This window comes from Protopterus annectens, chromosome 3.part1, assembly GCF_019279795.1.
Source record: "Protopterus annectens isolate FY-2018-M chromosome 3.part1, PAN1.0, whole genome shotgun sequence".
Lineage (NCBI taxonomy): Eukaryota > Metazoa > Chordata > Ceratodontiformes > Protopteridae > Protopterus > Protopterus annectens.
Window position 1 is genome coordinate 1,152,032,811 of NC_056732.1, and position 72,089 is coordinate 1,152,104,899.

Genomic DNA, 72,089 nt, shown 5'->3' on the forward strand with positions numbered 1-72,089 from the left:
AGAAACTCCATTAGGTATTCCCTTCAACTGCAGTCTGAGTACTGGTTTTGCCCCTGATGAATGGAAAATAGCAACCATCATCTCCCTTCATAAAGGAGGTACAGCAACAGACCCTGGGAACTACAGACCCCTAAGCTTAACCAGCCTTATCTGTAAGGCCATGGAACAAATCATTATGGACCTTATAAATAAGGATTTAAGTTATCTCCCAACCCTTGATCCAACACATTTTGGCATTATCAAAAGCAGGTCATGCCTGTTAAACTGGGTGGACTTCTTTGAAAACATCATCAGAGCCATAGATGAAGGCAAATCTGTACATAACAGCCTAGCTTGACATAGCAAAGGCCTTCGACATAATCCCACATTCGGGCATCATTAATAAACTCTCCCAGTTGACTGTCAACCCTTATGTTGCCAGGTGGGTTGCTAACTGACTCTCCAACAGATCACACTCAGTCAAAGTTGAGGGTCTGTGCTGGGCCCACTGTTGTTTGGAATATACTTCTCAGAAGTTCAGGCCAAAACATTTCACCAAAGCTAATTATACCCTCCTAAAGGATGGCATAAATAACTTCCAAGCTCCTGTTCCCACAGGGGCTCTGTGGCTGACTAAGTTTGCTGACGGCTGCAAATTAGGTGCAATCATTTAATCCCCAAATGATGTCTATATACTTCAAGAGAGACTTACACAAACTGATGACTGGTGCCAAAGCCATGGACTCAAACAGTACTAAAAATGCATTATCAACCTCTTTGGTAAAAACGAAATCCCTGCAGACTATCATATAAATAATAATATCCTAAGTAGCAACTCAGTAGTGATAGACTTGGGAACGTAAGTTGACAGTAGCCTAAACTTTGACCACTATGTGTCTGTTGTGGTAAGGAAGACATTCTATGTTGAACATCTCATTAGCAAAGGCATTGCCTCTGGAGCAAAAAAGGTCATAACTGCCCTGTACTTGACCCTCATCATGCCAATAACTGAGTACAATGTTCCTTTTGGTATGTACCTTACCAGGCACCTGCAGCAACTTGAGAGACCTCAGAGATTTCTAACCAAGAACATTCAGGGTCTTCAGCACATGTCATACATTGACAGACTGAATTCACTGTCACTGTACTCAGTAGTGTACAGACTACTTAGAGGAGACTTGTGCCTGGCCTGCAGAGCAATCTTAGATCCAAATCTAATGGAAATGCTGCACATCCGCAAGTCAAATGAGAGAAGAGTCAACTGCTCCAGGGACCTTAACCTGGCCTGTGACATAAATAGGACCCGCTGGAGCGACAGATATGTCTCTCAGATGTTGCCCTTCTTCTGGAATAGGCTACCAATTCACATCAAACAGAGCCCCTCTATGAGCCTATTTAAGTGTAGCCTGGATAACTGGATGGGAAGCTGTAAATTCTTGCCGGGGATTTCAACTGTGACCCTCCTAGATATAGGCAGTCATTGCTAAGATCTTGAGTCTAGGCAAGATACTTTATATTGGTGTTCTCTAGCATTATATTGGGTACACATGGCTGGGCTAATAAATATGCTTGGGTAAATAGCCTAGTTATCACCTATGAACCTAAGTAGATGTTAAATAAGAGAGTCACAGCATGGAGCCCTGGATATCCTATTGGTGACTGGTCTCTCAGTGGAGGAGATTTCACCAATCCTGACTTCCTGGATCCTGTCTGGGAGCCAGATGGCAATACAGAGAGTTATGTAGAGGTTTATGCTCAGTTTGTTAAGTTTGTCAACTATACCCCAGTGAGTTATTGTATTGAATGGCTTAGCTAGGTCCAGGTCAGTGGTATCCACTGTTTTTCCTTCATCCATTGCCTTTGTGACATTGTTAAAGAAGTCCACCAGGTTTAGTAGGTAAACTTTCCTTTTACAAAGGCCGTTGGACTGGGTCAGTGTCTGAAGGATGCCTATGTCTTTGTTGATCTTTTTCATGATAATTTGTTCTATGGCTTTGCATATTAGACTAGTAAGACTAATCCATCTGCAGATTCCAGGGTCAGTTCATGGTTCACACTTGTGAAGTGGGATAACCATTACAATCCTCCATTCTCATGGTACAAAACCTGTACTGAGGCTATAATTGAAAAGTGACTCAAATAGTCCTGATAGTCATGTTTCAAGCTATTTAGGAGGCATCCTGGGATATTATCGGGGCTTCACCCAGTCCATTTGTAGAACTCTCTTTCTCTGAAACTACTTCCAGAACAATTTAGTTGCTTCAGTAGGAAAATCATGATGTTTCTCATACCCTACAAAAATACTTTGAGTCATTACAACTGGAATTTTCAAAACCCACCATAATTCCTCCTTTTTTTTCATCTCTTGAGGATTTTTTTGTTGTGAACTGTAACTTGCCTGACATCTAACCTGCTGCCTCTAAGAAGGCAGGTAGGTTGTATACAGTTTTTCATTTTTTTTAAGTTGTTTATACACCCATCCAATATCCAACCCAGTGGCTATTGCTTTAGTAAGTCCAGCTGCTGCTAAACATTGGGCTAATAACAATCCTTTTCCTTCTGACAAGGGATAGAAAGGCTTTTGATAGATTTTGGAGAAAAATGTATTTTTCTGCTATACTTGTTTTTAGGATTCTCAGTTGTCAAGCTTGTATGATAATGTTTATGTTTACCTCTTTAGAGAATATGAGGAATATTTTGGCATCTGTTTCCTCTTCTGAGGGGAAATCTGCTTTACTTAATTTGGTTACTTCTGTGTTTAAGTGGCTACTCATTCTTTAAACAATTTCAAATGATTCTGCTGATGCCACCTCCAGGGCTGCTGCCACTGGAACTCCTGTGAGGAGATTTGCTAGCTTGCATTCTCAAAATATCCCAGAAGATGTAAATAATGAAATTTGAAATCTTCCTTGGATACAGACTTAGTTTTTGGACATTTTGCTGCAGACGTTCTTACATAATGTTATGATTCAAGGGAATTCTTAGATTTTTCAGCCTTCCTTCAACTTTGCTAAAGGATTTAATGCTCAATCTACAACCTTCTTTAAAAAGCAAAATATACAGTCAGAGTAAGATGCTGATGAGCAAACATTTAAAAAGCAGTGGCAGAGACATTTCAACAAGAATGCAAGACACCCCATCAAAGGGCAGTCTTATAAGTCTGAATGTCTATGTGAAAAAGTTGTGAAAGACTTTCCTTCTCCTCACACCCGAGCAATCCCTTAATCCTTCCAGAAAATCTGAGCCTCCAGTTCATTTCTGTCATTGTCACAAATAGTTTCAGACAGATGGATTCTAAGAGTAATCTATCAAGGGTACAGATGGCAGTGGGACTTTCTCCCTATAGTTTGAGGAATTCTTTCACAAATGACAGACCAAACTCTTCTTTCCCCTGCTGTCATTCAACAAATCCTCTCCCAGGGAGAGGTAGAAGCTGCCCTTTGACCTCATTTCGGACAAGGGCTTTATTCTGGGATGTTTCTAGTGCCAAAGAAAGATGATTCTTGAAGTCCAGTTCTTGATTTTTCATTTCTATCTGTTTATGATAGTACCCAAGTTCAAAATATTGCCACTTAACAACTTATTATTCCTTATTCCCATCAGAAGTTTCAAGTTTCCTTTGATTTAAAAGATGCATATAACCTCATTCCTATAGATCCAAATTTCAGATTTTCTTAAGGATTTATCTGTCTTCATCACATTTATCTGTTCTCTGCATCACTATTTGGTCTATCCACTGTTAAAATATAATTCACTAAGTGTTTATCTCTTCTGTTAGTGTACTGCAGAGTGCAAGGTATTCAGATTTTCCTTATTTAGAGATCTTGCTATCTCTGCAGTTTTTTTCAAATTGTCAGGCATCTCTCATCTGGGTAAGGGATTTCCTACACACATTCTCAAATTATGCAAGCATAAATCATACCATATGAGCTTGACAATAATTCTAAAAATGGGTAGCAGAAGTATATATTTCCCTCAAATCTATCATACACTTTTCTATCATTATCAGAGGAATGAATTTACCAGATATTTTGCAGCATCAGTGTTTACCAAAGAAATCACAGCAGGATCAGATCTGGGATTTTTATTTATTTTATTTTTATTTTATTTTACATTTGTTTACCGGCAAAATCTGACTGGACACAGGTCCATTTTTAGCTTTTTATGTAGGAAAAACAAATAGAATGCTTAAAGATCGTATTCTAGACCACCTAAGAGATATTAGTAATAATAAACCATCAAATGCTCTAGCCAGTCATGTTATGTCCAATGGCCGTTCTCATTCCTTTAAGTTCGTTGTTCTACAACATATTCATAGAAACCCCAGAGGTGGTGACATTGAGAATATCACAGAGGGACATGAACAGAAGTGGATTTTGAAACTTAATGCTGAAAAGTATCCTGGTTTGAATGCTACTACTTCCTTGGTCCCTTTTTTAAAGGCTAGACATCTCAAGCATTAAGATTAGCTAAGTTCTTTCAAAATTAGTCTAATGTATTTAACTATTAGTTTCCAAGTATTCTATTTAACTTTTTCCTGCCTAGTATTTTTCCATGTTTTATAATGATTTTATAAGTTTTTTAAGTGCTTTCTCATGTGTAGTATTTGATTCCTTCTTGTACAATGTTTTTAAGCAATGTTTTTTTTAGTTTGAGCATGAGGCTTAATTGTTTTTCACTGCTACTTAATCATTGTGTGATTTTTATTGATTAATTGGCATTTTAGAATCTCTATTTAAACCTGTGCATTTTTTACTGTGGTGTCTGATGAAGCAACTTCGGTTGTGAAAGCACTTACCACTTTGTACTTTGCTGTGATTAAACGTTTGCTGTGTGTTATCTTGGTGCATTTTTTACTTTTTACCTTTCATTAAGATTCCATTTTGTTTAGTTTGGTGTGACGAAGACTAGTTAAGATAGGGGAGGCATAAAGGAGGGTAGATAAGAGATGAGTCCTAGCAATAGCAGCTTTGGTATGTTTAGTCATGAATTGTCAGTTCCTGTAAAGGAGACCGAGCTTTTTTTTTACTTTCTTGATTGTTTGGGCTATGTGTATGTCAAATTTCAGATTATAGTCAATTTCAACACCTAGCAGTTTTGTGTGTGTTGTTGGGGTGATTTGTATATTATCTTTAGATTTGATGATAAAATCATTGTTTAGAGGAGGGGATCTGTCAGGGTTGAAGAGAATGAGTTTGTTTTTTTGGGATTAAAAATAAGTTTGATGTTAGTGAACCATGCTTCAGCTAAAGTAAAGTTATTTTGAGTTATGGTTCGTAACTCATTTAGTGTGGGGGCAGCACATATAATGGTAGTGTCATCTGCGTATAGCACTACTGAGGCAGAGATTGAAGATGATGCTATCTGGTTTATAAAGAGTGAGAACAGCAAAGGACTGAGGATGGACCCTTGGGGGAATCCTGTGGCTACTGGTAATAGGGGGGATAGCTGGTCTTGCCATAGAACTGCCTGCTGATGGTCTGATAAGTAGTTGTTGAACCATGATATGATGGAGGAGCTTATGTTCAGGGTAGATAGAGTTTCTAGAAGCATACTATGGTTAACCATGTCAAAGGCTTTTGATAAGTCTAAGACTATGGAATATACGGATAGTCCTTTATTTCTATGGTGACTGACAATGTTGGTAAATGAAAGTAGTGCTTTGGTGGTGCTATGGGCAGGTCTGAAGCCATGCTGAGATTTAGATAGTAAGTCATTTTTAGGAGGTACTGCATTAGTTGAGAGTGAACTATTCTCTCTAATATTTTTGAATTTTTGATAGAGGTGAAAGAATTGCAATAGGGCGGTAGTTGGTTAGCTCAAGGGAGTTACCTCCTTTGTGCAGTGGTATAATATGTGGTATTTTCCATGAGTGAGGTACCTTACATTCTGATATTGACCTATTTATGAGAATGGACACAGGATAGACTATAGCTTCTGCTGTTATCTGAAGGAAATCTGTTGGCAAATTATCCGCTGCCAATGTGGTTGGTTGGAGTTTTTTGAGAAGTTTGGCGATTGTATTAGTAGGTACTGGATGTAGGGAGAAGCTGTCGAAGTTGTTTTGTGTACTGAGATAGGTAGGGTTAGCTGTTGGTATGGGGGTACTAGTATTGGTTTGGGTGTTGGCTAAGGCATGGACTGTTTCGGTAAAGTATTTGTTGAATTGAGTGGGAATGTTTTCATGGTTGTTGGGTAATACAGGGGAAGGAATGGTGGATTTACCTGGGTGTAATAAACTATTTATTATGGCCCTTAATTTCTGAGGATTGTGTGCATATTTTTCTTGCATCATTTTATAGTAATTAGTTTTGTCTAATTTGATTTGTTTTTTGGCTTTATTGTGAAGTTCTAGGTAGATTTGTTTCAGGGTAGTGGTTTTATGTTTGTGAAATTGTAACCAGGCCTTGTCCCTTTCTTTCATAATAGTTTTAGTATCTTTTGTTAACCATGGGGCATAGTTAGGTTTGATTCTAAGGATTCTGGAGGGAGCATGACAGTTTAAGATTTTTAAGATTTTTAGAAAATAAAAACATGCATGACTGAGAACTTTTTACAATCTATCTTCTTCCTTAGTGGCAGCAGACTGGCTTGCTGGAACATTACATTCTTTAATAAATATGTTCTCCAATGCTGAAAGAAAAAGATAAACAGAGATGAGTTCAGGAAATTCCAGGTGTAATGAAGCATAAGATTTCTGCAAGGATAGTGAACTATTATAATGCTTCCACTGAAATTACTGATTTATTCTGGATATGATTTAAGGGAAAGAAAATTCTTCTAAGGGACTTTCAGAAGAAGTAGTCTCCTCAGAATCAGATCCAGTTACATGAGGAGACAGTTGTACCCTCACAGTCATTTTCCTGTTCAATATACTGGAAATAATCAGAAAAAGAAGAACTCTGTTTACTCTTTCCAGCAACACCAGAAAGTTAAGGTTAGGGCCTGAGCTAGCCTAGCTCTGCATTGCCTATTGGGTTATCCACTGATCCAGGGGCACTTACAAAATGTCTAGCTCCAATTATAATCTATTTCAGACTGCAAGATATTCACATTTTCCTTATTTAGCAAACTCGCTTATCTTTGTAGAGATTTTTTCAAAGTGTGTAGAATTTCTCACTTGAGTGAGAGAGCTCTTTCACACTATGTAGTTTCAAGAGAACAACCAAAAACTCTTATATGACACCTTATCACATGATTATTTTCTGAGGTTGTCTCTTATATGCCTCAGTTCAAAGAGCCTTTCTTCCACAGGAAAAGGTAGATCTACATGTATCTCTTTCCTGAGTTTTTCAACTAGTCCATAGCATCATCAAGGGAATATTTCAGGATACTGGGATTCTTGGCATCCATGATTCTCATGACACTTATAGCCAGACTCCAAAAAATAAAATTCAATGGTACCTGAAATCTGTGTCATCCCAACATCAACACCCCTTGACTTGACTCCAGATTTCTGCATTGGAATTTGAAAGAGGGAATTTCTTTGCTGGAAAGACCAGTTTCTTCTAAACCTAGGTCTCCCATTTTAACTTCCAGTTGCAGCACAGTCTATTACTACATCTGCCTCAGACTTTGCTTTGAGAGTGATGTCTTTGGGAATAAAAGCACATGGCCTTTGGGACAAAAAGGGCAGACCAAAACCATAAACATAAAAGAGATATTGACAGTAATAAATCATTTCAGATCTCTCAGTCTTCTGTGGTAGAGTAGACCATTCCAAGTGATTACAGATACATCCACAGTGATGTGGTATATAAAGAAACAGGTGGACCGAGGTCTTGCCCTGTATGCAAATCAATCATGGCATGCTGGAATTTGACTTTTCAGTACAATCTCGCTCTACAGGCATCTTACATCTTGTCAGAGCAAAATATTGTGGCATACAAACTTAGCAGTACCAGGGCAAAACTACATGAATGGAAATTGAATCAGAGGGTCTCCCAAGAATTCATCCATCTGTGACCCACACCTAAGATAAGTCTATTCATCTCCATTCACAGTAAACACCTGGCAAATGTCTTCTCAAGGATTCCTTGCATACAGTCCTGGAAAAAAGATGCACTTTAATTTTGCTGGACAGGAATGTTCCTATATGCTTTTAAACTCTTTCCACTGATATCCAGTATTAAGAACCACTCTCTGAAAATCACTTTAGTGACTGCTTTCTGGTCCAGACAGCAGTGGTTCTCCCTTCTTTTGTAAATGACCAATGGGATTTACCATAAGCTTCCTCACAGATAGGTTCTTCTCACACAAGACAGGCACTGTTTAGTACACCCCGAACTGAAACAACTTCAGCTAACTGCCTGGATGATACAGGTTTAATACTTTCTAGACAATTATTTTCTTAGGATGTACAGTAGGCTTTAACTGATGCAAAGTAGTAGAAAACCATGTATTAGCAATTGGAAGAGATTTTCTAGATGGTGCCAAAACAAGAACCAGGGCCCTTTTAAGGTTAGTGTATCTCTGGATGTACAAAATGCATGCAAGTGCTATTCTGTGTGCTTTCTTAGTCCTCTGTCAAGGTTCATTTTGGGCCTCTTCTGTATGCCTGCCCATGGATAATCCTCTTTTAAAGCATGCCCAAGTTAAAATGTTTTCTGAAAGGGGTCTTGCATATCAGTCCACCTAGAAAATAGGTGGCCCATCCATGGGATCTCAGCTTTGTTTTGAAACAATTAACTCTGGCTCATTTGAACCAGTCTATTAGGCTGATTTGAGGTCTATTACATGGAACATAATTTTAATAATTTTTAATAATCTGGACGGCGCAGTGGTGCAGCGGTAGCATTGTCGCCTCACAGCAAGAGGTTCTTTGGTTTGATTCTTAGCTGGGGTGCCTTCTGTGTGGAGTCTGTATGTCCTCCCTGCATTCGTGTGTGTTTCCTCCGGGTGCTCCGGTTTCCTCCCACTTTATAAAGACATGCATCTGGAGCATTTCTCCCCGGGCCTCCGCTGAAAATTGGCTTCGTTCCAAGTCGGACTTTCCCGGTTAACAAATGATAAATAAATTAAAAATAAATAAATAAAATAATGATTTCTCTGACTTCTTCAAGAAGAGTGTCAGAGTTGCAAACTCTCATTGTGGGTTCCATAAAGATAGGGTTTCTTTGAGAAATAACCTTTCATTTATGCCTAAACTGGAAACTGAGTTTACTTTGAGCCAAGCTATTTATCTCCCTGTCTTCTCTTCAGAACTTAAAAATGAGAGAGAATGGATTCTTCATTCTCTGGATGAATATGTACAACTCAAATATTATTCTGAGAAAACTAAAACCTTCAGAAACTCCAATCAGTTATTCATTTCTTATGAAGGTAAGGAAAAACGAACAATCCTTGTCAAAGCAGGCAATCCCCAAATGTTTTTTCTTATGCTATTTCCCTTTTTATATCCACCACAACAAGGCAATTGCTGGCATGGTCAAGGGACTCTCTACCAGGTCCTTGGCTTCATCACTTGAGTTTTGGAAAGAGGGAGACTCAAGAGGTATTCTAGAAGCAAAAATTTGATTATTTTTCCAGATCTAGAATAAGCTTTACTAGGACCATTACCCAGAGCTCCTGGACACTCCTCCTCCCTCCTCCCAGTCATTATAAGCTATGGTAGTCCACTCATATGGCTGAAGCTGCTATAGCAGTGATGAAATATTGAACATAGAACAGATGTGCATGAAAACTTGCCCTAACACTAGATGTTCAAATGATCATTGCTTCAGTACCTATTCCCTCCCTTCCTCCTTCACTCCATTCCTCTTATTTTTGTATATTTTAAATGCCCGTGTAGGGACTGTGTTTTTATTATGTACCTAGCATTGACTCTTTTCAAGGCTCTAGCCTCCCTCCCTCTTTCCATTTGTTTGAAAGCTCTGAAGGCCTTGGCACCCCAGCCATTGACTTTATTCAGTTCTACTCAAGCTGATAAAAATTTGGGAAAATAGGAGATGACATTGACCTTTTGAAGCTGCTTGGCTGTTTTATCCTGGGCGGGATATAACCCACATGTAAAGGGCTACTGCAATGGTGATCATTTGAACATATACTGTTCTGGTAAGGTTACTTACACAACTGTACTTTTTTATGCTTCCTCAACCCCCCTTTCCAATAAACAATTTAAGCAGCAAGGAGCCATTTATTAGAGTTTTAAAAAACAATGGAAAAACAGTACAACAAAAAAGGAAACTGAAAGCCTCCAAATCTAAAGACACGCCTCACCAGTCAGCGTGACTGTTGGCTGGTTCAACTCACCCTGACTACCACCCTGGCATCATTCTGTACCTCTTAGACTTCATCTTCCTTTATGGCATCAGACAGCTGGATCCAGACTGTACTCTTGGTAATGGAGATTCATTTTGCCTTTTCAGGGGATTTTTCCTCCCATTCTTCACAGCACAATGTCTCAGGGAGTCATAGAACCAGTTCCTGTCAATTTCCTAGGAAAAGGTTATTATTCAAGGATATTTCTAGTATCTAAACCAGTAGGATCCTGACTGCTAGTACTAGATATTTTTGCCATAAACATTTTTAGCAAAATACTGAAGTTCAGGATGGTATCACTTTAAAATCTTATACCTTTGCTTCCATGGCAAATCTGGACCTAGGGGATGCCTATCATCACATTCTACTGCCATGCATTTCAGGGGTTTCTTAAGCTCTGCAGTTTCTGACTCATTATCATTTCTCTGTTTTATCCTTTTGGCTATCCACTGCACCAAGGGTATTCACAAAATGCCTAGCTCCAGCCATTGCTTATTGCAGACTCCAGGGCATTCATATCTTTCCATATACGGATGATTGCCTTATCATTGCAGACACTTTTTCCAGCTGTCATGAGTCTCTAGTAACTGTTCGGGAATATGCATTCAGTCTGGGCTTTCAAATCAATTTCCAGAAGTATTCTGTTATCCCGTTGTCACAGAATTATTTAACTGGGGTGTGTATTAGACTCGGCCTTGGAGAGAGCCTTCCTTCCCCAGACAAAGTGGATATATCTGAACAGATTTTCCTGAGTTCCTCCATCTGATGTCAAACATCTGCAAGGGGTTTCCTCAGGATTTTAGAATATAAGGCATCATTGATTATCATGCTGCCATTTGCCAGACTAGAGATGAGAAAACTACAGTCGTACCTCAGATCAGTCTGGACTCAGCACCTGCACCTTTTGACATTTCAGATTCCAGTTCTGGGATTTGTAAAGTGGGAGACTGGATGGTGGGAAGACCAGATAGGTTACAATCCAGATCTTCCATTCTCTTTTCAGCCCCCTTCCACTTAGTCACCACAGATGCTTCAAACTTGGCATGGAAAGTGGTTTCAAAAGTGATAAAAGTATAAGGTCTGTGGGAGTCAATGAACAAAGTCACATAAATGTCAAATGGTTACTGACTGTCATCAATGCTTTGAAGTACTTGAAACATCTCTGGTCCCCAGGATCTCTGCAAGTGTATGCAGACAGTGATGTAGTACATAAAATATAAGGAGGTTACCATACCCTTCCCTCTTTGAAGACTGGCTGTGATAGCCTATGAGATAGCAATGTACCTCAGTCTCAATTTTCAGCCTTTATACAACCTTAATACAGACAATCTCTGCAGGACCAGGATCGACCCCCACACAAGGAAACTTCATTCTGGCACCTTTCAGTAATTCATAGGTTCATAGGTGGGTACTAGGCTATCGGCCCTGGGACCTATACAAGCCCAGCCAAAAAGGCACCCTGGCTTTTGCCACCCAAGAAAATTATTTTCCTGTGCCACTGTCGAGCAGAGCCACTGAGGTGATCCCCGGGGTGAATTTCCTATTTCCCATCCAGTCATCAAGATTTTTCTTGAAGAGTGCTAACGAGGAGCTTTGTTTGATATAGATAGGTAGTTTATTCCAGAGTATGGGAAGTCTCTGGGACAGGAATCTATCCCTCCGGCATGTTCTGTTTATTGTGGTGACAAGGTTTAGGACCCTAGAGCGTGTAGCTCGGAGGGATTGGGGTTTCTTTAAGTGGAGCATGCCAACAGCTCTGAGTTTGACATAGCTTTGTATGTTAGGCAGAGATCACCTCTGAGTAGGCGATATGTGACAGAGTAAAGCTGAAGTTTTTTGAGACGATCTGCGTAGGGCGTCTGTTTGAGGCCAGTAATCCTCTTCATGAGGTATTTCTGCGGCCTTTCCAGATGTTTTAGATGGTCTTGTGAGGTACATATCAAAAGGAGCGTTGTACTCTATAATGGGTCTAATGAGTGATGAGTACAGGGGAACAATGACCTCTTTTTTTCTGGATGAGAAACCTTTTGTGATGAGGTGTGCCATGTAGAAGGATTTCCTGACTACTGAGGCAATGTGATTATCAGAGGAAAGACTACTGTCCACCTGTATCCCAAGGTCTCTTATCACACTTTCTGTGTTAAGTATACTACCGCCTATTTTGTAGTTCATGGGTACAGAGTTTTTACCAAAGGGGATGACAGTGTACTTTTTGGCATTGAGCTTGAGGCCATGGCTTTGACACCAGGCCTCTGTCTCAGTGAGGCCCTTTGGTAGGATGTCACATCGTTAGGAGTTTCGATTATGGCTCCTAGTCTGCAGTCATCTGCGAACTTCATTAGCCAAAGACCTTCTGTGTTAGCCTGTACTTCAGAGAAGTAGATACCAAACAGGACAGGACACGGGACTGAACCCTGTGGTACTCCACTTGTCACTGGTCTGAAGTCGGATTTGGAGTCTGCTACTTTCACAATGTGGGTTCTGTCAGTAAGCCAGTGGGAGACCTCTCTTGTGACATAGGGATTTATACCTAGTTTAGTGAGTTTATCTATGATTCCAGAGTGGGGATGGTGTCGAAAGCCTTGGCAAGATCTAGATAGGCTGTGTGAATCACCTTACCCTTGTCTATGGCTTTGGTGACTGCTTCAAAGAAGTCTATCAGGTTTAAGAGACATGATCTGCCTTTTACAAACCCGAACTGAGTGGGGTCCAGAGTTTGGAGATTACCAATGTCTTTGTTTATAAGTTCCATGATGATACGTTCCATGGCCTTGCAGACCGCATTCATCAGGCTAATGGGGCGGTAGTTCCCGGGGTCCATGGTGGCTCCACCCTTGTGGAGTGGGATAACCATTGCTGTGCACCATACAGCAGGCACAAAGCCTGAGGTGAGGCTATGATTGAATATGGTACTTAGGTGGGGTGCCAGTTCATTCTGTAGTTCATGTAGAATGCAGCCTGGGATGTTGTCTGGTCCCATGGATGCTGTGTTCTTGGCTTTGGAGAGTGTGGTTTTTACCTGTGCAGCCGTGATTATAGGAACTTTGCATTCTTCCGGTATAGAAATGGGCCCTTTAGGGGGTGAGAGGGGAATAAAGTTAGCACTGAACCTATCTGCCAGGATGTTGGCAATATAAGTTGGGTCTGTATATTTAGTGCCATTGTGCTGTAACTCAGAGTAGATCTGAGTGTTGACATTGAGATTCTTGACATAGCTATAGAATGCTTTGTGGTTGTCTTTAGAATCAGTGGTGATTTTGTTTTCGTAACTAGCTTTGGAGGATTTTTTCAGGGATCACAGCTTCTTACTGAGGCTGACCAGGGAGCTCCTCCACTCGTGGGATTTTACTCTCTTTTGCAACAGTTTCTTCCTTCTGTTGTACAGTTTGTTTATGGCAAGGGACCACCAGATTGGCTTCCTTTTTTTGGAGGATAGCATCTTGGTTCTGTCTGGGATAGCAAGATCCATGCACTCATGTAAGTGCCTATAAAGTGCAATTGTGTAGGATTCAGTAGTCGTAACTGTATTGTCCATCTGCATGGGTGTCATGAAGTTCACCACTTCTGTCTTAAGAAGCATGAAGTTGGCTTTGGAGAAATTTTTTACCATGGTTTCCTTAATGGGGGGTAGGGGCAGGATGTGGATATCTAGGGTAATTAGCTTATGGTCGGATTGGACCAATGAGCCATTGACTTCAGGTGTGGAACACCAGTCACTCATGTTGGTAATGACTAGATCTAGGATATTGTTGCCCCTGGGGGGGGGTGTGGATAAGTTGATCCAGGGCATTGGAGTTTATGAATTCCAGAAAGTGTTGAGCGAAGGAGTTGGTATATGAGTAGTTTTCCCAGTTAATGGTGTGGTAGTTGAAATCGCCCATTATTAGGGTGTTTGGTTGAACCCTAATATTTTCCAGTACATCAAGAAAAGAGGAGTGGGAATCCTGGGGCATGGTGGGTGATCTGTAGCAAGCTACAATTTGGATTGCAGTTTTGCCCAGAGTTAGTTGCACTTGGATAACCTCAGCTGTATTTTGCTGAGAAACCAGCCTGGAGATGTGGATATCCTTAATGAATATTGACACACCTCCGCCTTTGGTGTTCCGGTCCAGGTTACATGGCCGAAAAGTGTGGTATGAGTTATAGCCTGGTTGTGCAGGGGTGCTCTCTGGAGCCTTGAACCAGGTCTCAGTCACTGCACAGATATCGATGTTCTCCATTTTAAGGAGTGCCTCGAGTGAGTGCATTTTGAGATTTAGACTTCTAGCATTGAGTAGCATCACCCTCAGTTTTTGCTTGCCTGTTCCTGTTATGGTGGTGAATTTGTCATTTGAACCTTGCCTAAAAAGGCACTATAGGGGCGGCAAGAACCTTAGCCAGTATCCGGAATCCCAGGCGTGACAGGTGCAGGCCATCTCTGGCAAATCATCGTGGTCTGTCGACCATGTCATCCCAGGCAGAGAGATACTGGATGCCTTTAGATGGCACCAGAAGCTTAGCTAATTGTTGAAGTCAATAATTTTGTCCTTGTACTGCGGCATCATTCTGGGTGATGGCAGAATGCTACTCAGGGCTAGGGTCATACCTGCCTGGGCTACAAGATCAGAGAGCTCTTTCATGTCTCTTTTGATCTAGTCCAGTGAGGTATGTCTCAGGTCATTCACACCAACATGGACAGTGACAGAGTCATATTTGTACTTGTTGTGGAGTGACCTGAGTGCATAGGTTATGTGGCAGATCCTGGCACCCTACAGGCAGCTGACAGTAACTTTCTCCTTGTTTAGCATGGTGAGTGGGACATCAGTGTGCCTGACTATAGAGTCACCTATGACTAGTGTGTTGGGTACGTTGTTTTGCCTTATTGGCTGTGGTTGAGTGGCACACTGAGTCTGCGGGCTATGTGTCATTTGGGTTGTGATGGGGGGGTGGAGGTTGCTTGCATTTCTGCTTTGGAGGTCTCTGTTGCTTGAGCAGATTAATATTGAGAGCCTCTGCTAATGTTTTTGTGTTTCTATGTGTGGATTTTGGTGGTGTAGATTTAGTGAGACTATGTGATGAGTGTGGTGTGGTGCAAGTGTTTACCTTCTCTTGACTGTCAAGTTCAGTCTTGATTGGAGAGAGCTTTACCTCCAGTTTGGCTAGATAAGTGCATCTCTCACAGGTTGTAGTGTTGGGTGGTAAGAGGAGAGGGTTGTCTGTGTACATGAGGCAATTTCTACATTGCCTCAACATGCCCAGATTCATCAGATAGACAGGAGAGAACACTGGGATCTGACCCTTGGACATGCCTGAATAAAAAGCTATTTTCCTCTAGATAAGTGAGGAAAGTGAGTACAAGAGCTGTTTTTCTCTAAGCAAGTGAGGAAAGTAAGTAGGTAATGAGGAAGGTTGAGTGCTTTAGTAATTAGTAGGTTATTTAGTGCTTACAAGTTCTGAACAAGTGCTGATCACGAATAAGCAAATTCAAGTGCTAAAACTAAGAATCTGTATCTGGACTAAACTAGTTACAGGAAAGGGGGGAAACAAGTGCAAATGGTGGCTTTTAAATCAGAAAGTTGAGAGAGATGGAAAAACTGCCCAAACGGCCAATAACTACAATTTCTGGGCCAGAACCACTCCTTATGTGGTAGATAGGTTACCTAGTGCTTACCACTCCCAGTGATAAGCTAGAAGGCTTCCCTCCAACACAGAAAGCTTGGTGGGGGGGGGGGGCTCAGAAGCTTACATACAGTCTTGGATACAGCAAATCTGAATCTGGACTACACTAGTTACAAGAAAGGTATTTATATATATATATGTATATATATATATATATATATATATATATATATATATATATATATATATATGTATTTATATATATACAGAAAAGTAGCTAAAACAGCAGTCAAAACAATTCAAATGCAATGCAAGCTAGCACACTTGAGTATGTAGCAATGTTAGACCAAACAGTTTAAAAAATGCAACTAAATTAAAAATTACTAAAAACAAGTACAGGAGTCTTTTAGGTAGAATGAGGTAAAGAGATGGAACTGGGGGAGTGTCCCAGATCAAATCTACAGTGGGGGCGGGCAACTGCAAAAGCTTCCAAATTTAAACAACAACACAGTAATAGGGAGGGTGAGTATGGGAAAACCAACACCTTCAGCGGAGATCTGAAAAACCATACAGTGAAGCAAAAATAACAGTGCACAACTCTGAAGTTAGCCAGCAATGATAAAAAATTAGTCAAACAACAATTACCAGTACACAACTCTGAAGTGTCAGAAAAATATACTCAGCTCTGTATATCTCCAGATAGTTTGAAGAGCACTCTGTCAGGACACAGGAAGGCTCCGGCAATGATATGCAGACTTTTAATTGATCAGATTATGGGGAACACGTCAAGTAGATTTGATTGCGTACTATCAGAACAAACTGAAGAAATTCTGCTTGAGAATTCCTCACAGTCTAATATGGAAAAGAGATGCATTTTCATTCCCATTTAAGGTAACACTCATGCATGCTTTTTCCAATCTTTCTGCTGATTATCAGGATTCATCTAAACATCAAGAAAGGCTCTTCAAAAATTATGATGGTGACTCCCTTCTGGCCAAAGAAGCAATGGTTTTCCCTTCTTTCAATCTATCCAGGAGCAGTTATCAGAATTTTCCACACAGATCGATTTTACTCGCACAAGAAAGGAGGAGCTAGATACACAAAAGCGTGGAAGCTCCCAGGCTAACTGCATGCATAATATCATTGTTATATCCTTACAGCACCTTTTTTCTGAAGATGAACAACATGTGCCCATGGAGGCGAAAAAAACATCTACTACAAAATCATACATGTGCAAGTAGAAAAGATTTCCTAGTTTTTTCCATTCAAAGAACCAGAAGTACTTTCAAGCCTGGTTGCCTCTGCTTCTCGATTATTAGTGTGATTTACTCTCCAATGTTTTTTACTGTACTCTTCTTTGAAGGTACGCTTATTAGCCATTTCATATATATTGAAAGAAGGGAAAACCCTTTTGAACAATGGTCACGTAAAACAATTTTTAAAAGGGGTTTCACATACTCCCACCTAGGAAACAGGTGTATCATCTTTGGGATCTCAATTTTCTGCTTCAAAAGCTTACTTTGTTCTCCATTTGAATCAGCTTGTGATGCTGATTTATGGTTCTTAACATGTAAGACTGTTTACTTATTGCTCTGACATATGCTAGCATTTATGGTGAGTCAACCCTGTCTTATTTTTCACTGGGACACGGTTTCTCTGAAAGTAAATTCTACCATTATGCCTAAAGTCTTCTCATAGTTGAATTTAATTCAAACTGTTAATCACCCAGTCTTCTTTCCTGATCCAAGAACAAGGGAGAGAGGATTTTTCACTCTCTGTATGTGCAAAGGGAGCTCAAATGCTGCCTAGACAAAACTCAACCTTTCAGGAAAGCTGGCTGTTTTTCTCCTTTGAAGGTAAGAGCAAAGGACAAACATAGACTAAATGACTATTTCTAGATAGCTGTCCCATGCAATTACTTTTTATTGAGCTCACTACTTAAGCAACTTGCAGGCCGGGTTACAACTCATTCATTGAGGATATTGGATTTTTCAATATCTTTCTGAAAAACTGTGTCAGTGTCGCAGCAGGTAGCGCACTCTCCTTTGGTACAGAGAAGGCTGTGGGTTTTGTTCCCACACCAGGTAGCTAGACTGCTGACACTGCAGTGCAGTACAAGGAGTGTGCTGTGTGCCATCCTTTGGATGAGAAGTTAAACTTGAAGCCCCATCAGCTTGAATTGGTGGTAGCTCAGGTGGGGATAAAATATCCCATGGCAACTATCGAAAACAGTAAGGGATTTTTATGTAACACAATATAAAAAGCATTATTTCCATACTTATAAAATGCAGATATTTACAAGCAGAATATATGTATGTATATGTATACACATTTCTATCTTTTTTTCTGGTAAGATCCTCATTGTTTTTCTTTCATAATTGACCCCCCACTCCTTCTTCCACAACCATAATTTCATTTTTTGCGATATATTGACAAAATCCATTACCCATTAAACAAAACTTTATTCAGTCTATCAATCCAGTTAACCCATGTTACATATAATAAATTCTTGTCTAGTCCCTCACATATTCATCTTTTTATTATTATAATATCCATACATAATCACATTCATATCTCTATTTATATCATTAATATTCTCAATTTTTTTCTTCACGTTTTCCAGAGTTTGCATTTCAAAAAGCACATTCTGTTGTCTCTTCCTCTCCACATAATAACCATATTCTTTCAAGTTTCTTTTTATATGACATATTATTTACAGTAACTTATTCATTACCAGTGTCCATATGAAATCCTGATACTCTACTGTCTTATATCACTTTTCCTTACTTTAATGGCTTTAATTACTTCTGCTGGTAAATTTCCCTATGGATTTACAAAATAACATTGTTTCATCACATTATTATACAATATCATTTTATCTTTCTCTATATCATCAATTTTTATTTCAATGTTAGTATTTTTCTTGATATTTTTTTAATTTTTTCATTTACATATTATTTTTTTCCTTTTCCTTTCTTCATCATCTCCTAGAGCTTTTGCACTTACATTTCAACATTCTCACTATTAATTTCTCATTTTTTCCTTTACCCATTTTAATACTCTATACAAAACTAAAGAACAGAACAAACAACTGGATTTAGTTGACCAAATCCGTTTTCATCTTCAGTCATATACAACATGTTTCTTTTTAATGGATTTAATCTTGAACGCCGTATGAAAGAAAACACCAAGTGCATAATTTCATTTTCATATTTTCTGGGGTCATATTTGACATATATGCTGGTTTTCCAGTTAATACAGAAAACACCAAATAAACCTTTTTTCATGAATGCACATCTATAGAAGACTTATTTCTTTATTTTTTTAATCAAACCCTCCTATTGCTACATAGCTACACAATTTTCCCATTTTTTTCCATGCAAAATACTTAATTCATTGAAAAATACACACCCCTAATTTTCACATCACTCAAACCCTTACTTTTATCTTTATTGAAGTTCATTCCCATTTCCTTTAAACATCCATTCAGAAAAAATACACCTTCCCTTATCCATATTTTGTTCTTAGCAACTACTACTATTACTATATTGTCTGCATATATCAAAACTACTAGAATCACCACCTGCTTTTGCAACACATATCTTCCCTTTTAGAAAGTAATTCACTCACTATTACATTTACTGCCAATGCAAACATCATTCCACTCATGGGACATCCTAGTCTTAGACCCACTTCATAAATATTTCTTTATTCAGCCACCCATTCACTAACACTGTCACTCAGTTATTTTGATATGCTGACATACAAACTCGACTAATTCTATTACCTATTCCATATTTGTCCATGACATCCTACAAAAAGCATCAAGCCCTACTTTATCAAATGTCTTGCTAATATCACCGACCATAACTTTTACACCCTATAATTTCTCTTGCAACCAATTGCTGTTCTTGATATCTCTTCCTTTTATGCCATATATACTTTCTTCCATTATATCTCTCATCCTTAAATCCATTCTCCTTTGTATTATTCTCATAAAAATGTTACAATCTATGTAATGTGACTTCAGTTTTTAATTTGCTCTTCTCATCTTTACTCCATAGAAGTTTTAATATCCCACTACATAACCCTTTATAAACAAACCTTTTCTTCAACCGTTTATTCAGTACATTTACAAAGTACTCTCTTTTCAAGTTACTTTCTTATGCATTCCATACCCTATACTATACTGAATCAGCATTTACTTTCGTAAGTAGTTAATCAGATTCACTAACAGTAATTTCTTTTTCAAATTTTTCTTTAACCCATTCTGTAAATCTGTTTAGCTTCTATTCTTTATTTTCTTTCTTTTTATCTTATACGTTTTCCACATTCTGTACTACAGTACTTGTAATTTGCTCATGTGTTTTTTTTACCTCTCCTTTTGCATTTTTTATTTCCCTCATTACATTAATATCTTTCTTTATTATTTTACCCAAGTATGCAGATGCCTCCTCTCTTTTTCCTTGTAAATAACTCTGCCTAAACAGTAATGTGTTAATCATTTCTTGATTTCTTTTCTATATTTCTTTTCCCATATCATAATACTCTCTTGTATTAGAAGTTCATATCGTTTCATGACTAGTGAATCATTTACCTCTTTACCTCAATTTTTTTTCGAGATGGGGATGGATGTGTCTCAGTCAAATGGTGAACTGAATGTGCTTTTGGGTTCCAGAATGCATACTGGTATGGAGAAAGAAAAATCCAGTCCTTCTAATAGTTTAAGACCTGAAGTTCAAATGAATCCACTTCAGAAATGGGAAGAAGGTAGTCTTCGGTTTTCATCTAACCCGTTTACTACAGTGGGTAAGAAAAGTGAACTATCTTCCTTACTGGGAATTCAAGAAGTGTGTACACAAATGGAAAAATTAATTTATAAAGAGACTTCCATATTTTATAATCTTAATAGTCTGAAAAGGTATCAGGAGCTTCAAATTACCCCTCGGGGATTACAAGCTGTTAAATGTCCATCAACTCCCTTTGACTTGTCAATGGAGCAAGAATGTGTATTCCACGAGAGGCGGATAGCAGCCACACACCGCTGCAGTAGTGAATGGGTAACTATACTTATAGAAAGAGACACTTTGAAAAGAAATAATATGAAGAAGGAAACTAAAAAACGTTGTGTTGGTATTTTAAAGGAAACTTCTAATTCAGCACTAGAGTCCTTTCTGGGCAGTATTAATGAACATTTTCTGTGTATGAGAAAGAACTTATAAATAGAAAAACAAATAAATTGCAAAGGGATTTGAGAGACTATGAGTGGAAAAAGGCTTTTGTGCTTATTTCCAATCAGCAGCCTAAACGTCATCAGGTGAAATTCCAAATGGTTCAGGAAGTTTAACAGCAGCGAACAAGTAACTACATCTCAGAAGAAAGTGCTGCATCTTCAATGGATGAAGGAGATTATAAGGAAGAACATTTTCCTGCACTACTTAGACCCAATAATGGTTTGAGCTTTCGGAAAATGTTTCATAACACAGTGGGACAAAAGCCAGGTTCAAACAAATGTTCCTGGCATGGACAGGAAACAAATAGAGAACAGAACTGTGGCCCTATACCAAACTTAGTAAGTGGACATGTTAGTGTGACATCACAAACGGCATATATTTCAGATGGTTATGTTGTAAATTTATCAGGTTATGAATTTAATACAACGGAAATGTCTGTATTGGAGAAGAGGTTAAAATTCATACCCTCCGTTTTACCGAGACTGCATGAACTGAAGGTGACTTATTTAAACTGGTAAGAAAAATGCATATTATTGATTATTTTCAAAATGCTAATAACTTGCCTAGTTTAATGGAAAATCATGAAACTATTTCTTCTAGTGATGACAGTTACTATTCTTGTAACTCAGATACTGAAATCAATGCTTATAGTAGGTTAGATACGTCAAGGATAAAGGCAAAAAGTATGTTTATGCCGCCATTTAAAAACGACAGTAAAAATAAATTTTATCAAGCATTTTTTTTTTGTATTAGAGAAGGAAGTTGAGGAATTTTATCAAAATGATATTATATATAATTTATCCATATCATAATACTCTCTTGTATTATTCTCTAAATTTTCTAATACATTGACATACATTTCCCAAACTTCCATTTCTCTTCCTTTCTTACATCACCCTGCCATTGGAAAATACTTCTTTTTAAATTCAAAGCTCCATTTGGACTATTTTTGTAGAAGTCCTTCATATTTATATTTCCTACTCTCGAATTTTACTACATAATTTATCATTTATTGTTCTGCTATTTTAATATACTCCCTTTCTTCCATCACTTCCATCCATATTGCTAAATGGTCTGAAAAACCTGCCACAACTGTAGCCTTCCAATAAGCCTGCCATAACTGTAGCATTCCAATAATGCAAAATAATCAATTTCAGATCCAAGTCCGTTGTTTTTTGTTCTACATAGCTAATTACCACCTCTTATTTCCTGTATTTTATAACATTTACCCTTATTTTTTACATGGTCTCTATAAATCAAAATTAAAGTCCCAGCAATCATAATTTTCTGTGTTATCCACCACATAGTCTAATATTTGATGACTCAGACTGTATCTTTCCTTGCTAGTTATATATGCATATGTTACTATAATTCTAAAAACAGAAAAAAATAAAACATAGTCTCTCTCTCTCTATCTCACATCCACAACAGTTAACTTTACCACCATAACCAATGTTGCATCTAGTATTTTCACTGTTTTGTTACACAACACAGAGACTCCGGAAAAATGTTCCCTTCTTAAGTTCCATATTCCCAGAACTTTTGGGGATTGTTGTGGTGTGTTTGTTGAAGGTGGCAGTAGTAGTTCTTTTTATCTAGTAAGATTGATTTTTTTTGTATAGTTCCTGAGCTGTTTGTATTGTAGGTGGTCTATTGGATCCCTAGTTGAGCACCACGTGTGCCAAGCTTTATTTTTGATTAGAATTTTTACTTTGGTGTCTTTAGAGAGCCAAGGGGCCTTTTTATTTCTGACTCTGATGGTCCGGGTAGGAGCGTGAGATTCAAATATTGTAAGGAATTTAGTATTAAAGTAGTGAACTGCATTGTCAAATGGGAGGTGTTTTAGGGTAGACCAGATGCATGCTTCGAGTTCAGTAAGGATGTTTTGAAGGTTGAAGTATTTTTTGTTCCTGATAGTTTTAAGTTTTGATTGCTGGGGAATGTCAGACTTGATCACGTAGGTTATAAAGTGATCACTTGGGCTATCTGGAATAATCCCCACTTTATAAATTTAGGGTTGGTTATTGACAAGGATCCAGTCAATGATGCTCTCTTTATTGTTAGCATTAATTATTCTGGTAGGGGAGGTTATGATCTGTGTGAACCCATGTAACTTTACATGATTTGAGGGTGATTCTGAGGAGCATGCATATCAGTCGATATTCATGTCACCAAGGATAATTGTTTCATGGGGATAGGTGGTGGATATCCAACTAAGGATGCCCTCTAATGTGGCTGCATTATTACCTGGGGGAATATATATACAGGCAATGTTTAAGCTTTTGTTTTTGTTGATTATTAGTTTGGCTATTAGGATTTCTGCGTTGCTAAACTGGGGTGTTACTGATGTAGCCATAATAATATTTAATGTAATTTTATATAGTAAGGCTACCCGTCCACCTTTCCTGGTTGTGTGATCAACCCTAAGTATATTGTACCCTGCGGGTAATACTTCTCTCTCTTTTGTTGTTGGTTTTAACCAGGTTTCTGTTAGACAAAAAATGTCAGGAGAGTAAATTTCTAACAGAGCATCAGATTATGAATCTTGTTATTAATGCTTCTGATGTTTAGGTGACAGGCTAGAAGCAATTTCTGGTTCTTATTAGTTAGAGTAATGTTGGTGTGGTTTATTTTGTGGGAGCTATGTGTGGTGGTTGGGGAGGGACTTGGTTTTGGGTGGATGTCCCCGTCCAGCATTAAGTTATACGGTAAGCTGACAACAAGTTTTCGTATTTTGTTAAGGATTTTATAAAAGTATTTTATTTTTATTTTTGGGTTGATGTATTTAGGCTTTATTGGTTGTAAGTGGCAAGGGTTTGGGGGGTAAGTTTTGAGGCGTTTTTGGGAGGTAGCTGGAGTTGATAGTAATGGGTAGAGAAGTTGTTTGGGATTTTGGGAGGTAAAATCCAGTGAGGTGTTGATTTTCATAAATGGTAAGCAGGTAGATTAAGACTAAGAGTGGCGAGAAAGAGCATATTATCATCGATTTGGGTGAAGACTTTTTCACTGTCTGGGGAGGATTATCACTAAATTCTAGGATTGGAAATTGTTAGAGGAGTAGGCCTGAGGATAGTAGGTAGGATAGCATCAGGTGTGGTGGCCTAGTCAGGGATGGAGGATGTCATTAGTGACTGTTTGAGTCACTGATTGGTAGAAGAAAATTGGGTGTGGCTAAGGGCAATAAATTTGACACCCCTGGGGGTGGGTGGAAATAGGGGGAAGGGTAGGGCATGGAGCAAACCCAAGCGCAGCGAGCGGAGCAGGGCTTTTACCCAAGCACAAAGTTCTTGTGACTGGTGCTTGCAAGATAAGGAATTCCACAGTAAAATTGCATATTTTTAGGTTTAGAATTGACCATTAAACTTTAGTACCTTACCCTTTCCATCAACCAATTAATTGGTTTTATAGTAGCTTATGCAGGAGTATGAGGGCTTTAGGGCAGTGCTGTGGACCCAGCCAAGTACATAACATTCAGAGCAGTTGTTCGTTTTAACTTTACATTACATTTAGAAGTTTTAAGTATTAACATGAGGCAGTCCCTATGGGACAAATGTAAGAGTAAGCCGTTTAGGTGAGTAGGTTGGATTACAGCTGGTGGGGGGCTCATAAATCATGACATCCTTTCAGTTTTTTTGTTCTTATTCTCGCTTTTTTTGTTCTTATTCTTGGTTGATCTGTTCTTTTTAAAAACTAGTCTTTCAGTTTGTTGCTGTTCTTCTTCTTTGCCTGCTGTCATTGTTGCATATGTTTTAGTTACTCCAATATCTGCTGTCACAAAATAAGAGCACTTCTCAGTTTGCAGCTGCTTTTCACTTTTCTTTCTGTCACTGCTTCATTAAGTTTGTGCTGCTGTAATCTCTGCTGCCACTTCACCTTGTTCCTCTTTCATAGCCTCAACACTTATGAAAGATCTATCAGCTATTTCACCCCATGAATCAGCAGAACTGTCACTTAGATCATCCTGCTGAATTATTTTTACCACAACATCATGTCCAAGTCCTCCTGATGCCAGCTCTGTTATCTGAACCACATCCACAGACTCACTTTTTTCTCTAAGGAGCCAGCTAAAAGCTGCTCATTTGTAAAATCTACCACACAGGAGTCTTTGTTTATATTCTGAAGCTCTATATTGAATATGTTTGTCTCAAAATTGTCACTTTCCATTTCCAAACTCTTCATAGCTTTTCTCAACTCCTCCATGCTGCTGCTTCCTTGAGGTCTCTTTTTTGCTGCTCTAGGAGCCCTCTGGCTGCATCTAGCAACTTTAAAGAGTAGGAGAACTTCCCTGATGGCCTGGCCAAATTTACTCTAGCTGTATAAATACCACCTCTGGTCTCTTCAAAAAAGAGACTAATGGCCTAGTGGCACTAATCCGATCAACAAAGGATAAGTAAATAAACAAGAGGTAGACCATAGAAGTATTCTGAGGCAGCAACTTGGGCCTCTGTACATATCTTTACAAAGCACTACAAATTGGATTAATTTTCCCGGTGTTGGGCAGGCTTTGCCACGACCATTCTCCAAGAGCTCCTCAAATCTTAATTATTGGCCTCTTCCCTTTTTTGCTAATTCTGGCTAAGCTATGGTTATGTATCCAAATAGCTTAGGCTACTAGGATGGTGATCCATGTACTGAACCTTGTACAACTGTGTAAGGAAACTTATCATAACAGCAGATGCTCTAACGAATCACCATTGCAGTTGCCATCCCTCCATCCAGATCCCTGTATTTTCACGTAGTGTTTATGTTGTTGTTGCCATGGTGGAGTTGTTTGCACTTCTTTGTATAGAGTTATTATTCACTTTGTTTCCTAGAACAAGTATGTTGCTCTCTTGCCTTCCTTTTGGTTAAAAACTGCTCTGAAATATTTTGGTTCTCCAATTGCCTTTTACAAGAAGTGCCTCAAGTGCTCCTGGGAATGTCGGGAAGGCACCCAAAGCTTTGAGAAAGAAGTCACCCAAAGCTTTGAGAAACTGACTAGTGCAGAGAGTAGGACCAAAATAGCTTATGCTGCTACAACAGTGATCCATTATAACATGTACTATTATAGCAAGTTTATTTAGACAAACTGTAGTATCCTTCCTGGAATCTAACTATCATTTAGTTTGGCTGATTAATAGAAAGAGGTATAGGATTACCTAGCCATCTAAGGATTTCATAAAAAGTAGATAGTCTTATTAGTATCAAATATCCTCCTGAGTGTGTCATAATAAGCTGCTGCTGCTATGTTCTTGAGATATGATGCTTCAGTGTTTTTTTATACTGGCTCATTTAAGGAGATTATAGCTATTCATCCCACCAACATATCTGACAATTTGATCAACTATAAAATTGATCCAAGACAAAAAAAATGATGTGTATATAATGCAGATAAATAAAACAACTGAAACGTGATAAATAGGTTCATAGGTGTGTAGTAGGCTAATGGCCCTGAAGCCTTTACAAAGCAAGCCCATAGGATTACCCTGACATCATGCCACCGACCTTAGTTCTCAGTGCCTCTGTTGAGTAGAGCCACTGGTATGAACCCCGGGGTGAATTTTTTATTTCACTCATCAAGGTTTCTCTTGAAGAGGGCCAGTGAGGTGCTTTGTTTGACATGTATAGGAAGTCTATTCCATAAAAAGGGCAGTCTCTGGGTTATAAAACTGTCCCTCCAGCATGTTCTGTTAATTGTGGTAATGAGGCTGATGTCACTGGAGTGTGTAGTGTGGAGGGATTGGGATTTCTTTAGATGTAGCATTTCTAACAGAGCTGGATCAGACATGGCTTTGTATGTCAAGCAGAGATCACCTCTAAGTAGGCGATATGAGACCAAGTATAGTTAGTGTTTTTTGAGTCTGTCCATATAGGACAAGTGTTTAAGGCCTAGGATCCTCTTCGTGAGGTACATTTGCTGCTTCTTCAGTTGTTGCAGGTGTCTAGTGAGGTACATGCCAAATGGGGCATTGTACTCGATGACTGGCCTAATGATGGAAAAGTAGAGGGAGACAATAACCTCTTTCTTCCTGAATGCAAACCCCTTAGTAATGAGATGTGCTACATAGAAGGACTTTCTGACCACAGTGGCAATGTGGTGGTCAAAACAGTGGATGCTGTCAACCTGTGTTCCCAGATCTCTTATAACACCTTCTGTGTTCAGTGGACTACCATCAATGTGGTAATTCATGGGAACCGTGTTTTCCCCAAAGGGGGTGACAGCACATTTTATGGCATTGAGCTTAAGGCCATGGTTCTGAGACCAGTCGTTTGTCTCAGTGAGGCCTTTCTGTAGGATGTCTACATCACTTGGAGAGTTAATAATAGCTCCCATCTTGCAATCATCTGCGAACATTGTCAGTCAGAGACCCTTTGTGTTGGCCTGGACTTCAGACAAGTAGATACCAAACAGGAGAGGACCCAGGACCAAACCCTGGTGGACTCCAGTCGTGACTGGTTGGCAGTCTGACTTGGAGTCTGTAATTTTCACACTATGGGCCAGTTTGCAAGCCACCTAGTGATATAGGGGTTGATGCCTAGCTTAGTGAGTTTTTCTATGATTCCTGAATGAGGAGTGGTATCAAACGCCTTGGTCAGATCAAGGTAGGCTGTATGAACCACCTTGCCTTCATCCACAACTCCGATGATTGACTCAAAGATGTCGACCAAGTTGAGCAGGCTTGATGTACCCTTCACAAAACCAAACTGTGAAGGGTCCAGAGTTTGGAGATTCCCTACATCCTTGTTTATTAGGTCCATGATGATGCTTTCCATAGCTTTGCATATCAGACTTGGCAGACTAATGGGGCGATAGTTCCCAGGGTCTGTAGTTACTCCTCCTTTGTGAAGAGGGATGACTGTAGCAGTGCGCCATTTGGTAGGGACAAAGCCTGAGGTGAGGCTGTGATTCAACAGGGCACACAGGTGAGGTGCCAGTTCACTCTGTAGTTCATGTAGAACACAGCCAGGGATACTGTCAGGTCCCATGGAAGCTGTATTCTTGGCCTTGGACAGTGCTGTTTTAACCTGTGCAGCAGTAATACTGGGTGCCTGGCAATCTACTGGTATTGTGAATGGTCCTTTGGGCGGGGGATGGGTAAAGATGGCACTGAATCTGTTGGCCAGTATATTGGCAATATCTGTTGGCTCAGTATAGGAGGTACCATTGTGCATTAGCTCAGAGCAAATCTGGGTATTGCCATGGAAATTCTTTACATAACTATAGAAGGCCTTGTGGTTGTCTTTACTATCTGCTGCAATTATGTTTTCATAACTAGCTTTAGAGGATTTGATGAGGGATTTCAACTTTTTGTTGAGGCTGATAAGGGAGCTTTTCCACTCTTGGGACTTCACCTTATTCCACATCAGTTTCCTCTTCCTTCTGTTGTAGAGTTTGTTTGTGGCAGGGGACCACTAGATTGGCTTCCTTTATTTGGAGGAGAGCATCTTGGTTCTATTGGGTATGGCAAGATCCATACATTTGTGTATGTGTTTGTACAGTGCACTGGTGTATGATCTGGTGGTCATGCAATTATTTTCTATTTGCATGGGTGACATGAAGTTAGCCACCTCTGTTTTTAGGAACCCAAAGTTAGCTTTGGAGATGTTTTTCATGGTGGTTACCTCTGTGGGGGGGGGGGGGGTGGATTTCCAGGGTGATTAGTTTGTGTTCGGATCTAACCAGGGAAGAGTTAACCACTGGTGTAGAGCAATGGTCACCCATGTTAGTAATGACCAGGTCAAGGATGTTGCTACCTCTAGTGGGGGTAAGAATGGTCCAGGGCATTTGAACTAATGAATTCCAGAAAATGTTAAGTAAGTGTATTAGTGCCTGAGAAGTTTTCCCAGTTAATGGAGGGGTAGTTGAAGTCACCCAGCATGAGAGTGTTAGGTTGGATTCTAATATTCCCCAATGTGCTTAGGAACGTGGAGTGTGAGTCTTGGGACATTGTTGGGGACCTATAGCAGGCTACAACCTGAATCGCTGTCTTACCCAATGTTAGCTGCACCTGAAGTATCTCTGATGCGTTATGTTGGGCCACCAGTCTGGAGGTGTGTGCATCCTTTATGAATATGGACACACCACCACCTTTGGAGCTTCGGTCCAAGTTCTGCATCTGATAGGTGTGGAATGAGTTACAGCCTGGTAGTGCATGGGGTGCTTTCTGCTGCCTTGAAACAGGTCTCTGTTACAGCACAAATGTCGATGTTCTCCATTTTAAGGAGTGCTTTGAGTGAGTGCATTTTCAGATTTAGACTTCTAGCATTGAGCAGCATGACCCTCAGATTGCATTTGTTTGTAGCTGTTAGAGTGGTAATTTAGTCTTTGGAACACTGCCTAAAAAAGGCACTATAGGGGCTAAAGGCTAAAGATGCTATACTATAGGAGCCTTGGCCAGTATCCGGAAGCCCAGTGGTGACAGATGCAGGCCATCTCTGGCAAACCCTCGAGGTCTGTTAATCATGTCATCCCAGGCAGACAGATACTGGACCCCCTTAGAATGACACCAGAAACTTAGCCAATTGTTGAAATTAATCATTTTCTGCTTGTACTTTGCATCATTCTGGGTGATGGTAGGATTCTGCTCAGGGCTCGGGTCACACCCGGCTAGGTTACATAATCCGAGTGCTCTTCCATGTCTCTTTTCATGTAGTCCAGGGAGGTACATCTCAGGTCATTCACACCCACGTGTACAATGACAGAGTCATATTTGTACCTGTTGTTGAGGGACCTGATTGCATGCATTATGTGACAGATCATGGCACATGACAGGCAGCAAACACAAACCATGAAACACATACTTCAGAAAAGCAGTGTGCCATGCAGTCACAGCCCTCAAGGCAAAATAACATACCCAACATACTAGTAATAGGTGACTCTATAGTCAGGCCCACTGATGTCCAACTCACTAGGCTGAATAAGGAGAAGGTTACTGTTAGCTGCCTGTCGGGTGCCAGGATCCGCCACATAACACAAGCACTCAGGTCACTACAGAACAAGCACAAATATGACTCTGTCATTGTCCATGTTGGTGTGAATGACCTGATCCGTACCTCTCTGGACTACATGAAAAGAGACATGGAAGAGCTCTCTGATCACGTAGCCCAGGCCAGTATGACCCTGACCCTGAGTAGCATCCTGCCCTCACCAAGAATGATACCACAGTATAAAGAAAAAATACTTAATTTCAACAATTGGCTAAGTTTCTGGTGTCATTCAAAGGGGATCCAGTGTCTGTCCGCCTGGGATGATATGCTCGACAAGCCACACTGCTTCACTAGAGGCAGCTTGCACCTATTACCCTTAGGCTTTCAAATACTGGCCAAGGCTCTTGCCACCCCCATAGTCCTTTATTAGGCAAGGCTCAAAAGACAAACCCACCGCCGTAAATAGCACAAGTAACAAAAAACTGAGGGTAATGCTACTCAATGCCAGAAATCTGAACCTCAAAATGCACGCACTTGAGGCACTCTTCAGTATGGAGAAAATCGATGTATGTGTAGTAACAGAAACCTGGTTTAAGGCTCCAGACAGCACCCCAGCACTACCAGGCTACAACTCATACCATACATTTCGGCCACATAACCCAAACCAAAATACAAAAGGCAGGGGCGTATCCATATTCATCAAGGATACCCACACTTCCAGGTTAGTGGCACAGCATGATGCTTTAGAGATCATCCATGTGCAACTAACAATGGGCAAAACTGCAATTCAAATTGTAGCTTGCTGCAGATCACCCACCATGTCCCAGGACCCCCATTCCGCATTTCTGGAAACACTGGGAAACATAAAGGTCCTACCAAACACTCTAATATTGGGTGATTTCAATTACCCAAACATTAACTGGAAGAACTACTCAAGTACTAACTCCCTTGCCCAACTTTTCCTAGAATTTATAAACTCAAATGCCCTCGTTCAACTGGTCAACACTTCCACCAGAGGTGACAACATATTGGACCTGGTCATCACCAACATGGGCGACCGGTGTTCCACATCGGAGGTCAGCCACTCGCTGGTTAGATCTGACCATAAACAAATCACTTTGGATATCCACATTTCGCCCCCACCCCCGGACAAGAAAACCACCATGAAAAATTTTTCAAAAGCAAACTTCACGTTACTTAAGACCGAGGTGGGAAGTTTCAAAGTCCTCATGCTGAAGGATAATGCTGTCCAAGCTGCAAAATACTTTACTAATGCATTCTATGGGCACCTACAAGAATTCAGGGATCATGCCATCTCAAGCAAAACCAAGACTCACTCCTCCAAGAAAAAGAAACCTGTCTGGTGGGCTTCTAACATAAACAAGCTATACAATAGAAGTAGTAAACTAGTACAGAAAAGAGTAAAATCCCAAGAAGGGAAGACATCCTTGATCAGTATCATCAAGAAATTACAATCCCTCATAAAATCATCCAAGGTGAGCTTTGAAAGAAAAATTGCCAAGGACTCCAAATCTGACCTCAAGGCAGTGGCAAGTGGAGTGCCACAGGGTTCCGTCCTGGGACCTCTCCTGTTTAGCATCTACTTCTCTGAAGTACAGGCTAACACAGAACGCCTCTGCCTGATGAAGTTCGCAGATGACTGCTAACTAGGAGCCATAGTCAAGTCCCCAAATGATGTGGACATCCTACAGAAGGGCCTCATTGAGACAGATGCCTGGTGTCAGACCCATGGCCTCAAGCTCAATGCCAAAAAGTGCAGTGTCATCCCCTTTGGTAAAAACTCTGTACCCATGAACTACCACATAGGCAGCAACCTACTTAAAACCGAATGCATGATAAGAGACCTAGGGACCCAGGTCGACAGTAGTCTCTCCTTTGATAGTCACATTGCCACAGTAGTCAGGAAGTCCTTCTACATGGCACACCTCATCATAAAAGGGTTCTCATCCAGGAAAAAAGAGGTCATTGTTCCCCTCTACTAATCACTCATTAGACCCATTAGAGTGCAACGCCCCTTTTGGAATGTACCTCACAAGACATCTGCAGCAGCTGGAAAAGCCAGAGAAGTACCTCACAAAGAGGATTACTAGCCTCAAACAAATGCCCTACACTGACCACCTCAAAAAACTCCAGCTTTATTCCATAGCACATCGCCTACTCCGAGGTGATCTCTGCCTAGCATATAAAGCTATGTAAAACCCAGAGCTGTCGGACATGCTACACCTAAAGAAATCCCAATCCCGCCAAGCTATACACTCTAGGGACCTAAACCTTGTCACCACAATAAACAGGACATGCTGGAGGGATAGATTCCTGTCCCAGAGACTTTCTATACTCTGGAACAAGCTGCCCATCTATGCCAAGCAAAGTTCTTCATTAGCACTCTTCTAGAAAAATCTTGATGAGTGGATGAGAAATAAGAAATACACCCCGAGGATCCCTTCTGTGTCTATGCTGGACAGTGGCACAGGAAAATAACTTTCTTGTGTGGCGTAAGCTATGTTACCTTGCTGGCTAGGCTTACATAGGCCCTTGGGCTGATAGCCTAGTACCTACCTATGAACCTATGAACCTATGTCAATAATCTAAGTGGCAATGCTCAGATCTGTTCGGAGTTAGTGCAGAATGTCACAAAATACACTGAACCAACCAATATCACCAACATCCTGGCAGACAGGTTCAGCTCAAACTTCACCCCCCGCTCATCCCCAAAAGGGCCCATAACCATACCAGAAGAATGTAGAGTCCCTGAAATCACAGACACTCAGGTTAAAACAGCCCTCTCCAAAGCCAAAACACAGCATCAATGGGACCGGACAGTGTCCCAGGCTGCATCCTACATGAGCTCAAAGACAAACTTACCCCTCACCTAAACACACTGTTCAAACTCAGCCTCTCCACAGGCTACATACCCATAGAGTGGTGCACAGCAATGATTATTCTGCTCTACAAAGGTGGAGCTACAACAGACCCCGAGAACTATCGCCCTATAAGCCTGACTAGCTTGGTCTGCAAGGCTATGGAGTGCATCATCATGGAACTCATTAACAGAGACATTGGGAACCTACAAACACTGGACCCTACCCAGTTCGGCTTTGTTAAGGGCAGATCATGCCTCCTAAACCTGGTGTACTTCTTTGGGACAGTTACCAAGGCTATAGATGATGGAAAGGTGGTACACACAGCCTACATAGACCTTGCAAAGAACCTCAACACCATTCTCATTTCTGGTATTATAGACAAGCTCACCAGCCTGAACATAATCCCCTACATCACAAGATGGGTTGCCAACTGGCTCATGGACAGAACCCACATGGTGAGAGTTGCGGGAGCTAGGTCCGACTCTAAATAGGTTACAAGTGGAGTTCCCCAGGGCTCAGTCCTAGGACCCCTCCTGTTCGGCATATACTTCTCAGAGGTACAGGCAAGCACAGGAGGACTATGGCTGACCAAGTTCGCAGATGACTGCAAACTAGTGGCTATAATTGACTCTCCGGCTGACACAGACATCCTCCAAAAGGGTCTCATTGAGACGGATACCTGGTGTCAAAATCATGGCCTCAAGCTAAATGCCAAAAAGTGCATAGTCATCCCCTTTGGAAAAAACAAAGTACCCACAAACTACCACATAGGTGGTAGTCCTCTAAGTATGGAAGATGTAATAAGGGATCTGTGGACCCAAGTAGATAGTAATCTCACCTTTGATAATCACATTGAAAAAGTGGTAAGAAAATCCTTCTACATGGCCCACCTAATCACAAAAGGGTTCGCGTCTAGATCAAAAGCGGTCATTGTGCCCCTCTACTCATCACTCATCAGACCCTTCATAGAGTACAATGCCCCATTTGGGATGTACCTTACAAGACATCTGCAACAGCTGGAAAGACCACAGATGTACCTCACCAAGATGATCACTGGCCTCAAACAGATGCCCTATTCAGCTCGACTGAAGAAATTACAGCTGTACTCGGTTGCATACCACCTACTCAGAGGTGATCTCTGCCTGACATACAAGGCCATGTCCAACCCAGAATTGATGGACATGCTGTACCTAAAGAAAACCTTATCCCCACAAGCCACATACTCTAGGGATCTAAACCTCACCACAGCAATAAATATGACATGCTGGAGGGATAGATTCCTGTCCCAGAGACTTCCCATGCTTTGGAACAAGATCCCAATCTACATTAGGCAGAACTCCTCGCTAACACTCTTCAAAAGAAATCTTGACGAGTGGATGGGAAACAGAAAGTTTACCTCGGGGATCACTTCAGTGGCTCTGCTGGACAGAAGCACAGGGAACTAATCTAAGGTGGCAGCGAAAGCCAACACATTCTGGCTAGGCTTATAAATGCCTTCAGGCAGATAGCCTAGTACCTACCTATGAACCTATGAAGCTGACTGTTACTTTCTCCTTATTCGACCTAGTGAGTGGGACATCAGTGTGCCTCAATGTCAAGTCACCAATGACTAGTGTGTTGGGCATGCTGTTCACCTTAGGGGCTTCGGTTGAGTGGCACACTGTTTAGGAGAGTTATGTGTCTTGTGTTTAGTGTTGTGTTGTGGTGGTTGAGTGCATTTCTGCCTTGGAAGTCTCTGCTGTTTGGGTAGATTTTTATTGCGAGCCTTCGCAAAGGTGGGTGTGTGGTTTGTGTTTTTATGTGAAGGCAGTGCTGATGTGTGTTCTGTAGGGTTATGTGTTCCATGTGGTGTGGTGCAAGTGTCGACCTTCTCCTCTTGACCAACTATTCCAGTCTTCGCTGAAGATTGTGTGACTTCCATATTGGATATATAAGTGCATCTCTCGCAAGTCTGAGTGTTGGGAGGTAAGAGGAGAGGGTTGTCGGTGTATATGAGCAGTTGCTACATTGCCTCAGGATGCCCAATTTCACCAGTTTAATAGGAGAAAGCACAGGGAACTGACCTTTAGACATGCCTGGATGGGTGGGTATTAATAATAAGTACTGGAGCTGTTTTCTTGTAGAATGCTTAGTGCTGGTAGTACTTTTGTGTGCTACACTAATTGCTACAAGAAGTCTGGTAAAGTGCTAGACTGATAAGCTAGTAAAAGTGCAGGAGAGGAGAGAACTAGCAGGTCTAAGGGAACAATTGAAGAGCAGACTTTGGCACCGCTCAGAAGCTACAAACAGTCTTGGATACAGCAAATCTGTATCTGGACTAGACTAGTTACAGGAAAGGTGGGAAACAAGCCAAACGCGGGCTTTTAAACCAGAAAGTTGAAAGAGATGGAAAAATTGCCCAAACAGACAATAAACTACAATTTCTGGGCTAGTAACCACTCATCTTGTGGTAGATAAACTACCTAGTGCTTACCACTCCCACTGATAAGCTAGAATGCTTCCCTCCAACACAGACAGGCTTGGGGATCTCAGAAGCTTACATACAGTCCTGAATACAGCAAATCTGTATCTGGACTAGACTAGTTACAGGAAAGGTGGGAAAAGCGCAAACACATGCTTTTGGACCAGGAAGTTGAAAGACATGGAAAAACTGCCCAAATGGCCAATAAACTACACTTTCTGAACCAGAAACCACTTTTGTGGTAGATAGGCTACTTAGTGCTTACTACTCCCATTGATAAGTTAGAAGGCTTCCCTCCAACACAGAAAGGCTTAGGGGGTTCAGCAGCTTTCAAACAGTCCTGGATACAACAAATCTGGACTAGACTAAGTTACAGGAAAGGCAGGAAACCAGCTTAGAATTTTTTTTACACTAGAACAACACTAAAAACAATTCAGGTGCAGTGCAAGCTAGCACACTTGAGTGTGTAGTAATATTAAAGCAGATAAAATTTAAATAAATGCAATTTATTCAAACTGTATTCTGAGCTGAATTCAATTTTTGTTTTATTCAACTCTGAAGAGTTAAACAGTGCCAAAAATATACTTATCAGCTGAGAAGCACATTTAGTCAGAACACAAGGAGATTCCAGTAAAGTTGTGTGTTTGTGTCTGATAATCATAAAAGCCTTCACAGAGCTATTATTATGCATTAGATCAATTGGTTAGTATGTGTTGTGCTCGATAGCTTAACTTGTGAAAATGATGAAACAATGCAGCATATGCAGGACTGACACTAGTGTCAGCATTGTTATATCATGCTCATGGGTGCAAATTCAAATATGCTTTTTGTATCCATCATGATGTGTGTATACAAGAATGAGTGTGCCTTTGTGTATGCATGTGCAGATGAAGATTTTCACTAATTGTGGAAATCAGGCCCATGAGACTTAGTGTGGCATTACATACAAATTCACAGTATATAGTAAACCCTTTGCTAGTTGGTCATTATTAAAAGTATTTTTGTTAAACCTGTTTTCTGTAGTTATAACGAAATAATTAAATATCTTAAGCAAAATACCCATACTAACAATTAGATAAAACTTTTGCAGATTTATTCATTGATGATTTATAATTAGTAGAACATTAATAGCTGATCAGGAATTATTTGTATTTATTGTTTCTGCATTATTGGTCATGGTAATGACTAACTCTTATTTAATTTTAGCATTATTTGGTATATTCATCATGTAATTATGTAAGCAATGTTTGAATTAAGTTTCTGCTGTATTGAAGAGGTGTGTGTGTGTGTGTGTGTGTGTGTGTGTGTGTGTGTGTGTGTGTGTGTGTGTGTGTGTGTGCGTGTGTGTGTGTGTGCGTGTGTGTGTGTGTGTGTGTGTGTGTGTGTGTGTGATTTGGCTCATGGCTGAATCAGATCTTTTTTTGAATTTGTCATTTTATTCAAATAAATAAATTAAGAGATGATGCCTTCCTTTAACAACATAAGCAGCAAGCAGTCGGTTTTGTTATACATGGTTCAAATGCCGTTATATTTCCATTATCTATCAAAGATTTGGTTTGAACTTTTAGATATAGGGCCAGATTCCAAAAGAGTTGCTCTCAGTGTAAGTCTACCCTGATTCCAAAAATCTTGTTCTGAGTATACTTGACTTACATCAGTGAAAGGTATATCTATAAAAAGGCTTTCACTGATGTCAGCATTCCAAAAGACCTCCACTTATCCTGCTTTCACTTTAAGTGGTTACTTATTCTGAGAGCTACTCTTTTGGAATTGGGGACCATACCATTTATAATATGAAACTAGTCAGATACAGCATTTGTAATATGCTTAATAAATAAGTTAAGTGATATTCAAGAATTCAACGGAAAACAATCATCGATTAGTAAAATAATAAGATGTCAGAAAATGTATTATTTTAATACAAAATTAACATCCTGAATTTATGTTTACTAGAACAATAATAGGAACCCTTCTGAATGATTAAATTGGTTTACTATCAGAATGTCAAGTGTCCGTTCACCCTCTTCTATAACAAGTCAGTCTAGTTGCAGCCATTTCTGTACATCTTCCTCATCACTCACATGGAACTTAGTTACAAGAAAATGGAAAATGATAAGGAGTGTGGGCAGAAAAGTACGGAGAAATAGAAAACAAAGGAGTCCTTTCTGGGTTTTTCTTTCTTTTTCTAGTTCTCTTTAATTCATACCATTTTTTATTGTATGTTTTACATGCATGTATGCAAACAAATATATACACGCCTACAGAGATTTCTGCCATGGGCAATAATGCCTCCCTAGCCTGCCAGGATACCAAAATGGTCATTCCCATAATAAGAATCCAAGTCATTCTTAAAAATATCTAAACTCTTGTTTCATAGGTTCATAGGTATGTACTAGGCTAATGGCCTTGGAGCCTGTATAAGCGTAGCCCATAGATGTGTCCTGGCATCTTGCCACCCGATGTTAGTTCCCAGTGCCTCTATCAAGTAGATGCACTGGAGTGAACCCCGGGGTGAACTTTCCATTTCCCATCCACTCATCGAGATTGCTCTTGAAGAGGGCCAGTGAGGTGCTCTGTTTGACATGTATGGGAAGTCTATATTCCATAGCATGGGCAGTCTCTGGGTTATAAATCTGTCCCTCCAGCATGTTCTGTTAATTATGATAATGAGGTTGAAGTCTTTGGAGCGTGTGGTGCGGAGGGCTTGGGATTTCTTTAGATGTAGCATTTCTAACAGCGCTGGGACAGGCATGGCTTTTTAAGTCAAGCAGAGATCGCCTCTTAGTAGATGATATGAGACAGAGAATAGCTGGAATTGTTTTGAATCTGTCTATGTAGGACATGTGTTTAATGCCTAGGATCCTCTTCGGGAGGTACTTTTGTGGCCTTTCCAGCTGTTGCATGTGACTAGTGAGGTACATGCCAAATGGGGCATTATGCTCGATGACTGGCCTAATGAGGGAAGAGTAGAAATAGATGATGACCTCTTTCTTCCTAGATGCAAAACCCTTGGTAATGAGATTTGCCACATAGAAGGACTTTCTGACCACAGTGGCAATGTGGTGGTCAAAGGAGTGGTTGCTGTCAACCTGTGTCCCCAGATCTCTAATAACACCTTCAGTGTTCAGTGGGCCCCCATCAATGTGGTAATTGGTGGGAACTGAGTTTTTCCCAAAGGGCTGACAGTGCATTTTTTCACATTAAGCTTAAGGTCATGGTTTCAGCACCAGTCACTGGTCTCAGTGAGGCCTTTCTGTAGGATATCTACATCACTTGGGGAGTTAATAATGGCTCCCTCTGTGTTGGCCTGGACTTCTCAGAAGTAAATGCCAAACAGGAGAGGACCCAGGACCAATCCGTGTGAGCCAATTTGCAACTCACCTAGTGATATAGGGGTTGATGCCTAGTTTGGTGAGTTTATTAATAATTCCTGAGTGGGGAATAGTATCAAAGGCCTTGGCCAGATCGAGGTAGGCTGTATGAACTGCCTTGCCCTCATCCACAGTTCTGGTGACTGACTCAAAGAAGTCAACCAGGTTGAGCAGGTATGATCTACCTTTCACAAAACCAAATTGCACGGGATCTAGAGTTTGGGGATTCCCTATATCCTTGTTAATTAGGTACAGGATGTTGTGCTCCATAGCCTTACATATCAGGCTCATCAGGCTAATGGGGCGATAATTCCCAGGGTCTGTAGTCGCTCACTCTTTGTGGAGAGGGATAACTGTAGCAGTGCGCCAATCAGAAGGGACAAAGCCTGAAGTGAGGCTGTGACTGAACAGGACACACAGATGTGGTGCCAGTTCACTTTGTAGTTCATGTAGAACACAGTCAGGGATATTGTCGGGTCCCATAAAAGCTGTATTCTTGGCCTTGGACAATGCATCTTTAACTTATGCTGCAGTAATGCTGGGTGCCTGGGATTCCTCTGGTATTGTGGTTTGTTCTTTGAGGGGATAGATGGGTAAAGTTGGCACTAAATCTGTTGGCCAGTATGTTGGTGATATCTGTTGGCTCAGTATAGGAGGTACACTTGTGCAGTAACTCAGAGCAAACCTGGGTATTGCTGTGGAGATTCTTGATATAACTATAGAAGGCTTTGTTGTTGTTTTTAGTGCTGCCACAATTCTGCCTTCATAGCTGAATTTAGAGGTTTTGATGAGGGATTTCAACTTTTTGTTGAGGCTAATAAGGGAGATTTTCCAGTCTTGGGACTTCATCTTTTGCTGCAACAGTTTCTTCCTTATGTTGTAGAGTTTATTAATGGCAGGGGACCACCAGATTGGCTTCCTTTTTTGGAGGAGAGTATCTTGGTTCTGTTGGGTATGGCTAGCTCCATACATTTATGTATGTGTCTGTACAGTGCATTGGTGAATGATTTGGCAGTCATGCTTCCATTTTCCATTAATATGGGTGCCGTGAAGTTAGCCACCTCTGTTTTTAGGAGCCCAAAGTTTCTTTCTGAGGGCTGCTGAAAAGTTCTAAGCTTGGCCAAAAACGGAATGATATGGAGCCATGAAACTTACAAGTTATTCAATATATTCTCCCCAAAGTTCAACACACTTGTCACATCATGTCTGAGGTTTTTGTAACTCTGCCAAAAAGTGTGAAGTAGTTTGGTCACTGAAATACTGATCCACTGCTACAGTCACCTCCGTATTACTTGAAATTTGCCACCCTTTCAAACTCTTCACAGTTGAGTAAGATGGGCACTTGTCACTTCATTTATGCATTATGCATTCATGGATTTCCTTTGGAATTTTCTTCTGCAAGAATAGGAACTTCATGACGTCTTGAAGTTCCACACTTGAAAATTCCACACTTTTCATTAACATGGTTCGATCGATTATCTGAGACAATGTTTAAGCATAGCATTAAAATTCTTCAAATTGGTACTTTTAAAATATGAAATAACCCTCTTTTAAGTTACAGAGGCAAAATAACATTCAAAATTTAGAAAGTTGGTCAGGCTTAGAACTTTAAAGCATCCCTCATAATTTGTTAGTCTGCTTTGGGGATCAGCTACTCTGTTAGAAATCCATTTAGTATGTGACTGCATATTTTTAACCCCTCTGTGTTGTTTTGCTTTTCTTAAGAATGCATATATTATTATACCTCTATATAATTTATTTTTATTTCTTTGGGCCAAGTGGTGGCTGAAAAAGTTCCTTGGAGCAGTTCACGTATCCTGTTAACAAATGTTAAATAAATAAAATAAACTAACAGGATAGTCTCTAGTTTCATTGTTACCCTAAACTGGTTTAATTGGATAACTGAAGAATAAATGAATAAAATATCTTGAAGTAGGATGCAATTCAATTCATGATACCATATGTAACTGTGCGGACACATAACAATTTTGGTTTATAGATTAGTATCAGCTTCCCAGTGCTATTACCATTGCAGTATGTGTTTGTCTCAGCCTGCAATTTCCTTGATAGCCAGCCAGCTGTACCTAAGAAAGTAGATCAAATGTACAAAGTGCCTCAGTCTTTCACATTTGTATGCAATCAGCGCAGTCCTGACCCAGCAGCTATAGTGTTAGTTGATCAACCTGCTGTCAAGCATTTTGTTAATTTGAATCCTTCCCCTTCTGGTAAGGATAGTGAAACAGTTGATAAGTTTGGGAAAATGTATATGCTTTTGCAACTTTAATTTGCAGAATTTTGAATTTTCAAACTTATAAGTTTACTCTGATTGTGAAAGTATGAGGTGAGGAATGTCTTATCTGCATTTCCCACCTGTGAGGACAACTCTGTTTTGTGCGGTTTAGTTTCTTCAAGTTCTCAGGTCACTAGTCTTTGTTTAAGTATGGTTATAACTCTGTAGATGCTATTTCCAGGGTTATTGCCACTGGTACTGTCTTGATGAGATTTGCCTGGATACATTCTCAAAACCTCCAAGAAAATGTAAAAAATGAAATGTTGCATTCTCCTTTAGATGTTAGATTTTGGGTACAGTGCTGCAGAAGTTAGCAAACAATGTGAGCAAAGGTGTAATCTGGTACAGAAAGTCTCTCAGATTTTTTAGCTGTCCTTCTCAAAACTTTTCAAGGGATTTTCAGCTTCCTTGTCTAATTTGGTAATAAACAAAATCAACAGTCTCAGGAAAATGCTGGTAAGCAGATTAAAAAAAAAATAATTGCAAGAAGATTCCAAAAAGAAAGCTGTATTCCACCCCCCCCCCCCAGTCTGAATCTTAATTTCTCTTTGGCAATAGATTGGTCTTCATCCTCCAGTCCTTACCCTACACTTCCCTCTTGTCCTACATCATATGCTGTCTCATAGGGTATCAGAGGCAGCTTTTCTTCCCCAGTTGGGAAAGGATTTTGTTCAAAAATCTTTTTAGCTCCAAAGAAAGAAGGTTCCTGGAGACCAGTTCTGCACCTTTCTTTCCTGAATCATTTTGTGAGAGTTCCCAAGTTTATTACTCCTTCTTCTTCATTTTAGTTTTTTTTTTTTGTTTTCTAATCTTAGATTTAAAAACTGCTTATCATCACATTCCTATTCATCCATACCAGATATTTCTTAAGGTTTTATGCACCTGGATAACATTATCCATTCACTGCTTTATCATTTGGGCTGTCAACTGCTCCAAGAGTGTCCATAAGCTGCCTAGTTCCTGTTGTAGCCCATTTGAGGCTACAGTTTTCCATAGTTAGATAACTTGCATTTTCATTCCAGCAGCTTTTTCAAAGTGTCAGGAATATCTCTCTCTCTCTTTGGTTAGAGATCTGCTGTGTTAGTTGGATTCCAAGAGAATATTTAAAAGTTATTTTTGACTCCATCACAGGATTGTGTGACTGGGGTGTTTGCTAGACACCTCAGTACAAACAGATTTTCTTCCACAGGAAAAAAAATAGATCGATATTTAGATCTGTTTCATGGGTTTCTAATTAGACTTCAGTCACAGTGAAGGGATACCTCAGGATTTTGGGTCACATGGCATCTATGATTCTCACAATTTCCCTGGCAAGACTCCACATGAGAAAGATACAATGGTATCAGACGTCTCTTCGCTGCCAGCCCTGACACCCATTATCTTTTCATATTCCTTCTCTGGGATTTGTGAGAAAAGAAAACACTTGATGGAAACATCAAATATCCCTGAATTTAGGTCTCCCCTTCTCTCTTCCTGCTCCAAAGCAGTCAGTCACCACAGACATCTCAGACTTTACTTGAGAAGCAGTGACAAGGAAGATACAAATCCTTGGTATCTGTGACTGCAAAGACAGACACAAGCACATAAATATAAGGGACATACTTGCCCTTATCAAGGCACTCCACTCTCTGAATTACCTCTGCTTCTCAGGGTCATTTCATGTTATTACAAATAGTGCCACAGTAGTCTTAACTCCTGTGCAGACTATCCATGTTAGCATGGATATAGCTTTAAAAGACAGTCTCACTCTATAGGCATGTTACATTCTATCAGAGCAAAATCATGTGGCAGGCAAGTTGTGCAGGAGAAGTTCCCCAATAGACCTTTTTGCCTCTTTTCTGAATGATTAGCTGGCAAAATTCTGTTCCAGGACTCCATGTAAGAAGGCCTGGAAGACAGATGCCTTTTCTTTTCCTTGAACAAGAATTTTCCACTGATATCCAGTGTACTTTTAAAGATTCAGAAGGAAACTTCAAGGATCATTGTGGTGACTCCCTTGTGGCCCAGGCAGCAGTGATTCTCCCTTTCTTTGAAATCAGTGTGGGGAAATTACACCAAGCTTCCTCATAGACTCACAAAGAATAGGGGGCATTTGATAGATACCTACACCATACAACTTCAACTGACTGCCCGGATGATAGGGTTATCATACCTTATAGCGTCTGTTTGCTGAAGGTGTGTAGCAGGTACTAATGAAGGCAAGAAAGCCTGCTACTAGAAAATCATATATTAGGAAATGGAAAAAGGTTTCTTATTGCTATCAGAAACATGATCAACATACATTTAGGGAGAGTGTTTTTATGTTTTTTTTTTTTTAATATTTGTTTGAGTTACTTTCTTATCGCCCAAAGAGAACAACGTTCCAAAATAATCACAAGTAACCAAAAAATGGAATGAGGAGTCATAAAACAGTGCAGATTTATTCAGCAAGTCAACGTTTTATTTTTTTGAGTGGAGCGTTAATACTTTTTGCCGACTTGCTGAATAAATCTGCACTGTTTTATGACTCCTCGTTCCATTTTTTGGTTGCTTACTTTCTTATAGCCTATCGTACGCCTCTATCAAAGTTCATCAAAGTAATTATATAGCCAAATGCCCAGGATGTTCTGCATTTTTTTGTGTAAAACTGAATGGTGCTTACATAAAATAATTCACAAGCACCTTTATGATATTCTGAATAAAAATAAAGATAACTTATTTTTCAAACATGTATTATCATGCCCAAAATATAAAACATTTTCTTTTGCCATCTTGGAGCAGGTTGAAATTAATCCCAAAGGAGATAAATGGGAAACCAAATTGGAATTCAAAGAATTGCTATGTCAGTTCAGATTAAAAGTGCATACTTCCCCTGGCTTGAATTAGTTTATTTCAATTCAACCTTTAATTAAATGAAAAGATTTAAAATTGTAAGTTGCTGGTATTGGTATTGTTGTTATATTAAATTAACAAATACTATTTCATTAATTATGTTTAACATACTTTTTGATTTGTAGGCATTATAGTAATTTTTGTGATTATTGCCAGCATATCTGTGTAAATCCTTTTAAACCATTAATGAAATAATTGAATGATTACATTTGAGAACGTGACATTATGTGTAATGTATTCTGATGATGTCCTGTATTCTGGGATGAAAGCGCTTAATAAATTTATTTTATTTTAGTTATTATTATAATGTTGTAAATCCATCTGGGGCTACTTCCCTGGCATTAGCATTTTTTTTTGTTTTATTAGTCTTATTTCGATAATGCTACGGCATATTTTAAGTTTATTAGTAATTTTTGGCTGTTGGGAAAAGGAGCACATGGATTATTTGGATGACTTTTCCATTCCTCTGACTTTTGTGGAAGGAGCTGATTTTGGAAAGTTAGTAACCAATGTGCCTACAATGAAGGTTGATCTGACTGGATTGAATTGTCCTTGCAGTTTTCAAGTGAGAATTCCTTATCTCAATGTGGTACTGTTTCCACCATACCAGTTCTGGAATGTCCAACTTTACAGGATATCTGCAGCACTCAGTTGGGTGACTCCACCAAGTCCACATACCATTTTTTTTCTTCCTTCAGTTCCACCTTCTCCTATAAATGGACAGGCCATTGGGTGACCAGGATTACACGATGAACCGAACATTGCATCTGGTGCGGTTTCTGAATGTACTGCATATAACAACTATCATAATACTGCAACCATGGGTTTTGAAGCCTCCAAACATGTACATTCTTGTTCCATTAACATGCTGCCTTCTACAGTTAGGGCAACCACGACCAGTAGATAAGAGATATTTAATTTTCAAACTGTGGTGGATAAAACTTTTGATTTTCTTTTCTTGCTGATATTCCTGTTAGTAGTGACATGCGATCATTAAAAGAGAAGATTTTCTGTTTAGAGCAAAAACTGACCAGAGTCAAAACTTTGCAATTGGACAATAGTTACTTGATATAATGTTTCAAGTTACAATTGCTACCACAAGGGCTTTGCATTTTCAAATTCCCTTTTGGTTTAAGTTTTTTTCCAATTCCCTTTTGGTTTAAGTTATGGCAGTGAGTTGTATGCTAATTTCACAAAGATGTTTGATCAACATTGTTTCAAGATAATGGAATTATCGATTAAATATAATGATGTCAGTATTACAACAAAGTTAGCAGAGGTTGATAGGTTAAATATGGATATTCAGCATGGCCTTATTTTTTAACAATATAGGGGTTTGTATCAGAAAGTTTTTCAAAGTGTTGATAAGAAATATAATGCAGTTTCTAAAAAGAAACAAAAAGAATTTGTGAGGTACATTAAACTATATGACAACAAAGAGGCTTATCCTGTTTGGAAAGGTTTGATATCCCATAAGGATAAATATGTATTATTATGCCAACAATATAAAAAAATATATTTTCCATCTTGCAGCAGGTTAAAATTAGCCCCTGAGGAGGTGAATGGGAAACCAAACTGGAATTTAAAGAATTGCTATGGCAGTTCAAGTTAAATGCAGACACTTCCCCTGGTTTGAATGAATTTATATCAATTCAATCTTTACTTAAACTAAAACTTTGAAATTATTAGCTATTGATATTGGTTTTGTTATATTATATTAGCAAACATTATTTCATTTATTTTGTATAACATACTTTTTGAAGTGTAGGCTTTAAGTCTTTAAGTTAAGAAAGGAGCTGATGGAAGTTGATGGTCAGGTGTGTGGAGCTAAAAGAAACAAAAAAAAGTGGGGATGAGGAAGTCTCCAGTGAGGTAATTGTTCCCAAGGACTTAGAAACAAGAAAACAGTTTTATTCACTATATATGGAGAAATAAGAAGATAGACTGAAGATGATCAACCCAGTTGAAGAGGATCTGAGTAAAATGAATCTTCCAAGGAATTCATTACTTCTCAACTAACCAATAAAGGTGTTGTGAAGCTCACTGGGTTTACAAAGCAGGATGAAAAAGCAATCTGTAAAGAATAAGAAGGAAATAATGAGGTTGATTGTCATGCATGGACTTTACTAACATTTAACCTTATCATACTGAGTACATATTTATCCTGTAATTGGGAAAACTATTGATGCAGGTGCAGTGCAAGTTCACAAACACACATCTAGTAGTTGGAGCATTTATAGCCCCTGGCGGTTTATATATAGCATCCTGTCCCAACCTTCCACTACAAGAGCTGTTTCTACATTGGTTTTTCCAAGTAATGTTTACTTGTTTGCCATTCAGTGTTAGATATTTCAATACTTATTTTTAAAGGAATACTGTTAAGAAATACTTAGTAGTTAGACTAAACATTAATGTTGTTATATTCCAGAATGTAAAGTGGTGAAGAGGTGTATAAACCTATGAAGTCTTTTAGAGTTGGGAATATATACATGCTTAAACTCTAAGCTAAAGTGAGTGTCTGTTTATGCCAAAAAAGTTGAGGTGGAAGCTTAAAATGAAATTTACAATTCAGTTTTTTTAAGTATTTCTTTAAGAAAATAGAGGATATGATCCCAACAAGGACATATACATTTTGTAAGTGGGTTTAATGTTGCTCTGGACTCAGGTCTAAATTGGAAAAACCCAAAGGCCAAAGCACGAATAGCGTCTGTGTGCAAAATTTTGGGTCATTGATAGGCTAGGTTTTTAAGGTGTTTCAAGGGCTGTGCATCTGGGGAGTCTTGAAGTTTACTTTTACATCACTAAGCTTCAAGAGTTCTAACAGGCTGAGTTATTAATTAGTATCCACACAGGGAAGAGGCATAGCTATATAAAATCACAAAAACAGGACCAAAGAGTACTATTTGATGCCAAAAACAACTGTAACAGGAATCAAAATAAGAATAATGGCATCAAATAGCCAGGCTTCAGGTAAAAAAACACTTTATTGTAAGAAAAAAGTAAGCGCTTTCAAGAACATACAGATCGTGTCATCAGACTAACTTAATGCAACATCACTCCACAATTTAAAGCACTCAGTATCCAATCAGTACCTCTACATAATTAAACACATATACCTAGCAACAAGCATAGCTAGAGTGGGGAAAAGCAAGCAACTGCCCTGTGTCCAAGGTATTCAAATTCTGGCAGAAGTTTCTGAATGCTGATAGTGCAGTTCTAGTCAGGGGTGAAGTGCTTCAATGCACAGTGTACACTGGCATTCAAAAATGAATGCTGAACTCACATTAGCAGTCAGAACTGAAGAGCTCCATGCTCCAGGTATGGTATTTTGCTGTAGCAGGCCACTTGTTACATTTGTAGCAAACTCAGCTAGCTACAGCTCTGACACAGGGGAATTGTTTCTTTAGTGCTGAGTTTATGTCTAGATTATAAGGCAGTTAATATCCCTGCAGAGGTAGACAGGGACTCTTTGGCATGCTTTAATCCTTAAATGTGAGCAATCTTTACAGTTATCTAAAGATGGGGTTGAACATACATAAAACCTTATTGAGAGTTTTTTCCAGCATGTTTATGGTTTTTGTAAGCAAACTAAACCAAAACAAAGGAAGAATAAAATTATTATTACTGGATTCAAGCTTGTAATAAAGCTGTTATTAGAGGCATGAATCTAGGGACGACTGGGAGGAAAGGAGGAAGTTAGCAAGAGAGAAATCCATGAGTACAAGAGGAAGCGAATGTTTACAGTTGAGTTGCAAGGAGGGTGAAGACAGAGTTTGCTTTGAGAAGAAAAAGATAAAAAACTTTTGTTTACAGTCGGTGAAGGAATCCGCATCTTCCCTATTCTCGGGTGTAAACATAGATATTTGTAAACAGATGTTTTTCACCCCACATAGACTAGCAGTAATGTACAAGAAAGATGAAATGAAATGCTGGAGATGTGGACACTCTAATGCTGACTGGATACATGTGGTTGTTAATTGCAAAATAATTTCACCAGTTTGGTTAGTCTTTAAATATCTTTGTGAACCTCTATGGAATGACAGCTGTATAATTTCTGACTTCCTTATCCTTTTCAATGTTCCTATTCCTGAAGACATTCCTAAAAACCAAACATTTTTACTATGGTCTATCTTCTCTACAGCAAGGAAAATTGTTACTAAAAATTTGAAATCCCAATCTACTCCTGTCTTTAAAGTTGAGTTTATTCATCTTGTGAAATACATTTGTAAGAATGAGATTGCTACTATAAAAGCAAGGGCTAACAACACAAATCGTCATTTAATTGCTTGGACAAAATTGTCTAATCTGTTAGAGAAATATTATGTGTTCTCCTATGTATATTGCTTTTTCAGTTGTTATGGACATTGAATATAGTGTATTTGTGCTTTTTTGTTACTATATTGTTAAGTTATTGTATTATAAAATAAAAACATTTTAGAAAAAAAAAAAGAAAAGGGAAGTGTTTATGTAAAATGAGATCCCTGATCTCACTAAGTTATTTAAGAGGAAATATTGTCATTAATGGGTTAATAAACGAATAGGAAGACACAGAGACAGTTGATATATCCAGTTCAAAACTTTTACTGCAGTGCAACAAAACACAAGCGCTTTCACCAAACAGGCATCATCAGGTGTATTACAAAAGCACTAACAAACACACCCCTATTTATACATCAAATGTCACATGATACAAATTCAAATTTAAAACCACAAATTTAAAGACACAACACCTATAAAAGACATATAAATTTAATTTAAAAACATACATAAATGAACATAAATAATGCATACTAAAACTAAATACTGCAATACTAATAACTACCTTCTTAAGGGGTCTCTTCTTTAATTTGGGTACTAATGGAACTGATTCATTAAGCCCATGTCCTACATCAGCCATAAACCTCACTATCCATGAGGATTCCAAATCCTCGGTCTTAGCACATATATCACCCTGCCTCACATTCTCATAAACCCTAGCACTTACTAAAAATTTAAAACCATGACTAGAGTCAGTACTCAAAACATGCTTCACCAATGCACTAACCACATTACCTTTATTCATATGGTAGATATGTTCTCTTATGTGTTCTCTGAAGGGACGGTCAGTCTTACCTATGTAAAACTTTTTGCATACAACGCAGTGAGCTAAATAAACAATATGTGATGTATCACATGTAGCTGCTATTGTAAAATTATAGCATCTACTTTGGTCGGGATGTTCAAATTTGCAGCTGCTGTCAATATATAAACACCCGTTGCAATGACCACATGGTTTAGTTCCAACTAAATGAGAATTCCTACTTACATCCTTAGGGTAACACAACCTACTTCTCAATGACCTACTGTTCTTATATAAAAAACACGGCACTTCAGGTATGTGCCTAGAGATATCATTATCAGTTCTAAGGACACCCCAGTGTTTTTTAATGATATCCTTGTAACAATCTACATTACTAGTATAAGTAACTTTAAACCTCAAACCAGTGTTATACTTACTTTCCCGCCTCCTAACAAACTCACTATTACCTGTAGAAAAATATGGTCTAGCTTCATTCATCCTTATCAAAAACCTTAACTGCGTTGTTTTGGATAAGATATTCCTCATAACCTCTCTCCTTCAAATTCATCTTCACGTTATCAACTTCACCAATAAAATCACTATCCCTAGCATTTAATCTTGAAGCTCTATAAAACTAGTTAGAGGCCACACTTCTAAAAACATAAGGAGCATGAAGATTGTCCCTATGTAATAAATGATTCACATGACAGTCTTTCCTGTGCAACTTAGTGTAAATAACACCAGTTTCATCCTTAATAACAAAAACATCCAAGAAATCCAACACTGATTCTGAGGAGTGAGATGTAAACTTCAAATAACAGGTACTACTATTCACATATTCCATAAAGGAAGCAAATATATCAAGGTCTCCTTTCCATAAAATAAATAGGTCGTCCACAAATCTACGAAAAAACAAAACATGTTCATTGAATGGCCCATTAAATATATGGTCATACTCCCAAATGACCATAACAGCATTGGCGTAGCTATTGCCACAAGAAGTGCCCATAGCTACGCCATTGCATTGCTTATATATTTGCTCACCAAAAGCAAAGATATTGTGCTCAAGCACAATCTCCAACAGTTTCACCAACAATTGAACCTTATTAGGGGTATAAACTGTAAACCGCTGCAAAAATTGATTCACCTTATTAAGGCCATCTAAATTGGGTATAACAGTAAATAAAGACACCACATCCATAGTAACAAAACCACATCATCATTCAAACTATTTTTGTAGTTTTATTAATGGGTTAATGTTGACTTTGTCAGAATGTCAGGTAAAGTAAGGAGGGGTGCCAGTGGGGGGGGGGTGTATTAACTATGGAGTAAAATATACTGTGTTGCTAAGTGATTCTAGGATATAATAATATTAGGTTCCCTATTAGAAGACCAAAGATGCATTCTTTCAAATGCATCTTGGTCGAACTCAAAAGCCCGAAATGGCAAAATATTGAAGCGGCTTTGAAGCAAATTTTTCCCTGGGAAAGGATTTGCTTGGCCGCTTTGTTAGTTTGCCATTTTCGGCACTGTAGTGTGGTCTTGGAGTTGGTATAGTTAAGTAGGGGGGTGTGGGGTGCAGCCCCCACTTAATGTAATGTTTAAAGTGTTTTTTTTTTTTTTTTGAGGGAAAAAAATCGCTGTTCTAACAGTTCGAAATTGTAAGCTTTCGCTTACATAAAGTCAGTTAATCACCATTCACTTTTTTAAGCATTCAGTGATCTAATATAGATCCTAATGTTATACTGTCGGTTTAGTAGGGTCAAGAAGCTATGAATTATGAAATTAACAAAATCAAAGTTTAGAAGTTTAGAAAGAAATGAGCATAAGTTACCTGGATGTCAAGGCAAAGTGTCAAAATTTCTGTCAGGATAAACTTAAGTTGAGAGTGGGTGTTTAATTTGGGAATAGAGGCTAAGGCTGCTGAATGAGATTTGCGAAGATCAAAGAGAATCTTATTTGGATGATGGCCAGCTGAATGATACAATAGGAATAGTGATGTATTTAGTTTTGATTGGCTGATTATTGGTGACTAGTTTAGATTGGTTGATTAATGGTGATACAGATTGTTGGTGTGCTTAGGCAAATATAAATGTGATGATTTGGGGGAGTGGTTGGGAAGGGAGTAGGGTGACGAGTGAAGGAAAGCCACACATACTATGGTTGAACAGAGTGGGGCTATGTCCTGAGTTAGTAATATACAAAACTAAATAAATAAATAAATACATGTATAAAAATAATACAGAGTAAATGGCTGAAGTGCTCTTAATGGCAATAAATGTACTCAAAGGAATGGGTCAAAGAGTATACAGATTAGCTAGACAAGTGAAGGAATTGAGATAAATAAGAAATTGCCACCAGGAAATATTAACTGGGGCATCATAGGTAGCTGAGTTAGCTAAAGCCTAGAATTAATAAAGAAATAAATATTTTTGTAGAAGTGGTGCATCATACTTCTCTGTACAAAGTTTAACTGGCAGAGAGCAGCTGTATGGAAAGTCATAAATTACTTAAAGTTGTTGTAGTATAGCTATTAACAAGATGCTTTTAAACAATCTGTAACTGAGATGCGGCACAGTCTAAAGTTTTTCATAGTGGAGCAGTATGAAGAATTAGGGACTATAGGGACTTGCAATACCTGTGGAAAATAAAAGTAGACATGGCAAGTGTAGATTAGTATGTATGTATATCCTTAAGAAGCTTTCCATGAGGTTGCACACGTGTATAAATACTGAGCACATGTAAGACAGACTGCCATTTTATAGAGAACTGTTGAGATGTATGCATGCATGTATGTAATGGTCTGTCAGTCAATCAGTTCATTTATATTTTGTGTTGTTGCTATCCATCCTGATGTGTTTCTATATAATAAAGCATATAAATGAACTTCCCCATCTGTTCATCTTGAATCATAACATAAGATGACTGAAAGAAAGTTCAGAGACTTAGCTATGAGTTGGGGAGAATTACCACCTTCATTTTAGGCAGACATCAAAGCAAACTATAACATTAAATTGAACTCTATAAAATTTATTTGAAATTATACATTACACAGAACTACTAGCAGCCTTTTACCATGTAAAGTGTGCCTGAATTTAGTCAACAATGCAGACTGCTACCATATAAAATGTGACTGACATTAGTCAGTGATGCTTAAAGATTGTCTACACAATTGATTACATACAGAATTCAATACATTTTACTCAATTGTGCGGAGAGTGCAAACATAGCAAAACCAGCAATACTGTATTCTTTGGGAAGTCGTTTACCACAGGGAACTGCCTCATTGTAAATATGCCTATAAGAGTTGACCCAGTTGATCAGGATTTGGGAACTTATCAGGACAGTGACCTAACATTTGATCAGTAACTGTCCATTTTCACAAGAAAGCCCTTCTATGGCACAGTTTATAAACATAGGGATCATGTCTAATTCTCGGGATGTCATTGTTCCCCTTTACTCAGCCCTCAGTAAGCCAGTCATTGAGTATAATGCCCGCTTTGGCATGTATCTGTCTAGACACATGCAACGATGGTAAAACCCACAGAGATGCTCTACTAAAATGATACAAGGCCTAAGCAACATGTATTACATGGATAGACTCACATCCCTGACATTGTTCTTGGTATCGTGCAGACTGCTAAGAGGTGACCTGTATCTGTCATGCAAGGCATCCTCTGACCCAATACTGCAGGACTTACTTCACATCAGGAAGTCAAATCATATCAGAAATACTAGTTCTAGGGATCCAAACCTCTTCTGCAGCATCAACAGAGTAGTTTGGAGTGACAGGTATATCTCACAGAGCATACTGTTGCTCTGGAACAGACTCCCTATCCATATAAAACAAACCTCACCCTTGTTCATATTCAAGCACAACTTGGCTCTATGGATGAGAAACAGAAGATTTACCCAGAAATGCGTAATGTAATACTAATGGACAGAGGCAGCTCCTAAATGCTTTATCTCATGCATGGGTCCCACAGATTATCATGTGCTATGATCCCAGTTATTATCATTAGGCATAATATATAAATGCGTTGTCCCATCTCGCCATTCATTCTTACAGATGTGTTCGGAGCCAATCCCTCAACTCTGAGTCGGCCTACTACAAAGCTCGAGGTCTTCAAATGGCTTGAGGCCAAGTCCCTATCCCATGATGCACCTAGAGTTACCTCAGATCTAGTTTGCTGCTGCAACAGATTGGAGGTTCTCACTAGCTCGGGCCAGAAAAACCTTACTTTTCATTGTATTTCAAATATTGTTGATATTTCTTCTAAAACGTAGTTATAGTTAGTTACTTAGTTATTTAAGCTCTTACAGATTTCTCTGTAGTTTCCCTTTCCCTTGTGTGCCTTTTTCATAGCTTAATATTTGGCCTCGTTTTTTTCATAGGCCTATTTAAATTCTGAGTGAAAAAGCTGTTTAAACAGTGACTTCCATCATATTTTTCTTAGAAATAGTATTTAGTATTGTGTGGTTAGATAGTGACTTTGTCACAGCTTTATAGCTATTAGAGTTAACTTTACTAGTGTATAGCTTGCTTGTTTGTATTTAAATAGTGACTTTTGTCACTACTTGATATTATCTGCTTAGATAGTGTGTGTGACTTGTTAGCCATAGTTTGAATGGTTTGTTTCTTTATATTTAGCCTGTATTTCTTAAAAGGCTTATTGATATATTTGATTGTTGTTGGGTGTGTCTACATTTTTGTCAATGGCTGATGGTAAGGACAAACACCCTAAGTCAGGGTTTAAAAAAATGCCCTAAATGTGGACAGAAAATGTCTGTCACTGACAGTCATATCAACTGTGTCTATTGTTTAGGAGCATTATATTTGCAAGAAACCTGCTCCATATGCCATTCCTTTTCTTCTCGAGTTCTCCAGGAGAGAAAAAGGAAGCTTATTGATAGGGGTTTACTAAAACCTTCTTTCCAGGAGGCTTTGAGTGACCAGGATAGATCCTTTAAGTCCTCAAAGTCTTCCAAGACTTCCACTGAATTGAAAAAAATCTAAAAAGTCTGTGACATCGGCTCCACAGGTCTCGGAGCTGACTGTCTTATCTTTTCAGAGCAGGTCCCTGGTTTTGGAACCGGTATCCAAAATTCAAAAATCTCCATTATTACAGTCAGTACCACCTTCGATCCATTTATCTCAGTCTTCCATTAGCCTCTCCAATTTGTATATGGATCGTGTGGTGCAGAAGATTTTACAGGCATCGGCCTTTACAAAAATTTTATCGGCTCCGACCCAAGAGGCTTCAGAGCCGAAGACCCTTATGCCAGCTTTAACTCTTCCTCCACTGAGCCATACCGGACCTTCTGAGCCAGAGGAGTCAGACTTGTTGATCATGGAGCCTTTGGAGCCGTTGACTGCTCCCAGTGTCTTTGGCTCCATTTACTCTGATGTCTTCGGCGCTGATCGAGGACTCTAGGAGCCGACACTCACTGGTCAGGTCTGGGGAGGATAGTCGAACCGACTTGTCAATTTTGACTCTGCTTCTTTGTGCTTTGGCTTGGATGAGCTCAGCTCCTACCTCTGGCTCGAAGCCCACTGTCTCGGTGCCGGGAGTATCAACGGTTTCCTCAGATCCGTCAGTCCCTTTGCATCAGAGCAGAGGTACCTTCGAAGCCATGAGGAGAGTTATGTCTCCTAAGACATTCTCAACCTTGGGTCCAGCTTCTTCCTCTCCTAAAGCGCCTGTGCCTGCTTCTGCTTCGCAGATCCTGGCCAAGCATAGAGACCCAGTGCTTCACGAAGCCCCATTGGGTGGCCCATGCTCTTCTGAGACCTTACCAAAAGATCCCACTGATGAGGTTCCTAGGAAGAGAGTTTGTAAGAGCAAACATCTAGACTCCCCACAGGAGTCTTTGACATCTGTTATTGACTTGGATGAATCAGATGGCTCCCCATGGTCCCCCTCTGAGGATATCTCATTTCCTGAGATACTAGAAATCCTTAGGCAGAGGGGTGACTGGCAGTCCACAAACCCTACTGAAGATGAGTCAGTGCTTCTGAAGGCTTTCAGGTCTCAGCCCTCCACCTCTTGGGTGTCTCTGCCCTTCGATGAGCTTATGCAGCTGGTCTCACGAAGGATTTGAGAGTCTCCGGACAACATGGAGCCTGTCCCTAGGAGGCCTAATAAATTCATCTCTGCTCCCCAAGACAAATCCTTCCTGACCAAGGGTGTGCTAGTTGATGCCATGGTGGTGGTGGCAGCCACCAATAAGGAAATTTCGGAAACTTCCTCTTCTATCCATCCTCCTAACAGAGATTCCAAGATTTTGGATAGATATGGGAAACGCACTTATAGTTCAGTGACTTTTGCACTCCGTTCGCTCAACTCCCTAACCCATTTCATGAGACTGCAAAGAGATCTTCTTAAAGAGCTGGGAGATACTCTTCAGGGTACAGTAGCTGTAGGAGCTACAGAAAAAGTTGCCTACCAGCTTGCTACCCTCAACTCCATTGTTAACTTGTCTGTGCGCCTCATTTCATATGCAGCTGATGGAATGAGCATGGCAGTGGGTACAGGAGTTGCTCTTAGGAGACACTCTTGGATGCGCTTGTGTTCCTTCTTGGAGCCCTTCAAGTCATCCTTTGTGAATACCCCTTTTGATGGCTCGTCCCTTTTCAGGCCCAAAGTTAAGGAAACTTTGACCAGGTGTGAGCAGGAAAGAAAGACTCTGTCTGCCGTCGGAGTCTGTTTTTCCACCCCTACCAGATCCTACCCCAAGGGTCAAAGGGGAGGGAAAATGTGGTTTAGAAAATCCCAAGGAGCCTTCCAGGACACACATGGTGAAACCCACTCCAGGGACAGAGAAGGGGGCAATAATGGAAGACGCTGCCCTCACGGCAGAGAGGGTCCACAAAACCAGGGCGACAGAGATCACTTCTTTGAGAAGCCCTACCAGTGCTCCTGAAAGGAGGCCCAACTGTCCTAACCTGGAGGCAGTCAGGCATCACTTATTTTTGTATCCAGACGCCTGGCTCAAAATAACAAATGACAACTGGGTACAAAGTATCATTTCCAGAGGATACTTCATTCCTTTCACCACACCCCCTCCATCGACAAGGAAAATCCCAGACGTTCCACCCAATTACAGGGAGCAGGCAACAGTAGAGGTCCAAACGTTGCTAAGAAAAAAAGTCATCCAACCAGTCCCACCAGACCAGACAGTATCTGGAACTTACTCAAGATTCTTTTTATTTCCAAACAAAACAGGGGACTGGAGACCTATATTGGACCTCAGCAGGCTAAACAAATCTGTAAAAAAAGAGAAGTTTCGGATGGTCACGCTTCAGTCGATACTTTCCTTCTTAGGGAAAGACAGTTGGATGTGCTTGATAGATCTCCAGGATGCGTACTAACACATAAAAATGGCCAGACCATCCAGGGATTATCTGTGCTTCCAGCTGGGACCCAATCATTACCAGTTTCGAGCCCTGCCCTTTGGTCTCACTACAACCCCCAGAGTGTTCACCAAATGTATGGCAGTGTCCACGGCTCACCTGAGATGTTTAGGATTCCAGGTGTTTCCGTACCTAGATGATTGGCTCCACACCGCCACCACCAGGCATCAACTCATTCAAGGCAGGGACTTCACTCTGTCACTCTGCAGCCAACTGGGCATTAAAATAAACTCAGAAAAATCTGCCTTGTCGCCATCGCAACATACCGTTTTTATCGGAGCAGAACTAGACACCACCACCACCACACTAAGACTTCCAGTAGAAAGAGTCTTACTACTCCGTCAGCAGGTCTGCATTCTGATATCCAAAAACAAGGCTCCAGCATCAGAAGTTCTAGTTAGGCATGATGGCAGCTGCAATTCTGGCCATACCACTGGGTCATATGCACATGCGGATAATGCAATGGTTGTTGTTCACTCAATGGTCTTACCAAGAGCTTCCCATGTCTCACCTGATAATGATCACAAACTCTTGCAAAAAGGATCTTCAGTGGTGGTTGACCTCACTTCATGTCACGATAGGACATCCCTTTGTTTTACCCCCACCAGCGGCCACAGTGACCACAGTCATTTCCCTGATAGGGTGGGGGGGGCATTTTCAAGGAAGAACAGCCCAAGGCATATGGACCAATCAAGAGACACATCTGTATATCAATGTCTTAGAGATGAGAGCAGTACTTTTGGCACTGCAGTACTTCCAGGACTCTCTTCCTATGGGTACGATTGAGATTCAGACAGACAACATGTCAGTGGTCTGGTACTTGAACAAACAAGGAAGAACCAGGTCATATCCCCTTTGTTGCGAGGCCCTAAGAGTATGACAGTGGGCTATATCCACCCAGCACTTTCTGTTAGCAACGCACATCCCGGGGAAATCCAACATGATAGCAGACAAGCTGATCAGAGCAATTTTGTTGCCCCACAAGTGGTCCCTCAGGAAAGAAATAGCAGACAGGATATTCCACAGGTGGGTCCAGCCTTGCAGCGACCTTTTTGCCAGTGACATGAACATGAAATGCAGAAGCTACTTTGCCCTGATTCCCCCTCTGGGAGAAGCCCAAAGGGATGCACTCTTTCATGACTGGCCTGCGGGTCTCCCCTATGCATTTCCACCAATCCCGTTGATACTCAAGTTTCTACAGAAAGCAAAAACTCTGGGAAGGCCATCATTCTAATAGCCCCTCATTGGCCTCATCAGATTTGGTTCCCCTTCCTTTGACTTTATCTTTTGAGGACCCTTGGATTCTGGACCCAGTTCCAGACCTTCTGACGCACTCGTCGGGGGAATTCATCTCTCTCTGCAGTTCCTGAAGCTGACAGCTTGGCTGCTCCAATTCCCATCATACCCAGGTTCCATAACCTTTCCAGTGAGACTAAGCAAATTATCTTATCCTCTCATAAATCTTTACGAGGAAGCTATACCTTAGCAAATAGAAAAATATTTCTATATGGGCCTCTAAAAACAATATTGATCCTTACCAAGCCCCTATGACCTCCATTTTAGAGTTCTTGACCATGATTTTCAACAAAGGAGCTACAGCAGCAACAGTTCGTGTTCAACTTGCTGCCATTTCTAATTTTCATCTTGGATTTGAAGGATTGAATATTATGTCACACAAATTATCCAAAGCCTTTCTCAAAGGGACTTTTCATCTCAGACCACCTGTGAAATCTCCCTTTTCCCGATGGAATCTAAATTTTATGCTTTCTCATATTATTCTTCCTCCATTTGAACCAGCTTCCTCATGTGACCTCAAATTTTTGTCATGGAAGACTATCTTTACAGTAGCTATTACTTCTGCTCGCAGAGTGTCAGAGCTTCAAGCTTTGTCCATCAAGCCTTGTTACTTGATTTTCCATGCTGACAGAGTCTCACTTCGAACAACCCCCTCCTTTTTGCCTAAGATTTGCACTAAAAATTAATTTTTATTGGATTATTAGTATATTAGTTTTATTAGATTGAAACTAATCTTAACCAAATTATTGATTTGCCAGTTTTCTTCCCCAATCACTCCAACAATCTAGAATACATGTTGCACAAACTTGATGTTCACAGACAGCTCAGATTTTACTTGGATAGAATAAAAGATTTTAGGAAATCAGAACAGCTTTTTGTTTCCTTTTCAGACTCCAGGAAAGGTATGCCAGTGGCTAAAACAACTCTGTCTAAATGGTTATCTGATTGTATCACATTTGCTTATTCAGCTGACACTATGCCCTTACAACACAAAATTAAAGCTCACTCAACCAGAGCAGTTTCTACATCCTCTGCCTTTTCTGCCAGACTTCCTACTGATGACATTTGTGCAGCAGCCACTTTGGTCAAGACCTCATACCTTTATAACTCATTACAAAGTTGACAAGGCCTCTAGGGACAAGGCCTCTTTTGGGTCTACTGTCCTGAAGAATGTACTCCCATGAGCCACAAGAGATAGATGGTGCTTGGGACGCTACCCATCTGTAACAATGAACGGCAAGATAGAACAATTTCACATAAAGAAGTTATGTACTTACCATAATGTTCCATGTGAGTTGTTCATCTCACCTTCATTCTTACTTCCCTCCCTCCTACCCTCTCCTGGGCTTTTAGGAGACCAAGATGCTGGATCCTTCCTGGTTGCTCAACCCTTCTATACTTTCTCTTATAGAGTGATAGAATGACATATGGTATTATAATACGCAGCAAACAAGATCTGAGGTAACTGTAGGTGCATCATGGGATAGGGACTTGGCCTCGAGCTATTTGAAGACCTCGAGCTTTGTAGTAGGCCAACTTAGAGCTGAGGGATTGGCTCCGAAACCATCTGTAAGAATGAAGGCGAGATGAACAACTCACATGGAACGTTATGGTAAGTGCATAACTTCTTTTTATCAACCATGGGATGGGTAAGGCCAGTCCCTAACCAAATTGGATAGGTTAATTCAAGCTTAAAAAGGAAAACTGGCTAAGCTTAAAATTGCCCAAATGGTCAGTTAGGCTAGCACTTACCTATGAATACATAAAACAGAAAAAATGTTTCTGAATGTGCTATCTCAATCCTGTTATCTCAATGAACCAATCAGTTGTATTCCAAACAAATACTGTAAATCAGTTTTGTGAATAGAACTAACACAGAAAGCACAATTACCAAGGTGTTGCAGGAGTCAAAATGTGTAAGGCAGTGTTATCGTCCTACTTATTTATGCATCTCCAAGATTCCTTTAGAAATAACTGGCTTAGGAAAGTTTTATAATTATTCTTGTCCTTTATTGGAAATGGCAAGAGATGATGAGTCCCAAAGTCTGTGGTCCTTGCAGTAATTTTTGAAGTGGATCTGGGAAACCCCAACTGGGGGAATATATGCTGCAGCTTTCTTGTCTTAAACCCTTCTCTTTAGGCCCAGATGAAGACAAACAATCTGACAGAATTTTTGCTTTGCAGTTGACTGCTATAAAAACACTTATCTATTTTTGAAGGGGGTAGTTTATGTTGTAGCACACATTGTGACCTGCAGATACTTTATAGGGTGATTATTCAAGGCTTCACATGAGGGTCTGACAAATCTCATGATGATGGTGGTCAATTAAACTAGGAGAACTAGGAGACAGAGGAGAACATGGGAAAACCATGTTATCCTGTGACTAAATGTTATGACTGAAGAAGTAAATGAAGTCAAGGCGCTAGCCTCCATTTGGAATTTAAAGTACAAATGAGGACTGAAAGTTCAGGATAATTTGAGCTGTTTCATTCTGAAGTGTGCTTTTATGTGATCAAGCTTGAAAGTGAGATACCCATCATATTGTTTCCTCTTCTAGAGAATATCAAATTTAAACTGCACATGGGTGAAGTCAGCTCCAGAGCAAGTCTCCACTTTAACCCCAGATCATGTACATAGTTGTATCCTCCTCCCCATAGTTGAAGAAGATGGAGCATGACCATTTAGAACTGTCATTATGTTTAGTACACAACTTTTATATACCACATGTTGAGTGATTTTTAAGTTAGAGTCAAAAAGTACAATTTGCAAGCAGTCACACTATTTCTTGATACCAGGCATTGCAATAATGAGCGTACAATTTGCTCTTCATCTGTAAGTTTGGAGATTATCCATTCATAGTCCATTAATGGTCAAAGCACTCAGAGGGCTGCATAAAACTTTTAGATTGTGGATGCGGTGCATAGTCCTAGCCAGATGTTGTCTTATTCTAAACTTTCCTTATTCTGAATGAAAATGAACTCTTTCTACTTGTCAACCTTTATGTCTGTTTCCCATCATTTCAAAATTTGTCTAGATTTTGAAGCAAAATATTGACAAAGTCTTCCTACATCTACATTTTCTCTCTCTCTCTCTGTGTTTTGAGCTAACCACTTGGAAGGCCCCATCCAACTGATGCCCTTTAGAATCTGGCTAACTCTCCCATCTTGCAGACTACATTTGGGCCTGCAGCTTCTCCAGCTGACCACATGTTTACATAATTTCCATTGTTGGCAAAGGATGCCATATACCCCTGCCCCATGGACATCTGATCTTTACATCTGCCCAGAAGCCTAACACTAGAAAATATATAGAAGAGTAAATGGATGTAAATGGCTACATTTTGGTGTATAAGTTATTTCCAAGTGGTTGGATCAAGTTTCAGCACCAACATCAAGTATCATAGATTACTTCTCTCAATACCTCTCTCAAATTTTTGCTGCAGCTTTGATGCAGGCTTTAGTTACTTCTTTAATTTATCAGAGATTCCACAGTTATTCTTTGGCATTTCTCAAAATGTATAAGGCATTTACCTGCCAGGTCTTATGTCATTGTTGTGGGGAGGAAGATACAATCTATGTACATATGATCTGAGGTAGAATGAAAATTTCTGGGTTGTATCAGAAGGCTATTGAGGCCTTTGGTTTAGTATTATATTCAACCCTTCCACAACCTATGGATGTTATGTTCTGTCTGTTTGCAGTGTAAGCATACAAGTGGCCACTAAGTATTGTGGAAAAAGTATAGTTAAGATTAATGATAACCTCTAGAGTTATATGGTTTACGTATTGGATTATATAGTCCGCTTCTGTTAAACATTTTAGAATTACTGAGTGAAGTCTTCAGGATAATTTAGTGACAAAATAATTCTTCCCTCGTGGAAATTTTCTGTAATCTCACATAAACTAGGAAATGATAAAAAGTGAGTTTCTTCATGTAGAACCATTTAATTATTAAATGTAGAGTATAAAATAGTTGTTTCCATCTTTGCTATATGGTTAAGTGATACTTAATGAAGAACAAGCAGGACTTATAGTTAATAGATTAATGTATGACTTTATTAAAAGTAATAAGCTTAGATTTATTAAAAGGAATGAACAAAAAACTACTCTAATTAGTTTAAATAATAAGAGAGCTTTTGATTCTGTAGACTGGAACTATTTATTTAAAACTTTAGAAGTGATTGCATTTCCAGAACAATTTACTGAAATATAAAAAATGCTTGTATAGGGATTCCAGACCCATATTAAAATAATATATTACATGTCTCAATGATTCACTTTAAACTGTGGTATAAAACAAGGGTGTCCCTTGTCTCATCTACTACTTTGAATTAGTTAGTGAACCTTCAGGTAACAGTGTAAAAAGCAAAGGTAAAAATTGATGTTTTTTCAATTAATTAGTAAGGATTGTCAATCTAAAATACAGCTTTTTTTGTAGAAAATAGTTTATTAATTGCAAGAGATTTAAATTATTCAATTGAAAAAATAGATGAGGAAATTGAAAAGTTTCAAGAAATATCATTGCAACTGAAAATTTAGTGTTAAATCAATTACTAGATTGCATGTTTAAAGATAAATATTAAAATTGGGAAGGACAAGTATTAAAATATTTAGGAATAAAAATATCAAGATATGAGTAAGATTATTAATCATAAATTTGAAAAAGAATATTGAAGAAGTGTTATTCATTAAAAAAACTGAATTAATCTTTTTTACCTTTGAGGATATGTTAGTACTTATTAAAATGATTATAATACCTAAGATTTATATATATATATATGTATTGCATTCAGTAACTTTAAGATCTGATTAAAAACTTTTAAAGAAAATTGAAAAAATGTTAACTTTATTCTAATGGTATCATAAAAAGCCAATAATTGCTTATAGAAATAATATTCCACTGTTGGAGTATGGTGGTATTGTACTGGCTTCCCTGATGTAGAATCTTATTCCTTTGCTGCAAATTATAATTCTGTTATACACTGGTTAGACTCAACTTATGCTAGTCAATGGAAAACCATTCAGAAACAGATTATGCTAAATTATTCTACGTTTATTAAATATGATAAATTAGAAGCATGAAACATTCCTTTCATTTGGTTAATAATACATACCTTAGAAGGAAATTCATTTCAATCATTATACTCAATGTATATGAAATCTGCTCTAAACACAGTCAAGAATTATGTTTTTTTAAATCCTATCATTTCTAAAATGTAATTCTTTTATGCTTTCCCCATTGCACATACCTCTAGATTTGTGAAACTCAGAATAAATTTACCAAGAAGGAGTGGGCTAGTATTATTGTGCGACTGGTTTGAAAAAGGCAAAGTTAACTCACCAGAATGTTTAATGAAAGATTTTATTTCGGATAAATCTGTTAATCAGCTAATACTATGTATAAGTAAGAAATGTGATGAAATTGTAGGTAATATGGGTGAAGAAGAACAAAATACTTTTCTCCCATTCTATGAGTATATGGGTGCCATTATCACATGCAAATTGAACTTCAAAAGAAGTCTAAGTTATAAAAGTTAATTGTAATTAATAATAACTTTGATGCAAAATTATGGAGCTTTTTTAGATAGTAGTCGAATGACTAGCTAAATTGATAATAAAAATAAGCTCTGTTACTTTAATCAGTTAGTGAAACATCTTCAAGCTTATACTGGAAAGTTTTTATGTGAAAATTTATACACACATAGAATGCTTTTTTACCCCAAATAAAACTTATAAGTAAAGTAAAATGATTTCATCAATTTGCTGGAGGTGCAATAAAGATGTAAAAGCTGATTGCGCATGTATGTTTATGGATTGTGAAAAATGAAATGTTTATTAGATAAAGATAAACATTTTAAGGGGTTATGGTCTGATTGTTCTTTAACTAGATCACCACTACTAAGGAAGGTTCTACTACATTTTATCTGTAAAAGCCAAACAACAAAACTGTTTTGTATTCGCCTGGCATTAGCTAGAAAAAGTATTACAAATAATTGGAAATCAAACTCAATTTCTACGATAAAATAATTTTTAAATTTAACAGCAATGCAATGAAAAACTGAAAAAGTGATTAGAATAAGGTCTGTAAATCCTTATATGATATTGAATTACTTCTTTTCTTTTATATATTGTATATATGTTAAATCTGTATTTTTTTAAAGTAATAGCATCAATCCTTATGACATATTTTTAAGTTTTGGAAAGGAAAATGTATAGATTGGTCACAGGAATTTAATATTTAGTTTAAAACAGTACATTATGAATGTCACAACAACCTTGATTTCAATGTTTGGAGGAAATTATCATGTGTGTTTTTTGTTTTAAAGTATAATCTGTCCTACCTGAGTGTTACTCTCGGGTTCATTTATTTATTATGATTAGGATGGCAATTATTATATGTATCCAATATGATTGCATTTGACTCAGGATTAATTTTCATATGACTAGTTTGTAATGTTCTATGTGACTCTTTTAATAAAGGTGTTGTTAAACAAAATAAAGAAAGTAGGGGTAACATTAAAAGAAAATTTGTAAGGCATTCCTCAGAGGAACCTTCCAATCAGACTCTCTTTTAAGTACCCACTACTTCTGTGGGGTTTGTATTTTATACTAAAAAAGTTTATACTGAATCTTTCCATACAAAAACTGAAAACATATGTATCTTAGAAAACATTTTTTTTCTGGCAATAACCACTATAAGCATTTTTTTTCAAATATTTTGGTTTTACATGTCAACCCTTTATGTCAAGTTTTATGTAAAGATAAAGTTGTTGTGTCTTTCGGCTTTTCCCAGTTAGAGGTCACCACAGCGGAACTCTAGTCCGCTAATGATTGGTAGTTGATTTTTACATGCCGAGTTACCAGCCCTGACGCACAACCTTCAACGAAGGTATTATGTAAAGATAAAGTCATCTTTTAAAAAAAAAAATACTTCCTCCTTAACTTAGACACTGAATTAAATTTAAATTATTCATTCAACCTTCCTGCATTTTTCCACATTTCTCCATCAAATGGGAGTGCGCACTGCATTGTATGGATGTATACAATCAATGAAGATTCTGTGTTGAGAGGAAAAATCAATCAGAAGCAATCTTCAGTTATTCTTTTTCTCTTCTTTTTTCAGTTACTTCATATGCCTTAAAAATAGAACACCAAGGTCTTTAAACCCACTTTGCCCAGGTGGCTTTCAGAGTACATTAAGTGTTTATGTTGCTGTTTTTTTAAGAATGCATTATGTTTTGTTATACAGAGTAGAACAAGTAATTGCCAGGCATGCCTATGGCACATTGAACATCAGCAGTCACTACATTACAAATGTTTTTCAAAAATGTATTTTTGGGTGATAACTGTGTGACTATGCCATGGGCTTTTCAAAACACTTCGACAAGGCACTATAACTTGGATGTGATTATATTCATATAAACCACAATCATGCATGATATGCTTCTATAATGCCTCCCAAGCTCCCAGGATCAATAGGTGATGGTACTGATGAATATGGAGCATGACCATATATATCTGTCATTATGTTTAGTACACAACTTTTCTATACTACATATTGAGTGAGTTTTAAGTTAGAGACAAAAAGTAAAATTTGCAAGTAGTCACAATGTTTCTTGATATCAGGCATTGCAACAGTGAGGGTACAATGTGGTCTTGAATTGCAAGTATAGAAATTATATTCATTCACAGTCCATTAACTGTCAATGTACTCAGTGGATTACATAAAACGTTTAGATTGTGGTTGTTGTGTGCAGTCCTAGTCAGAAGATGTCTTATTCTAAAGTTAGCTTGCTCCAAATGAATATCAACAGTTTCTTCCAGTGACTTGTCCATTTTTTGGTATTTCTTGTACACAAAAAAACTGGTACAAAAAAGGAACTCAATAATGTTCATCATATTGATCACTGCTGCAGTAGCCTTAGCTGTATGGGTTATATTCTGCCAATGATATAACAGCCAGCCAACCTCCAAAACTTCAGGGCACCTTCTACCTGCCAAAACTGTCAAGCAGCTCAAGCTGAGCTTATTAAAAGACACACTTGGGAACCAAGCATTTCAGTGTTTTACTTCCACCATAGAATATACTCTTCTAAGGCTTTTAAGGATCGACTTTTGGCTTGGTGCTATTCCTTTGCTGGGCAGATAAGTTCCCTTTGGGGAAAAATCTTCCATTTTATAAATGTTATATGTGATCTGTCCCTTTCTTCCTCAGAAAAGTTATTTTAAAGCTAGGAGTTTTGTGTTTTTATGGACTGTCAAGATACTGTATTGTACTTTTATACAGGAGCACTCTTTTTTTCCTGTCAGATTAAAAGTTATATAAGGTAACTAAAAATCATTTTTTGTATGTATAAACCTTATCATTTTACTTCTTGGGGGCAGTGAAAGTGTTTTAAAGTATTTTTACTGTGTTTTTCTGCAAAAAAGACTTGTAGTTTGTAGCAGCATTTGCTGCTGTTTTCCCCAGGAAAGAGGCACCATTTTTTGATCATGGAACAAAGTACTAGTGTCAGGCTCACTCTTTCTTCCTGCCAAAAAAAAGAAAAAGTTAAGCAAACAGCCTTTGCTAGCAGAGCAGGCTAACAAGTTCCCTCATCCTCAGGTGGGTAACTCTTCTGTGTCCATTTGCTGTATATCAGACCACTTATCTTTTACCCTTGATCCCTTTGTTGTAGCACCTACAGCCAATATGGACTGGTAGTTAGCGACTTCCTCTGCAACTGTTAGTGTCCCCTCACTGGGCAAGGGAGAGGCATTTTTGTTGGTCCTGAGAGAGGGAACAGGAACAGCTTCCCTGTTGCCAATCCTTGGGGAAGCTGCTGTTATGATTACTAACATGGTTGACCCCAGTTTACCTGTCAAAAAGAAGCTGAACACTAAGCATGTGTCTTCTCCTCCTTAAGTTTCCTTAGACAGGAATAACTTGCTCAGTCTGCCTCAGGGCTTATTTCAGGCTACTGATCCTTCTTGTAAAGTAGTTTCTTTTAAAAGAAAGAGGGAACAACTTCCACTACATGTCAAGCAGAGAAGCACCTTTGTCACCTTCAAGGAAACCTAGACAATCAGATGGACAGCATCACATTCTGTCCTGGTCTATCTTGGCTTGCCCTCCTTGAGGCTAGAGTGAAATTTTCCAAAGTTTTTTTTTTTTTTTTGGCTAGGCTTCAAATAGTCTGCAGACTCATTACCTAGAACTTGCCTATAAACCTATAACTCTTTTCCTGAAGAGATTCAAGTTTTTGAATCTAAATAGGAAGATGAAGGGACAGATACAGAGTTATCTCCTCAAATTTCTGATTCAGACTCATAGGAGAGCTCAGTTTCTAATTCTTCCTGTGGGGGTTTCCTTTTCTCTGAGACTATGGCCGGAGTTTGTCAGTGTTTTCAACGGGAGAACACTGAGGTTTCTCTGTCCCTCAGAAAATATTGTGAGCTGTTAAAGAAGGACATTCCCTAACCCACACCTATTCTTTCTGTTCTTTCTGCTTTAGAGTATGTGTGTGTTACCACCTGTAATTGTCTTGATAGTCAGCCTGCTGACCCTAAAAGGCAGATAGGATATATAAAATCCCTCAGTCTTTTAAGTTTTTATACTCTTTTCCCAAATCTGAACCAGCAGCTGTGGCTTTAGTTGATCCAACTACTGATAAGTACTTTTTAAATTCCAATATAACTCTTTCTCATAAGGATGGGACAATTATTGATATTTATGGGAAAAGTGTAATCTTCTACAACTTTGATTTTCAGAATTTTGAATTGTCAGGTTCGTATGTTAAAGTTTTTTTTCTGACTAATTGTGAAAGTATTATGAATGTTTCATCTACAGTTTCTTCATATGAGATAAAATTTGCTTTAAATTAGTTTCTTCTGTTGCACAGGTCACTACTCATTGCTTGCAATGAGTATAACTCTGTTGATATGTCTTCCAGTACTATGGCCACTGGTACTGTTTTGAGGAGATTTGCATGGCAGCATTCACAAACCCTCCCAGATGATGTTAAAATGATATGTTACATTCCTTTTGGATAGAGACTTAGTCTTTGCCCCTCTGCTGCAGAGATAATCAAAATGGGTGGTAAAAAAGGTAAGCTGACCAAAGGAATCTCTTAAGGTTTTTCATGCCCCCTTTTCCAAATTTTCTAAGGGATTCCCTATCTCCTCATCCAGTTTTGGCAAACTAAACAGTCTCAACAAATGCAGATAAACAGATGTTTAATAAGAAGGGGCAATGAGGTTCAAAAAAGAAGCCTCAAACCTCCCAAGACCAAGGCCAGTCTAACAAGTCTGAATGACTATTCAAGAGACTTTGTGATCCCTTTCCACCCTGGCCTTTTTTTCTTCCAAAAAGTCTGAATCTTTATTTTTCTCTTTGGCAACAGATATTTTCAGACAAATGGGTTTTGAGGATCATTCATCAAGGTTATGGATGGCAATGGGTAGAAATTCCTCCTTTCTAGGGAGTCATTCCTCATCCTTCAAATCAGACTCTTTTGTTTTCTCCAGTTCTTCATCTCATGCTGTCACAAGGAGTGATAGAACCAGTACCTCCTTTCCAGGTGAGGAAGGGTTTTTATTCAAGGATGCTGTTAGTACCAAGGAAAGATGCTTGGAGACCAGTTCTGGATCTTTCTTTCCTAAACCTGTTTGTGAGAGTGCCCAAATTGAAAATGATGTCACTTCAAAAACACTAAACTTAAAAGATGCTTATCATCTCATCCCTATTCATCCAGACTTCAGACATTTCTTAAGGTTTTGTGTGTCTGGATCACATTATTAGCTCTCTGCTTTACCCTTTGAACTATCCATTGCACCAAGATAGTTCACAAAGTGTCTAGTTCCAGTTATAGCTCATTGCAGGCCCCGTGGTAGCCATGTTTTTCCATACTGGATAACTTGCTAATCTTTACAGAGTCTTTTTCAAAGTATTAGGAATCCCTCTATTGTATGAGAAATCTCTTATACAAGCTGGGATTCCAAGAGAACATTCAAAATTCTTTTGTGACTCCTTCAGTTGTGTTCCTGGGATGTCATCTAGCCATCTCTGTTCAAAGAGCTTTTCTTCCACAGGGAAAAAATAGATCTATATCTAGATCTATTTTATGGTTTTCCCCTCAAACTTTGGTAATGGTGTGTGTGTGTGTGTGTGTGTGTGGGGGGGGCTAGTTCAAGATTTTGGATCTCAAGGTTTCTATAATTCACATGATACGCCTGGCAAGACTCCAGCTGAGAAAAATACAGTCTTATCTGAAGGATCTTTGGTTCCCAGCTCCAGTACCCTTTGTCCTTTTCAAATCCCAGAGCTAGAATTTTTCAGAAGTGAAATTATTTGGTGGAGATAACAAATATCCTTAAATTCAGCTCTCCTTCTCCCTCCCTGTCCCAAAGCAGTCATTCACCACAGACACTTAAGACTTTGCTTGGGGAACAGTTTCAGTGAAGATTAAAGTGCAGGGTGTGTGGGACACCAAGAACAGATACACGCACACAAATATCAAAGAGATGTTTGCTGTGATCAAGTTACTCAACTCTCTGAATCAGCTGTGGTCCCCAGGACCTCTTCAGGATCTCTTCAAGTTGTTACAGAAAATACGACAGTCATGTGGCACATGAACAAGCAGTGGGGAAGCAAGTCATACCCCCTTTGTGGACTAGCCATGTTAGCATGGGATATAGATTCACAACACAACCTCAGTCTACAGGCATCCTACAGTCTGTTGGAGAAAAATTGTCTGGCAAACAAGCTGAGTAATACCAGGTCAGACCCCCATGAATGGACACTAAATCAGATGATCTTCCAAGATTTGATCCAGCTGTAGGGAGTTCCGCAAATGGACCTTTTCCCTCTTCTTTGGACAGTCAACTAGCAAGATTCTGCTCCATGATTCCATGCAAGAAGGCCTGGAAGATAGATAACCTGTTCATTTCCTTGGACAGGAATGTTCACCTTTTTGACTAATATCCAGGGTACTTCAAAAGATTTAGAAGGAATACTGCAAGATCATTAGGCTCAATCCCTTCTGCCCAGGCAACCATGATACTCCATTCTTTAAGAAATGGCCAGGGGCAATTACCCCAATCTTCCTGTCAGACTGGATATACTCACAAAAAAGTAGGGGTGTTTGATACATCCAAACCTCAGTCAACTTAAGTTAACTGCCTCAATGATGTGTTCTTAATTCCTTTGGGCACCTGTTTACAGAGGATGTGCATCAGTACTAATGGATGTAATTAAAGCCTGCCACTAGAAAATCGCATATTAGCAAATGGAACAGATTTTCTAGTAAGTGCCAGCAACATAAGTAGCACTCATTCAGGGCTAGTTTTTCTCTGGTTTTACAGTATTTGTGGGAGTAACTATGGTATGACATCTTGTATTCATCTGTCAAGGATAATTTATTGACCAGTTTTTGACTGTTAAAAAGATGGTCATTCCAGGTATTTTTAGTATACCTAAGTTCCACATATTGGTTTATGACCAGCCTGTGCATCATGTAGTAGACACCAGTGGATCTAAGTCATTGGTCATCTTTATAGATTTTAAACTGAAAGCTTTTATGTATACACTTACTTTTTGAAAGATTCTTCGCAATTTCTGCAGGATGTTATGGATGACCTATTGACACCAGATTTTAAATGTGTTACTGTTGATGTAATTGATCTGTTTTCAGTCATTCTCTATACAGTATGGTGAGTTGGTTTCACATCTAGGTTTTATTGATTCTGTGAATTTTATATTAATTATTTAATTCATGCAAACAGTGCTTTACAATACATTTTATTTTCTTTGAAAGGAGAATATTATTTACAAAACACAGGCATTGCTCTGGGGGGTGGAACAAGCATTGCTCTGGGGGTGGCATATGCCTCAGCTTATGCACATAGATTTTTATGCATCTTAGATTTTGGGGACACAGTTTGTTTTTTCTCTAAATTTTTGAAATTTTTAGGCATTACCTAGCTGACAAATAAATTTAAAGATTTTACTAATAATGCTGCATTTATTTATTTTTCTTTAAATTAATTTAAAGATGTTCCTGTTAATACTGCATCCTTTTAAAGGTTCGCATACAATATTAATGCAATCTACTTAGAATTTTTGGAAGTTAAGTTAACGGATGATAATGTTAAATTTTCTTCACAATTTTATACAAGCACACTTATTTTAACATGTTGTTATTGTATAACAGCTGCCATCCTTAAAATAAATCAATAAATAAAGGAGGGTAGTTAAGGGCCATATTATTAGGATGAGGTGAAAACATATTGCTTCTAGAAATTTGTAATTTGGAGCAAATGTTTATGGACAGAGCTTACCACAAGCCATCCCTGGAAAAAAATCAGAGATGAAGTGTTTGGCAAATGCAAAAAAAGATATCTACAGGCCCAGTCCAGAAGACAATCACAATGTTAATACAATGGTAGCAACATGTAATACCAACGATCATTATGGGAATTTCATTACCACATTTTCTATTAATAGTGGTGTTGTTGCATATATTTTAAGGTAGAACTGGGAAATATTTTACGTAGATAACAGTTTTAGTAAACCAACCACCCTGCAGTAAGAGTTAGTTTGAGCAGATGGGCAAGTATTAAGAACTTGGAGAGCGAGTTCCTCATGAAAAAGAAAAAGAAGGGGACATTCAGATGCAATTATTGCAACATCTGCAGCTTTTCTTACAGGGTGACAGCTTTAAATTATGCAAAGATACAGTTAAACTTAATGGATATAACACTAGCAGGTCAAAGGGAGTGATATATAGCTTTATGCCACTGTAGTTCAACTATATTAAAATAAAATACATGAATAACACCTTGTATAAATGTTCTACTGATTACGCAGGTGTCGAAAAGTTTAGTGTTATTATTTTTGGAAAGAACAAGCCCAAATCCAAGAGAGAGTCTCTGGGAGAAGATAATAGAATTTAAGAAACATTTATGGCAGCTGAAACTGGATGCCTGTTGCCCTCCTGGCATCAATGAGAATGTTTCTCTTGTGTGTTATGAAGACTGCCAGATTATGATTTTTGAACAGTTTTAACTATACATTTCTTAATAGTTTCATCCTAATCTAATAATAAAATTATTTTATATATGAATATGTTATTTAGTTATTTAGTACTCCCTGTTTATAATGCATTCATTCATTATATTATCTAATGTATTTCTTCTCAAATGTATTTGATTTGTCCATTTACCTTTAAACGTTATATGTGGTTTGTTCAGTTGTTACATGATCAAGTGAGTCATGTTTTATTATAGCTTGCTAATAGAAGAGCTAACATTTGGTTTTGAGGAAGTACTATTTGTGAAAGCCGAAAGTGCTTAACCATTAAAATCCTTTCCCATTTATTGTTACTGCTATGGTTGCTTTCTCAAGGGTTTGCTAATAACAGATTCTAATCTTAAATTTTTGTTAAAGAAGCTAACACTTACTCCACTTGAACCAGCTAACCTGGCTGAC